This window comes from Aquarana catesbeiana, linkage group LG12 (genome assembly GCF_042186555.1).
Source record: "Aquarana catesbeiana isolate 2022-GZ linkage group LG12, ASM4218655v1, whole genome shotgun sequence".
Taxonomy (NCBI): Eukaryota; Metazoa; Chordata; class Amphibia; order Anura; family Ranidae; genus Aquarana; species Aquarana catesbeiana.
In genome coordinates this window covers 10,164,837-10,236,925 of record NC_133335.1, presented here as the reverse complement: position 1 = coordinate 10,236,925, position 72,089 = coordinate 10,164,837, and the positions used below count along the sequence as shown (strand labels likewise).

Here is a 72,089-nt window from a genome sequence, read left to right as displayed (position 1 = left end):
CTGGCCTCTACCTATGATAGGACTCTACCTGAATACCTCCTGCCCTGGCCTCTACCTATAATAGGACTCTACCTGAACACCTTCTGCCCTGGCCTCTGCCTCTGCTAGGACTCTACCTGAATACCTCCTGCCCTGGCCTCTACCTATGATAGAACTCTGCCTATGATCTGAACATTTCCCCTGCCTTGCTCTACAGGCATTTCTCTTCGCATCTGCCTGTGATTTGTAAACGTCTTGAAACCCTTCCTTTTCAGAATCTGCCACTTGTTTTCATCGATGAATTGAATTCCCCCACAATGCTGAGACACAATACAGGGTCATAGGTCAATACAGACCATCAAGTAGCCAAAAAAGCAAAAACTAAATAAAAATGTTTAAGAAGTGAGAACGGTTACAAAGTGATGAGAAATCAGCCAATCCTGTGCCTGCGCGCAGCGCTCTCCATCATCTCATGTAGAATACGGACACCCCAGCAGATGCTTCGGAGTGTCACTGAGCAGAAATTAGGTCACCTATTGTCCCCAGCAGACCACGATCGCCCGGGAAGAGCCCTCTGTACGAGCGCTAATACCATCCCAACTAAACACAGCGCCTTCTCGAGGATGTCCTCATTTATAGATGGAGCCAAGATAAACTCACCCACAATCATTATCTGCCACTTCAACGCCTCATTTCTGCTCCATTAAGTCTCTGGCGGTTTATTTTATTTTCTTTTTTAATCATCGTTTGTTTTATTATTTTTCATTTTTTTGATTTTTTTTTCACTTCTATTAATCTCTAATGTATTAAAGCTGCACTCCAGCCTTTCCTTCAGTCTCCTCTACTGGACTGAAATGACTTATTCTGATTTCACTGCACACTGTGAGCTTCTCACAATGTGAATTAGAAGCTGCAGGAAGTGAGAGAGAACCTGGCTCTTTCCTCCCCAGCCTGGCTGTCCCTGCACCCCATCATTATTATTATACAGTATCTCACAAAAGTAAGTGAACCCCTAAGGGAAAATGTCCAAATTGGGCCCAAAGTGTCAATATTTTATGTGGCCACCATTATTTTCCAGCACTGCCTTAAACCTCTTGGGCAAGGAGGTCACCAGAGCTTCACAGGTTGTCACTGGAGTCCTCTTCCCCTCCTCCATGACGACATCACGGAGCTGGTGGATGTTAGAGACCTTGCGCTCCTCCACCTTCCGTTTGAGGATGTCCCACAGATGATCAATAGGGTTTAGGTCTGGAGACATGCTTGGCCAGTCCATCACCTTTACCCTCAGCTTCTTTAGGAAGGCAGTGGTCATCTTGGAGGTGTGTTTGGGGTGGTTATCATGTTGGAATACTGCCCTGTGGCCCAGTCTCCGAAGGGAGGGGATGATGCTCTGCTTCAGTATGTCACAGTACATGTTGGCATTCATGGTTCCCTCAATGATCTGTAGCTCCCCAGTGCCGGCAACACTCATGCAGCCCCAGACCATGACACTCCCACCACCATGCTTGACTGTAGACAAGACACACTTGTCTTTGTACTCCTCACCTGGTTGCCCCCACACATGCTTGTCACCATCTGAACCAAATAAGTTTATCTTGGTCTCATCAGACCACAGGACATGGTTCCAGTAATCCATGTCCTTAGTCTGCTTGTCTTCAGGAAACTGTTTGCGGGCTTCTTATGCATCATCTTTAGAAGAGGCTTCCTTTTGGGACGACAGCCATGCAGACCAATTTGATGCAGTGCGGCGTATGGTCTGAGCACTGACAGGATGACCCCCCACCCCTACAACCAAATGCTGGCAGCACTCATACGTCTATTTCCCAAAGACAACCTCTGGATATGACGCTGAGCACATGACCTCAACTTCTTTGGTGGACAATGGCGAGGCCTGTTCTGAGTGGAACCTGTCCTGTTATACCGCTGTATGGTCTTGGCCACTGTGCTGCAGCTCAGTTTTAGGGTCTTGGCAATCTTCTTATAGCTTGGCCATCTTTATGTAGAGCAACAATTCTTTTTTTTCAGATCCTCAGAGAGTTCTTTGCCATGAGGTGCCATGTTGAACTTCCAGTGACCATTATGAGAGAGTGAGAGCGATAACACCAAATTTAACACACCTGCTCCCCATTCACACCTGAGACCTTGTAACACTAACGAGTCACATGACACCGGGGAGGGAAAATGGCTAATTGGACCCAATTCGGACATTTTCACTTAGGGGTGTACTGACTTTTGTTGCCAGCGGTTTAGACATTAATGGCTGTGTGTTGAGTTATTTTGAGGGGACAGCAAATTTACACTGTTATACAAGCTGTACACTCACTACTTTACATTGTAGACAAATGTCATTTCTTCAGTGTTGTCACATGAAAAGATAGAATAAAATATTTACAAAAATGTGAGGGGTGTACTCACTTTTGTGAGATACTGTATGTGTTCAATAAGTTCTAAATGATACTCATTGGATCCTGTCAGAAATCCAGAGCTGTACTGTGCACTCTGCAATCTTATGTCACGGAGTCTAATCAGCCCTCCCAGTTCTTATCTTAGACTACGGAACAATTACTAGGTGTGAAGATAGGAGCATGCGGGGGGCAGGACATAAGGTGGTTGTAAAGCCTTAAGGTTTTTCACCTTAATGCATTCTGTTCATTAAGGTAAAAGTCCTTCTGTGTGCAGTGACCCTCTTTTTTTCTTTCCTGAGCCTGATTCAATCCAGCAATGTGCACAAGCGCAGTGGCTCCAGCTGCTGTCTCTCTCCTCATTGGACAGATTGATAGCAGCAGGAGCCATTGGCTTCCACTGCTGTCAATCAAATCCTGCATAGTTCCACAGGCTGTTAGGGGTTCCCTGATCTGTGGCTGGTTGACCTCCTATCTGATGGTTCCTTCATAGTTCCACAGGCTGATAGGGGTTCCTTGATCTGTGGCTGACTGACCTCCTATCTGATGGCTCCTGCAAATTTCTATAGGTTGGTAGGGGTTCCTTGATCTGTGGCTGATTGACCTCCTATCTGATGGTTCCTGCCTAATTCCTAAGGTTGGTAGGGGTTCCTTGATCTGTGGCTGACTGACCTCCTATGTGATGATTCCTGCATAGTTCCAGAGGTTGGTGGAGGTTGCTTGATCTGGGACTGATTGACCTCCTACCTGATGGTTCCTGCATAATTCCAAAGGTTGGTAGGGTTTCCAAAATCTGTGGCTGATTGAACTCCTATCTGATGGTTCCTGCATAGTTCCACAGGCTGATAGGGTTTTCCCTGATCTGTGGCTGATTGACCTCCTATCTGATGGTTCCTGCATAGTTCTAGAGGTTGGTAGGGGTTTCTTGATCTGTGTCCGACTGACCTCCTATCTGATGGATCCTGCATAGTTCCATAGGTTGGTAGGGGTTCCCTGATTTGTGGCTGACAGACCTGCTATCTGATAATTCCTACATAGTTCCACAGGCTGTTAGGGGTTCCCTGATCTGTGGCTGATTGACCTCCTGGCTAATGGTTCCTGCATAGTTCCAGAAGTTGGTAGGGGTTTCCTTGATCTGTGGCTGACAGACCTCCTACCTGATGGTTTCTGCATAATTCCAGAGGTTGGTAGGGGTTGCTGGATCTGTTACTGATTGACCTCCTATCTGATGGTTTCTGCATAATTCCAGAGGTTGGTAGGGGTTGCTGGATCTGTGACTGATTGACCTCCTATCTGATGGTTCTTGTATAGTTCCAGAGTTTGGTAGGGGCTACCTGACCTGTGGCTGATTGACCTCCTATCGGATGGTTCCTGCATAATTCCAGAGGTTGGTAGGGGCTACTTGAGCTGTGGCTGATTGACCTCCTATCAGATGGTTCCTGCATAATTCCAGAGGTTGGTAGGAGTTCCCTGATCTGTGGCTGATTGACCTCCTATATGATGGTTCCTGGCCTGCATAGTTTCAGAGGTTGGTTGGGGCTCCTTGAACTGTGGCTGGTTGACCTCCTATCTGATGGTTCCTGTATATTTCCAGGTCAAAAGCCATTTGACGGAGCCACTGGCATGAGAACAATTACCTTTTTTTATCTGTCTGTAAGAATGGCATTCTGACCACCAATGTAAGGGGCCTTTTTTCCACTGAGCCCAATGAATTGCAAGACCTGAAAAATGCATTTCAGTGGCTCCTCTTGGGTAAAAAGGTTTAGAAAGCCTGAGATATAGCAACACCGGTATAACTGAGAACCTTCACAGATATATTTGTATTTTTATGTTGGTACTTTGTGCTTTTCCTGCTGAGGGTTGGGATATATCAGTGTCTCCTCTCTCTTTCACCCCAGCCTCTCGATGAGTTATTCTTTCCCTCGCCGTGCTTCACTAGCCTTTACCCGTTAATGCCTGAGCAGCGAGCACGCCTCTCACACTGAAATGCTCTCTCATAATGGCTTTGCAGCAGTGGAAAATCCAATTTCTCTGTCTGAGGCGATTTGCTACGAGACGTGCAATTCGCTAAGACATCTGCCTGAAGGCCCGAGCTGCACAGCTACAGGCAAAGCCCCCCAGGGCCCGGAGATCGGCCATTCACGCGGAAGTAATAGGCAGAACAGCTGAGCAACATGAATTGCAAACATGCCCCACAGCGCGGGACAGCGAGCTCATCCTCAGGAAGGAGGCCAGATTCAATGTGACATGTTATATGTCAGGGCCGATGCTTCCTCGCTGGGGTGGCCCCCTCTTCACCTACCCCTGGTCCCAACAATGAGGAGACCTAGATCGCTTTAACTAACTTATTAGAGTGATTACACTTTTCTGAAAGATTTATTTCCCTGTAGAGGCCGGCTCTCTACGCTGCTTTAACCTGCGGAAATGTATCGTCGCCAGCGGTTTGCAGTTATTTTTGAGGACTCTTTCCTATTTTATTTTAAATTGATTGCTGCTCCTCGACGTAAAAAGGCCAGTCTACTTTTAGGTGGAGAGGCTCTGTTCCTGTCATTCCTCCTGGTAATGGAGGTGCTCCCTTTCTTACTGATGCTGCTTTGGGCAGTGGAGAGCGCTCTCTTGCCGAGGTTGACTTTTTTTTCCCCCTAATGTTTCTGCCCACTTTGGGGTGTTCCCCTTCTTTCCTTTTTTTTTTTTTTTTTTATTCTCCCTAACGTAATATAAACCAAAAACCCAGCCGGGAGATTGGGAACCCTTCCAGATGATGGCATCAGGCATAAGCTTAATAGGCAATAATGACTTGTGAACTGAAATGCGGAAGTGGCACCTCCAGGGTTCCTAAGAGATAGAAGACCATCAACTCTTGGATATGTATTGAGGAACACCTAGTGCAAAGGACCGTATCACTTACATAGTCTTTTTAAAACATTTGTTAGTTAAGAGCATCATATATACAGTGTCCAATGCATTTCAGGTGAAGAAACCTCTTCCTTTTTCAGGGCTTGAGAAATGAATGTTGATAAAATCACCATGAATTGTACTAGAGGACCTAAATTAAGACCTGAGAGAGACTAGTGCCTTCTAATGGTACTAAGAATAGCCAGCTGTCCATTAGGAGACACTAGTCTCTATTTAGCAATTTCTCATGGCCTGAAGAAGGGGGCTCTTCCCCTGAAATATGTTGCATTTCAGAGGGAAGAAACTTCTGCCTTCTTCAGGGCTTAAGAAATGAATGTTGATTAAATCACCATGAATTGTACTAGAGGACCTAAATTAAGACCTGCCAGAGACTAGTGCCTTCTAATGGCACTAAGAATAGCCAGCTGTCCATTAGGAGACACTAGTCTCTATTTAGCCATATCTCATGGCCTGAAGAAGGGGGCTCTTCCCCTGAAACACGTTGCATTTCAGAGGGAAGAAACTTTTGCCTTCTTCAGGGCTTGAGAAATGAATGTGGATAAAATCACCATGAATTGTACTAGAGGACCTTAATTTAAGACTTGCCAGAGACTAGTGCCTTCTAATGGCACCAAGAATAGCCAGCCGTCCATTAGGAGACACTAGTCTCTATTAAGCCATTTCTCATGCCCTGAAGAGAAGGGGGCTCTTCCCCTGAAACCCGTTGCATTTCAGAGGGAAGAAACTTCCCCCTTCTTCAGGGCTTGAGAAATGAATGTTGATGAAATCACCACGAATTGCAATAGAGGACATAAATTAAGGCCTGACAGGGACTAGTGCCTTCTAATGGCACTAAGAATGGCCAGCTGTTTATTAGGAGACACTAGTCTCTATCAAGCCATTTCTCATGGCCTGAAGAAGGGGGCTCTTCCCCTGAAACACATTGCATTTCAGAGGGAAGAAACTTGCACCTTCTTCAGGGCTTGAGAATTTAATGTTGATGAAATCACCATGAATTGCACTTGAGGACCTAAATTAAGGCCTGGCAGAGACTAGTGTCTTTCTCATGGCCTGAAGAAGGGGGCTCTTCCCCTGAAACACATTGCATTTCAGAGGGAAGAAACTTCCACCTTCTTCAGGGCTTGAGAATTTAATGTTGATGAAATCACCATGAATTGCACTTGAGGGCCTAAATTAAGGCCTGGCAGAGACTAGTGTCTTCTAATGGCACTAAGAATGGCCAACCATCTATTAGGAGACATTAGTCTTGATCAAGCCATTTCTCATGGCCTGAAATACGTTGCATTTCAGAGGGAAGAAACTTCTGCCTTCTTCAGGGCTTGAGAAATGAATGTTGATAAAGTCACCATGAATTGTACTAGAGGACCTAAATTAAGGCCTGACAGAGACCACTGTCTTCTAATGGCACTAAGAATGACCAGCCATCCATTAGGAGACACTACTCTGCATTTCAGTTCCCAGGTCAGTATTCCTTATTGAGGGGTTTCCAATCTCTCAACTGGGCTTGTGCTTTTTTACAGTATGCAGATTAAGGAAAAAAGAAGCGTAGCACCCCAAAGTGGGCAGAAACGCCCCAACCCCTTCCCCAAAGGTGTTCCTTGGTGCTCCTCAATACACTTCCAAGAGCTAATTGCTTGTTTGTTTATGGTGACCAAAGAAAAAGCAGTCTAGGACCAGGACAAGGTCCTCATACATTATACTTTCATCGCAGGTGTTCTTCCTTAAAGGAAAATGCACTTCAATGTATATACATCAGTATTCATTCCCACTCCTACTGGTCCCACACTATCACACACACAAGAGGTAAAAGAGACCGTTTGGTAACTTCACGTTTTTTTTACATTCTGGATGTAGTGTTAAACATCAGGTCTGTGCCCTTCTGGGGAGAATAACCTGCTCTGTCACCAATACTAACATTGTGGGAGAGTCCCAAATTTTTAGTTGAGACCAACCCAAGCAAAGTGTAGCCACCTATCTGTACTCCCACACTTCCTCCTGTTCTAAGTGGGGATTCAGGTACTTTTAGGTGCAGAAGGCCCCGTTCCTGTCTCATTCATCCTGGCAGTAGAGGTTCTCCCTTTTTTACTGATGCTATCTTCAGAATAGAAAATACACTGTATTGTCAAAAGTATTGGGACACCAACCCTTTGCAGCTATAACAGCTTCAACTCTTCTGGGAAGGCTGTCCACAAGGTTTAGGAGTGTGTCTATGGGGATGTTTGACCATTCTTCCAGAAGCACGTTTTTTAAGGTCAGGCACTGATGTTGGACGAGAAGGCCTGGTTCACAGTGCAGGCCAGTCAAGTTCCTCCATCCTAAACTCGCTCATCCATGTCTTTATGGACCTTGCTTTGTGTACTTGTCCAAATCATTTGGTGGGGGGGTGGGGGGGATTATGGTGTGGGGTTGTTTTTCAGGGGTTGGGCTTGGCCCCTTAGTTCCAGTGAAGGGAACTCTTAAGGTGTCAGCATACCAAGACATTTTGGCCAATTTCATGCTCCTAACTTTGGGGATGGCCCCTTCCTGTTTCCAACATGACCGTGCACAAATCAAGGCCCACTAGTCTCTATCAAGCCATTTCTCATGCCCTTAAGAACAAGGGGGGCTCTTCCCCTGGAAAACGTTGGATGTATCTGATGCTCTTAAGCAATATATATTTTTAGAAGACTTTTTTAAAATATATGATCCCGTGCACTAGGTGCTCCTCAATACACAAGATTTGTTCATCTTTTACCCCTTAAGAACCAGTACGGAGAATCAGGAAAAAAGAAAGGTAGTGCCCCAAAAGTGGGTAGAATTATTTACGTAGGTAGGCCCCGAAACCATCTGACATTGGAGCCTGCTCAAGGTGGACTCCTCTGGTAGCTCGGGATCACAGATGGATAAGTATAAATGTGCTATTAGCAGACACTATCTCATTACCTGGAATGGACAGGTGACGGTATCTCTGTAGACAAGCCCATTACAACGAACGGTAAACACAGAAAATTGCTCCTGCTATGCAAATGATTGTGTTTTGAATATAACCGCTTCTTAGAAAGTATTTATTCCCAATGCTTCCACCTCACTTTGCATAATGGGAGGTTAAAAAAAAACAACAACAATTGCGTGACTACATAGACATGTGTGAGAGGAACCCTAGAGGTGGCCATACACAACAAGAATTCTCTTTGAACGTTCATACAGAAATTCTGGAAAATCATTCGTCAGAGAATGAGATGGTATCATCAGTGACTCGACAAATTTCATTAGAAGGCCCAGAAAAATTGAGTTCAATGGCCATCCAATGGTTCCAATTTTTCGGGATACCCAGAAGGGATGTAATGTTTCGGCTTCTGATCCTAATACACACCATGGATACTCACCGGCCACTTTATTAGGTCCTCCTTGCTAGTACCGGGTTGGACCCCCTTTTGCCTTCATTCTTGATGGCATAGATTCAACAAGGTGTTGGAAACATTCCTCAGAGATTTTGCTCCATAGTGACATAATAACATCACACAGTTGCTGCAGATTTGTTGGCTGCACATCCATGATGCCGATCTCCCACCATATCCCAAAGGTGCTCTATTGGATGAGATGTGGTGAGTGTGGAGGGCATTGGAGTACAGGGACCTCATTGTCCAGTGGTGAGATGATCGGAGCTTTGTGACATGGTGTATTATCCTGCTGGAAGGAGCCATCAGAAGATGGGGACACTGTAGTCATAAAGGGATGGACATGGTCAGCAACAATACTCAGGTAGGCCGTGGTGATTAAACGATGCTTGATTGGTACTGAGGGGCCCAAAGTGTGCCAAGAAAATATCCCCCCCACCATTACATTCCCACCACCAGCCTGAACCGGTGATACCCCATCCCCCACACCATTACACCCCCACCACCAGCCTGAACCGGTGATACCCCATCCCCCACACCATTACACCCCCACCACCAGCCTGAACCGGTGATACCCCATCCCCCACACCATTACACCCCCACCACCAGCCTGAACCGGTGATATCCCATCCCCCACACCATTACACCCCCACCACCAGCCTGAACCGGTGATATCCCATCCCCCACACCATTACACCCCCACCACCAGCCTGAACCGGTGATATCCCATCCCCCACACCATTACACCCCCACCACCAGCCTGAACCGGTGATACCCCATCCCCCACACCATTACACCCCCACCACCAGCCTGAACCGGTGATACCCCATCCCCCACACCATTACACCCCCACCACCAGCCTGAACCGGTGATACCCCATCCCCCACACCATTACACCCCCACCACCAGCCTGAACCGGTGATATCCCATCCCCCACACCATTACACCCCCACCACCAGCCTGAACCGGTGATACCCAATCCCCCACACCATTACACCCCCACCACCAGCCTGAACCGGTGATATCCCATCCCCCACACCATTACACCCCCACCACCAGCCTGAACCGGTGATATCCCATCCCCCACACCATTACACCCCCACCACCAGCCTGAACCGGTGATATCCCATCCCCCACACCATTACACCCCCACCACCAGCCTGAACCGGTGATACCCCATCCCCCACACCATTACACCCCCACCACCAGCTTGAACCGGTCATACAAGGCAGGATGGATCCATGTGCCAAATTCTGACCCGACCATCTGAATATCGCAGCTGAAATCGAGACTCATCAGACCAGGCAACGTTTTTCCAATCTTCTATTGTCCAATTTTGGTGATCCTGTGCCAATTGTAGCCTCAGTTTCCTGTTCTTAGCTGACAGGAGTGGCACCTGGTATGGTTTACTGTAGCCCATCTGCTTCAAATTTGGATGCGTTGTACGTTCAGAGATGGTATTCTGCATACCTTGGATGTAACGAGTGGTTATTTGAGTTACTGTTGCCTTTCTATCATCTCCAACCAGTCTGCCCATTCTCCTCTGACCTCTGACAAGGCATTTTCCTCCACACAACTTCCTGGATATTTTCTCTTTTTACCACCATTCTCTGTAAACCCCGAGAGATGGTTGTGTGTGAAAATCCCAGAAATACTCAGACCAGCCCCGTCTGGCACCAACAACCATGCCACGTTCAAAGTCACTTCAATGCCCTTTCTTCCCCCCATTCTGATGCTCCGTTTGAACTTCAGCAAGTCCTCTTCACCACGTCTAGATGCCTAAATGCATGGAGTCGCTGCCATGTGATTGGCCGATTAGCAAGTTGTGTTACCGAGCAATTGAACAGGTGTACCTAACAAAGTGGCCGGTGAGTGTATATCGTATATAAACGAATTTTCTACTTCCAGATTAAACTTTACAATGTGCATTACAAGGAGTATAGTTTTTCCTCGAAGGGAAATCACTCTCCGAGCCCGAATCATGTTCAAGAAAAACGGTTCCGTTCTTGGCCTTCAGCCCTCGTTCAGACTGGTGCGACTTTTCGTACGATTTGACCAAATCGCATGACAAGTCGCACCCCATTGCCTTGCAATGGAACCGTTTATATCTCCGCAACGCACAGCAATAATGAAAAAGGTTCCTGCGCTATTTTTTTTTTACCGATTTTCATTGCCACTTGCATAGACTTCCGTTAAATGAAGTCACAAGCCGCAATAAAAAAAGGCAGTGCAAATCGCACTGATGTGCGGCTTTGAAATCGCGCCGAAGCAGCGTGGTTTCAAAGCGGTGTGAACCCGGGCTCAATCTTTGATACCAGTACCGGTGCCGATATTAAGCGTTTTCACGAGTACTTGCGCTCGCGCAAATGCTCCGATCCTAAAACCAAGCCTTTTCTATGGTGCCGGTTCAAGATCGCTTTTATTGGTGCTGGGAGAGGCATGCCCCCCACCAGATGCGTCGCGCTCCGGTTGTCTCCGCCTCTTACCGGATCCGATCCTATCCCCTCAGTAGCATTTAGCCGAGTGAGGGGAAGACGGCCCCCCCGCTCGGCTCCATAACATTGGATGGCGGAAGCGACTTCAAACGTCACTTCCGCCCAATAGTCTTAAGGGAAAAGTTTTTTTTTTTTAAGAAAATGTATTTATTATTATTTTTTTTAACTGCATTTAAGTGTAAATATGAGATGTGAGGTCTTTTTGACCCCCAGATCTCACATTAAAGAGGCCCTGTCATGCTTTGTTTTTCTATTACAAGGGATGTTCCTTGTAATAGGAATAAAAGTGACCCCAATTTTTTTTTTTTTTTAAAGGACAGTGTAAAAAAACAGAAATAAACAGTAAAATAAATAAGAAAAAATTATTTTTTAAAGCGTCCCGCCGAGCTCGCGCACAGAAGCGAACGCATACGTGAGTCGCGCCCGCATATAAAAACGGTTTTCAAACCGCACATGTGAGGTATCGCCGCGATCGGTAGAGCGAGAGAAATAATTCTAGCCCTAGACCTCCTCTGTAACTCAAAACTGGCAACCTGTAGACTTTTTTAAAACGTCGCCCATGGAGATTTTTAAGGGTAAAAATTTGTCGCCATTCCACTTTGAAGCGCGACATGTTGGGTATCAATTTACTCGGTGTAACGTCATCTTTCACAATTTAAAAAAAAAAAAATGGGCTGACTTTACTGTTGTCTTATTTTTTTTTATTCAAAAAAGTGTATTTTTTCCACAAAAAAAAAAATGCGCTTGTAAGACGCTGCGCAAATACGGTGTGACAAAACGTATTGCAACGACCACCATTTTATTCTCTAGGGTGTTAGAAAAAAAAATATATAATGTAAGTCATTTTCTAGCAAAAAAAAAAAAAACAGCTAACTTGTAAACACCAAATCTCAGAAAGAGGCTCGGCCCTTAAGTGGTTAATTACCACCTTAATCAACCACAGAACCTGTGCGATTATTATGTGTTCGGGTTTAAAGGGATGAGGTGGCGACCCTAGGCTCAGGTAAATATTGGGGGGGGGGGGGGGGCGGGCGCTGCACACAGAAGATATTTTTATCCTCATGCATAGAAAGCATGAAGGTAAAAAACTTTGAGCCTTTAGAATCCCTTATAAATGCATCCAAGAGCATCGATTGATTTTATGTTTGCTGGCCTACCACCACACCACCAGAGCAGAGGTATCGGTATCGGTACTTGGGAGAAAGTATCGGTACTCGCACACCTCCTAACATTTTGAGATGGGAATGAGGGACACCTACCAGCAAACGTATGTAGGCATAAGACACGCCCCCTGCCACACCCCTTTAAAGGAGAATTAACCCCCCCCAAAAAAAAAGTTAATTAAATCCGCAAGGACTTTATTTTTACCACTACCATTCCTTTATATTGGCTTTTAAAATTTACAAATGTAGCAATTTAGAAATCAGATAAAAGGTTTAGTGCTGGAAAACACTTTTTGAAAGATAAAAAGTGCATTTTTTTTTTTTATACAACTTTATAGATCAGATCAAAATGAGGGACAAAGGGGAGGGACAGAGGGACATTACTCCAAATCAGGGACAGTCCCTCAAAATCAGGGAGAGTTGGGATCTGTGGTACTCATATTCGGCCTTAAAAAACTGTTATCGGTGCATTACTGGTCCAAATCGAACGTCAAATTGTCCCCAGTACCTTTGGAGAATCGAACAAGTGTTTAGAGAACAGTCTGTTCAGGGTGGACTGTCCCAGTGGTGGCTGGTGCTCAAAATTATTGGGGGGGGGCAAACAAACTGAAAAATACTGAGAAAAAACATCAATTGCAGCCACTGTGCCCCATCAAATGCAGCCACTGTGTCATCAAATGCAGCCACTGTGCCATCAAATGCAGCCACTGTGCCCATCAAATGCAACCACTGTGCCCATCAAATGCAACCACTGTACCCATCAAATGCAACCACTGTGGCATCAATTGTAGCCACTGTGCCCATCAAATGCAACCACTGTACCCATCAAATGCAGCCACTGTTCCCATCAAATGCAACCACTGTGGCATCAATAGTAGCCACTGTGCCTATCAAATGTAACCACTGTACCCATCAAATGCAGCCACTGTGCCCATCAAATGCAGCCACTGTGCCATCAAATACAGCCACTGTGCCCATCAAATGCAGCCACTGTGCCTATCAAATGCAGCCACTCTGCTCATCAATTTCACCCACTCTGCTCATCAATTTCACCCACTGTGCCAATCAAATGTAGGCACTGTACCCATCAAAGGCAGCAACTGTGCCATCAATTGCAGCCACTTTGCCCATCATATGCAGCCACTGTGCCATAAATTGCAGCCACTGTGCCCATCAAATGCAGCCACTGTGCCCATCAAATGCAGCCAATGTGCCTATCAAATGCAGCCACTGTGTCATCAAATGCAACCACTGTGCCCCATCAAATGCAACCACTGTGGCATCAATTGTAGCCACTGTGCTCATCAAATGCAGCCACTGTGCTCATCAAATGCAGCCACTGTGTCATCAATAGTAGCCGCTGTGCCCATCAAATGCAGCCGCTGTACCCATCAAATGCAACCACTGTGGCATCAATTGTAGCCACTGTTCCCATCAAATGCAACCACTGTGGCATCAATAGTAGCCACTGTGCCTATCAAATGCAACCACTGTACCCAACAAATGCAGCCACTGTGCCATCAAATGCAGCCACTGTGCCCATCACATGCAGCCACTGTGCCTATCAAATGCAGCCACTCTGCTCATCAATTTCACCCACTCTGCTCATCAATTTCACCCACTGTGCCAATCAAATGCAGCCACTGTGCCAATCAAATGTAGGCACTGTACCCATCAAAAGCAGCCACTGTGCCATCAAAGGCAGCAACTGTGCCATCAATTGCAGCCACTTTGCCCATCAAATGCAGCCACCGTGGCCATCATATGCAGCCACTGTGCCCTCCAAATGCAGCCAATGTGCCTATCAAATGCAGGCACTCTGACCCCTCCGGCGGCATTTAACCAGTTGTCTGACTGGCGGAGAGGCGGTTCAGTGTTAGAAAAGCGAATAATTCTAACACACCTGGGTGGGCTCCCGGCTCAATGCTCTGCGCTCTGAGCCCACCCTATGTAATTCACGCGCCTGGCGTCCTGAAAGGGACCGGATGCCTGAATAGGGGGTGGCAGCAGCGGCCGTGGATAGATTCATGCTATGCATGAACCAATCCATTACTCATATAGGTGGTGTGATAGAGGGGGCGGCGCCTGTGTGCCCCTAATGGACGGGCCGCCCTGAACATTTTTGAACATGGGTGGATAAGTGGAGGTGCTGGAAAAGTTTTATCGTTCGTTGTCAGACTAGGACAACGTATTGAGCCATCAAAGTGGGATCGTAAAAACCACTGCTCTCACGTCACGCGCTTTTTGAGTTCCAAGGCTGGATGGCTTGGAGAAGATCCAGATGATTGAATGACTTTGAGTTTCAGATGTCTGTGTGATGATAAAATGACATTGTCTATGGTGATATCGCGCGATACGCGAGTCCTGGGAATATTTACTGTATATCCCATGCCCATCAGCATTTTGGCATCACGGTGTGGAGATTTCTCAGGCCTGGGTTGAAGTTCCTGGCTACAGACATGTGGCATCCTCTGGGAACGGAGGCAGAAGATGTCCTACCCTCATTACCTGGCGCTCGGATCCTGATTCCTGCCCCCCCCCCCCCCCCATTGAAGCGTTTGTGACTCTTCAGCCAGTACCAGATGTCCCTTTCTCAGAGTAGTAATCGCCGTGTGAAGTGTCACAAATCCAGGTCACCTTACACGTCCCGCTGTATCCTCTCCGGTACATGACGCCACAGGAGTCGTCCTCCGGGGGGCGGCGTGGGAATCCTGGTCTAGCCAGATGTCACAGTGATCTGCCCTCGTTAGGAGGAATTTTCCTAATCTCTGACAACTCAATCAGGAGCGTGGAGGCGAGGGGGCCAGCGATGGGTCCCATTACCTGGGATTTTTCTGCAAGTCTAGTTGGGGATCGGGGTCACTGTTGCAATTCCTGAACTCTGCAGCCCCAGTGCCTTATTTACTGCATATATATATAAACACACTATATTGTCAAAAGTATTGGGACGCCTGCCTTTATACACACATGAACTTTATTGGCCTCTCAGTCTTAGTCCGTAGGGTTCAATATTGAGTTGGCCCACCCTTTGCACCTTTAACAGCTTCAACTCTTCTGGGAAGGCCGTCCACAAGGTTTAGGAGTGTGTCTAAGAGAAGGTTTGACATTCTTCCAGAAGAGCATTTGTGAGGTCAGGCACTGATGTTGGATGAGAAGGCCTGGCTCGCAATCTCCGCTCTAATTTATAGCAAAAGTGTTCTATCAGGTTGAGGTCAGGCCAGTCAAGTTCCTCCACCCCAAACTTGCTCATCCAGGTCTTTATGGACCTTGCTTTGTGGACTGGTCCAAATCATTTGGTGGAGGGGGGATTATGGTGTGGGGGTTGTTTTTCAGGGGTTGGGTTTGGTCCCTTAGTTCCAGTGAAGGGAACTCTTAAGGTGTCAGCATACCAAGACATTTTGGACAATTTCATGCTCCCAACTTTGTGGGAACAGTTTGGGGATGGCCCCTTCCTGTTCCAACATGACTGCACACCAGTGCACAAAGCAAGTTCCATAAAGACATGGATGAGCGAGTTTGGGGTGGAGGAACTTGACCGTCCTGCACAGAGTCCTGACCTCAACCCCATAGAACACCTTTGGGATGAATTAGAGCCAGGCCTTCTCTTTCAACATCAGTGTCTGGCCTCCCAAATGCTCTTCTGGAAGAATGGTCAAACATCCCCATAGACACCCTCCTAAACCTTGTGGACGGCCTTCCCAGAAGAGTTGAAGCTGTTATAGCTGCAAAGGGTGGGCCAACTCAATATTGAACCCTACGGACTAAGACTGAGATGTCATTAATGTTCATGTGCGTGTAAAGGCAGGCGTCCCAATACTTTTGATAATATAGTGTAAATAAATAAATATATATATATATATATATATAACACACACGCATGTGTGTTTGAGCTTTGGGCTGTGCACACATATGCAATGCAGGGTAACTAATAACGAACGAATTGGTGTCCCAATACTTTTGGTAATATAGTGTATATATCTGTATGGCGATAGGGAAGTGGACAAATCCGTGGGGCAGTGGACTTCGTCAGTAGGGAAGAGTACAGTGTCAGTAGGGCAGAGATTGGTGTCAATAGCTTATTATCTTCTTTTCTTTACAATTTTATTTTTTTTTTTATTATTTTTTACAATATTATTTCTTTTTTTTCAATATTTTTTTTAGGAGCCCTATCGGTTGGCTTTGGAGAATTATCATGGGTCTAAACGGACCTCTGATGTCTCACTTTTGAGACAGAGAAATGGAAAGGGGACGGAGATTACCCCCAGTCCCTTTCTCTGTGGCCAGGTAGCAGGGGGAATCTGAACAGTACGGGGTGATTAGGGTGTGCCCAGGCACACCTGGCACCCCATGTGCGCAGGCCTATGATGCGTTGTGTGGTACTGCAACATGGGTGGTTGGGGATGCATTGAAGTAGTGTGTCGGGGTGCCATTTAAAAAAAGGTAATAATAATGGGACAACAGTGGTAATAATATTCGGGATCCCAGTAGCCCACCAGAAGGCCGCCCTCCATTTGCAGCAGAACATGTGGCAGGTACAATAAACATTTGTTATCCAGAAATTATTAGGCTTCCCTTCCCCATCGGGGGGACGTGTCCTGCACATGTCTCTGCCTCCAGATCAAGGGCAGCAAACAACGCAAGCGCTTGTGATCTGGTGTCACCGCACACGTGGTGACAATATTCCTCTCAGCTGGAGATTAAAGGATGACCTCGAACTCAGCCAAAAGAACAGATCCTGAGTGGGGCACTGCGACGCAGACGACTCGGAGAACACGAGCCGATAATGTAGGATGCTCTGCCGGAATACATCGTGTCTGTTTTGTGTTCTCTTCCTTCCTGTTTTCTTCTGCCATCAAAGTGGATCTCCAGGAATGTCCCAAAGTGTGCCAACATCTGGACGCCATCATCCGTTCTGGGTCCCCCTGTGCCGATCCAGGGTTGGCCTTTTTCTGAGGTTGCACACGCTAGCCCCCCACCCCCCCCCACCCGCTCCCTAGAAGGGTGACATGCTAAGCGTGCCTGGAAGACTTTGTTGGCGTTGGTGCCATCTGTGTCGAGTCGGGTCTTGTGTTACTTCTAAAAGTGGAACTCCGGCCTTCCCTTCAGTCTTGCACAGTTGTACCGGCTCCTCTCTTGTACTGAACTGGTTTACTCTGATTTCACTGCACACTGTGAGCTTCTCACAATGTGAATTAGAAGCTACAGCAAGTCAGATGGAGACCTCCTCATTTCCTAGCTGGAGGCAGGGCTGTCCTAATGCATGGGCACAGGTGAATAGGGGCCCCATGACAATCTTGCTTTACATCGTACTTGCCAACTGTCCCGGATTTGCTGGGATAGTCACGTCTATTACTAAACTGTCCCGGGATGGCTGTGTCCTGGGAAGTATCCCACAACCTGTACTATGCCCTCCTCTTAATACCAGCTTTGTCCCCTCCTGACCCCCCTGTACTGTGCCCTTCTGTTTTCCCTCCTTATTCTGTGCCCTTTGTGTTGATTAGTCTTTGATTCATAGCATGTTTTCTTATTGTTTAAAATCCATTATATTGAAAGTACCTAAGAACAGATGTTTAATTCTATCAACTATTTATACTTTAATTCTTGAGAGTAGGTGCGTAAATTAGGGAAGGCTGGTAGGGACCCCAGAGCATTCCTTAGCCACATGATGCTATTAAGGAGGACCTGGCTGGAGGGTGTCCAGCATCATCCAGCCCATATTACACAGAGATGGAGGGTGCAGGTCATCGTGGAGGCCTGCCCTGATGTTGGCGAAAGGTTCTGTGGCCTTTGGGTCTTTTGCCTCTCTCCATCTGGAGGGGTTTCTCTTCGATAAAGGCCCTCGCCAAGTGCTTGGTGGACCAGCCTTGGCTGGTCCCTAGGGAGTGGGGTCCACCTGACTTTGGCCTTAGTAGACCATGGCATATCTTCCTCTGTCAGGAGCCTTGAGCCCCGGGAGGTTCAGGGTAAGAGGCCCTTCCTCTTTGAAGCCTAACCATTCTGTACCCTTTATGTGCATGGGGTTTCAACAAAGCACCGCATTGAGGAGCTTCGAAAAAAAAAAAATCTTCCCCAGCCTGGGTCTTTTGGCTGAGATCAAATGTAGTATCTGTTCTTCTCAACGTCAAGTAGAGGTGCTCCACCCTCATTTTGGCCTTTTAGCAGGAATGTCCAGCTGTATAATATCCCTGCTGGTATGGTGGGGTTCCTGAAGGACCTTCCCATGGCAAGGAATCTGAATTAAAAGCCCACTGGGTAAGCTGGATGTCAGTAGTACTTACCTAATGTGAAGGGACCTGAAGGGCCTAGTACCTCCTGACAGTGCTACCAGGTTTGGCCATGAGCTGGGAAGGCAGAGAGCCCACGGCATCAAGTGCCCCCTGGGAGTGGTGACCCAGCGGTGCTCTTAGTATCACTATAGGTCTGGGACCCCACTGTGAGCATGAGCACTAGTCCACAACATCTTTTTTCGGCCCCATATCTCATGTTGCCTAGGTGTTTTGGCTGAGACCGGGGCAATTTTTCTTACACAAGTTGGTAGGGTGTGGATCTTCAGGCCTTCCCTGAGGTCTAGGAGGAAGATATGTGGCCCTTCGGTACCTTCATCCCCTGCCCCTGGGTTCTCTCTTTCACCTAATACTCGATGTTTGGCTTTAACTGGTCACCTGGTCCCCCAGGTATTTTAGCTAGGTGGATCTGACCCTGGGAGTTCAGGGAAAGTCCTTCTTTTTTGGGAATGGACCAGTGACATTCACATGTTTTTGTTTTGTTTTGTTTTGCTCACCCATTGCAAGCTCAAAAAAAGGATGAGGAAATGCCATCTCCTGCCTGATGTCATCATCTCAACCTAGGCAAAGTCAATGACCAGAGCTTGAGGATGGCTTTTTAATGATCAAAGATGGAGCTTTTTTTTCCCAACACAATATCCTGGTAGTTTATATCATGACAGATCAGGAAGTTTTTTTTTTTTATGCAGACATGAAAAGTTACTGGCAGATCCTTTTATGTTCCTGAAGACTTCTCATAACTCACAATGACATCAATCAGGAACTTCCTTGACCGATATTTGCATTTGAAAGGGCAACCTAAAATTGGATAACAACCACCTGATTCCATCATATATTAGTTGCATGTAACAGGGATTCGTAAAACCCAACAAGCTTCAAAAACCCATGGACACAGGTCTACACTGAGCATGAGGCAGAATGACAGCCATCCTCTGCAATGCCCTTACGTCTACTGCAGCGAGTGAACCATCCTTGGTGCTAGGAGGTTACAGTGCTCCTTATTACATTACTAGTAAGTACTTACCATAAGCACTGATGTGGCCTATCCCACCATCTACAGCAGACCTGGGTGAGGACATGTGGGGAGGTGTTGCCAGGTCCTGCTCTCCACTCTACGGGTAAGGGGCGGAGTTTATGCCCCTACTTAACTTTCATCTTGCTGTGGAAGGATGGCATACGCTGGAGGTGTGTGTATAACAGTAGAGAGAATTTATAAACACCCTCATAGGGTTCCCAAAGACAAGTGGGTGAGGACATGTGGGGAGATGTTGCCAGGTCCTACGCTCCACTCCACAGGTAAGAAGCGGAATTTATGCCCCTACTTAACTTCCACCTTGCTGCGGAAGGACGGCACACGCCGGGAGTGTGTGTATAACAGTAGAGAGAATTTATAAATACCCTCATGGGGTTCCCATAGACAGACGGGTGAGGACATGTGGGGAGGTGTTGCCAGGTCCTGCTCTCCACTCCACGGTTAAGGGGCAGAGTTTATGCCCCTACTTAACTTTCATCTTGCTGTGGAAGGATGGCACGCGCCGGAGGTGTGTGTATAACAGTAGAGAGAATTTTTTAAATACCCTCATAGGGTTCCCAATGACAAGTGGGTGAGGACATGTGGGGAGGTGTTGCCAGGTCCTGCGCTCCACTCCACAGGTAAGGGGCGGAGTTTATGCCCCAACTTAACTTCCACCTTGCCACGGAAGGACGGCACACGCCAGGGGTGTGTGTATAATAGTAGAGAGAATTTATAAATTTCCCTTAATGGGGTTCCCATAGACAGGTGGGTGAGGACATGTGGGTAGGTGTTGCCAGGTCCCGTTCTCCACTCCACCGGTAAGGGGCGGAGTTTATGCCCCTACTAAATGTTCACTTTGCCGCGGAACGACGGCACATGCCGGGAGTGTGTGTATAACAGTAGAGAGAATTTATAAATACCCTTGTGGGGTCCCCTTAGACAGGCGGGTAAGGACATGTGGGGAGGTGTTGCCAGGTCCTACTCTCCACTCCACGGGTAAGGGGCGGAGTTTATGCCCCTACTAAACGTTCACCTTGCTGCGGAAGGACGGCACACGCCGGGGGTGTGTGTATAACAGTAGAGAGAATTTATAAATACCCTCATGGGGTTCCCATAGACAGGCTGCTCTGCTGATGTTTGGCCCAAGGAGGTGCTAGCTTACCTTATCACATAAGGTTGGTTCCCTATATGGATTGGTATTGTATATTTGTTTTATAAAGCGATACAATTAATATTGAGAAGATCCAAGTTCAGTCTGTTGGTTCAGCCCTCCACAACAGTCCCAGCTTCTCATGGGGCCCCTTGGAAAAATTGATTGGCCACCTCCTCATCTACAGGACAAAGGCAGGTAAGGATTTGCCTGGAAACGATTGTGCTTACGCAACACAACTGGAGTTTAATTTGAGTGAATTTACGGAACGGGAACATGGATTGTCTTCATTTTCTTTAGCGGAAGGTAACTGATGTGTGGGACAGTTTCTTGGAATCTGGCTTTCCTTATGGCTTTATTGGAGTTCCCTGAATCGGGTTGCGTTAGGAAAGGGATGACACACCAGACTTTATTACCAGAAGAAAAAGACAACCGAGATTTCAGGAATACGGGCGCTGGTCAAACAAGACAAAAAAAAATTTTTTACGCAGGCCACAGCGCGGTGTGACATCAACATCCCACGCCGTTGGACGCTTGCCCGCGTTTTTTTGCCGGCGTGTTTGTTATGGTAATGAGAAAAGGTGCTTAAGCTGTTTGGTTGAGACAAGAAGAAGCTGGCAGCTGTGACTACACGTCTCACGGTGATTAATCGGCAGGATTGGTGTCAGCAGTGATGTGTGTTGTAAGGAAGTGTGCTTCTGCGGCGGCTGATGTTTTTTTTTTTTAAGGACGCCATTATCTCGATCTCAGCCGGGACTTGTCGAGTCAGCACTTTTTTTTATTTGGCAGGATTTTATAAAAATATGCTCTATCTTATCGAAGGATAATACGCTCATTAAAATGTTTAATTTAGGTGCGTAAAGATTGCATTGCCACGGAATCATTTTTGTGCATCCGAGGTGAACACTGCCTAAAAATTCACAATTAGCGCCAATCCAAAGCCACGCGGTTAAATTTAAATACCGACTTTACATACAAGATATAGACACACGTACGGAAAATGCAGCTCAAAAGCTGAAATATGCTTAACGTGCGATCGTGAAAATACCGCATGCGATGCCCTTTAGTATACCGGCCCTTTTGTCTTCTTTGATGGTACATACCAGGCAACAATGTAGTATTTAAACTCTTATGGATGCCAGTTTGCTCAACCTCTGGCAGATCCTCAGTCTAAGCATGTAAAAAAATCAGAACCAGCGTTCCCAGAACCTGAGGACCCGCCCAATAAGGGGTACCTAGAGAGGGAGGTTGCACAGCACGGTATCATGGAACAAGAGGCTGCAGACACAAGAAGGACTATGCAGTGCCTGCTCCATCTTGCTTAAATAGCTTACATACATTCTAGCTGTCTCAGATTTGCCCAGGAAAAGTCCTGCATTTTGGTTTAGTGTTTTCCGGATGGCTTGTCCTGGGATCACAGCTTCACAGTATCAACCAGATGTGCATTAATTGTTGGGGTGTCAAGGCCAGAAGTGGGCAGTCCCGGCAAATTTCGAAGCATTACACTAGATTACCAAAAGTATTGGGACGCCTGCCTTTACACGCACTTGAACTCTAATGGCATCCCAAGACTTAGTCTGTAGGGTTCAATATGGAGTTGGCCCAAACCGTTGCAGCTATAAGCAGCTTCAACTCTTCTGAGAAGGCTGTCCACAAGGTTTAGGAGTGTGACTATGGGAGTGTTTGACCATTCTTCCAGAAGCGCATTTGTGAGGTCAGGCACTAATGTTGGACGAGAAGGCCTGGCTCACAGTCTCTGCCGCTCTAATTCATCCCAAAGGTGTTCTATGGGGTTGAGGTCAGGACTCTGTGCTAGGCCAATCAAGTTCCTCCACCCCAATCTCCCTCCTCCATGTCTTTATGGACCTTGCTTTGTGCACAGGTCCAAATCATTTGGTGGAGGGGGGTATTATGGTGTGGGGTTGTTTTTCAGGGGTTGGGCTTGGCCCTTTCGTTCCAGACAGTGAAGGGAATTCTTAAAGCATCAGCATACCAAGACATTTTGGACAATTTCATGCTCCCTCCTGTTCCCCGCTGTACTGTGCCCCCCACCCCCCGGACTGTTGTGCCTTCCTGACCCCCCTCCTCCCGTACTGTGCCCCTCTGCCTCCCCCTTGTATTGTGCCCTTTGTGTTGATTAGTCTTTGATTTATGGCATGTTTTTCTATATTTTTAAATCAATTTTACTAAAGTACTATAAGTACTAATAAATATATGGTTAATTTGATCAACTTTAATTTCTGAGAGTAGGTGCGTAAATTGGGGCATACTGGTAGGGGCCCCAGTACATTACTTTGCCCAGGGGCCCATGGTGTCAGCTTTGGTCCTCCACGTGCCTGCTCTTGCCTAGGTTGCCTTGCGGATGGTCTAGCTCTGGTTGACAAATTAATTGCCCTGTGGATGTTCCACTTCTGTTTGACCCATGAACTGGAAATTTTTGGCCCAAACAGCTTACAGTGCTGAATTGACTCTACATGAATATAAATTTGAGTAATTTTTACATCTATGTACTTCTAAAGGCTGAAAAGTAGGGTTGACCCCAGAGATGGATTAAGGTAGAATGGGGCCCTAATTAAGGTGTCAGCTTTGGTCCTCCACATGCCTGATCTTACCTAGGTTGCCTTGTAGATGGTCCAGTTTTGGTTGACCCATGAACTGGAAATTTTTGGCCCTGACAGCCACAGTGCTGAATTGACTCTACATAAATATAACTGATCAGGGGCGTAACTACCACCATAGCGACCCATGCGGGCGCTATGGGGCCCGCAGCCGAGTGGGGCCCAGTGAGGATAAGAGCACCGCCGGCACAGTCTCCCAGCCAGGGGAAGAGAGAGGAAAGGAAGAGGCGAGCTGTCCGTATCAGCAGAGAGCTGAATTGCCCAATGTAAGAGCTTTCATTTAAACTTCCAGTGTTCCCGGGGCTCACGTCACAGAGCTCCACCTTTTGGCCCGGTGCCTTTGATAGACAGAACACCGATCCAATGCGGGACATGTGACGTCATCAAAGGCGTCGGGCCATGAGGTGGGGCTATGTGACGATGAGCCCCGGGAAGACAGGAAATTCAAATGAAAGCTATTACAGCGGGCAATCCCACTCTCTGCTGATCCGGGTGGCTTGCCTCTTCCTCTGCATAGGTGAGGCTGTATGGGGCACAGGCAGACCAGGCTGTATTGGGCACAGGTCACGCTGTATTGGGCACAGGTCACGCTGCATTGGGCACAGGTCACGCTGTATTGGGCACAAGTCACGCTGCATTGGGCACAGGTCGCGCTGCATTGACACTAGGGCAGCTGTGGGGGGGAGGCTGTTTGCAGGGGGGCCCCATACAACATTTCGCTATGGGGCCCTGCTATTTCTAGTTACGCCCCTGTAACTGATTCTACATGAATTTAAATTTGAGTGGAGTAATGTTTTACATCTATGTACTCCTAAAGGCTGAAAAGTAGTGTTGACCCAAGAGATGGATTAAGGTAGAATTGAGCCCTAGTTAAGGTGTCAGCTTTGGTCCTCCACATGCCTGCTCTTGCCTAGGTTGTCCTGTGGATGGTCCACTTCTGGTTGACCCATGAACTGGAAATTTTTGGCCCAGACAGCTACAGTGCTGAATTGACTCTACATAAATAAACATTTAAGTGGAGTACATTTTTACATCTACTTTATGTACTTCTTCTAAAAGCTGAAAAGTAGGGTTGACCCCATAACATGGATTAAGGTAGAATGAGGCCCTAGTTAAGGTGTCAGCTTTGGTCCTCCACATCATGCCTGCTTTTGCCTAGGTTGCCTTGTTGGATGGTTTAGTTCTGATTTGCCCACGAACAGGAAATTTTTGGCCCAGACAGCTACAGCACAAAACTTTTTCTTACCAAACGAGGTCAATGAGAAGTTTCACAGCTAGAAAGCGAGCGGTGTCAGTGCAGGCGAGGTGAAACGTACAGCTACCTGGACCAAGAAGATCCCTCCACATAGGTGACGGTAGACTTCAAACCTCAAGTTGTATCTCTGAACTTGGCCTCAGGTGTCTCTGAGGCTCCTAAGCAGAGCTGACAGGTTGTTTTGCCCAGGACTAACTAAAAAGACGGCACAGAAGAGGACATCAAGAGGAATTTGCCCGGCGTGTTTGGCAGCTCGCTCGCCTTTGACAGCTCCTGACATGTCAAAGCTTTGAGAGGGAAAGAACTTACCCAGGATGTCAATCATTCTCCATGTGACACATCCGTTTCATTACTTCCATCCCCAATGGCCTCTGAAATGCAGCTGTCATTGTCGCTGAACTGGAAGCAGAGAGGGGGGGGAAGGCAGAACTTTTTCTACATACAGACTTCGGAAAGGTGTCAAAACAGATTGGTCAAAGATGGCTCAATATCTAGATGGGGAAAGATGAGTTTTATTGGGGCCTGTTATATCTGTAGGTAGATGGAGAGAGCAGAATCCATTTAAAGGAGAACTGTTCATTTTAGTTAATTTCCCAATCTTTACACTGACCGTGATCCTCAAATCATCAATATAAAACTTAGATTTTACAAACGAACATTTAAAACCCGACTCTAGCCAAATATTTTTTTTCCTTTGTAGCTTTGGATAGAGTGGGGATACGTTTCTGATCAGGTTTTTCATTTCAGTCTGTGACCGCCATTGGGGAGTTCTTCTCTAACTTCCTGTCCCTGTGACACCAGAACAAGAAAAGGGGGAGGCAGCTGTCACCAGGACAGGAAAAGGGGGAGGCAGCTGTCACCAGGACAAGAAAAGGGGGAGGCAGCTGTCACCAGGACAAGAAAAGGGGGAGGCAGTTGTCACCAGGACAGGAAACGGGGGAGGCAGTTGTCACCAGGACAGGAAAAGAGGGAGACAGCTGTCACCAGAACAGGAAAAGGGGGAGGCATCTGTCACCAGGACAAGAAAAGGGGGAGGCAGTTGTCACCAGGACAGGAAAAGGGGGAGGCAGTTGTCACCAGGACAGGAAAAGGGGAGGCATCTGTCACCAGGACAAGAAAAGGGAGAGGCAGCTGTCATCAGGACAGGAAAAGGGGGAGGCAGCTGTCACCAGAACAAGAAAAGTGGGAGGCAGCTGTCACCAGGACAAGAAAAGGGGGAGGCAGCTGTCACCAAGACAAGAAAAGGGGGAGGCAGCTGTCGCCAGTACAGGAAAAGGGGGAGGCAGCTGTCACCAGGACAGGAAAAGGGGGAGGCTGTTGTCACCAGGACAAGAAAAGGGGGAGGCAGTTGTTACCAGGGCATAAAAGGTGGAGGCAGCTGTCACCAGAACAAGAAAAGGGGGAGGCAACTGTCACCAAGACAACAAAAGGGGGAGGCAGCTGTCACCAGTACAGGAAAAGGGGGAGGCAGCTGTCACCAGGACAGGAAAAGGGGGAGGCAGCTGTCACCAGGACAGGAAAAGGGGGAGGCAGCTGTCACCAGGACAGGAAAAGGGAGAGGCAGCTGTCACCAGGACAGGAAAAGGGGGAGGCAGCTGTCACCAGTACAGGAAAAGGGGGAGGCAGCTGTCACTAGGACAGGAAAAGGGGGAGGCAGCTGTCACCAGGACAAGAAAAGGGGGAGGCAGCTGTCACTAGGACAGGAAAAGGGGGAGGCAGCTGTCACCGGGACAGGAAAAGGGGGAGGCTGCTGTCACCAGGACAAAAAAAGGGGGAGACAGTTGTTACCAGGGCATAAAAGGTGGAGGCAGCTGTCACCAGAACAAGAAAAGGGGGAGGCAACTGTCACCAAGACAAGAAAATTGGGAGGCAGCTGTCACCAGTACAGGAAAAGGGGGAGGCAGCTGTCACCAGGACAGGAAAAGGGGGAGGCAGCTGTCACCAGGACAGGAAAAGGGGGAGGCAGCTGTCACCAGGACAGGAAAAGGGAGAGGCAGCTGTCACCAGGACAGGAAAAGGGGGAGGCAGCTGTCACCAGGACAGGAAAAGGGGGAGGCAGCTGTCACTAGGATAGGAAAAGGGGGAGGCAGCTGTCGCCAGGACAGGAAAAGGGGGAGGCAGCTGTCACCAGGACAGGAAAAGGGGGAGGCAGCTGTCACCAGGACAGGAAAAGGGGGAGGCAGCTGTCACTAGGACAGGAAAAGGGGGAGGCAGCTGTCACCAGGACAAGAAAAGGGGGAGGCAGCTGTCACTAGGACAGGAAAAGGGGGAGGCAGCTGTCACCAGGACAGGAAAAGGGGGAGGCTGCTGTCACCAGGACAAGAAAAGGGGGAGACAGTTGTTACCAGGGCATAAAAGGTGGAGGCAGCTGTCACCAGAACAAGAAAAGGGGGAGGCAACTATCACCAAGACAATAAAATTGGGAGGCAGCTGTCACCAGTACAGGAAAAGGGGGAGGCAGCTGTCACCAGGACAGGAAAAGAGGGAGGCAGCTGTCACCAGGACAGCAAAAGGGAGAGGCAGCTGTCACCAGGACAGGAAAAGGGGGAGGCAGCTGTCACCAGGACAGGAAAAGGGGGAGGCAGCTGTCACTAGGATAGGAAAAGGGGGAGGCAGCTGTCGCCAGGACAGGAAAAGGGGGAGGCAGCTGTCACCAGGACAGGAAAAGGAGGAGGCATCTGTCACCAGGACAAGAAAAGGGAGAGGCAGCTGTCACCAGGACAAGAAAAGGGGGAGGCAGCTGTCACCAAGTAAGAAAAGGGGGAGGCAGCTGTCGCCAGTACAGGAATAGGGGGAGGCAGCTGTCACCAGAACAGGAAAAGGGGGAGGCAGCTGTCGCCAGTACAGGAATAGGGGGAGGCAGCTGTCACCAGGACAGGAAAAGGGGGAGGCAGCTGTCACCAGGACAGGAAAAGGGAGAGGCAGCTGTCACCAGGACAGGAAAAGAGGGAGGCAGCTGTCACCAGGACAAGAAAGGGGGGAGGCAGCTGTCACCAGGACAGGAAAAGGGGGAGGCAGCTGTCACCAGGACAGGAAAAGGGGGAGGCAGCTGTCACCAGGACAATAAAAGGGGGAGGCAGCTGTCACCAGGACAGGAAAAGGGGGAGGCAGCTGTCACCAGGACAAGAAAAGGGGGAGGCCGCTGCCACCAGGACAAGAAAAGGGGGAGGCTGCTGTCACTAAGACAAGAAAAGGGGGAGGCAGCTGTCACCAGGACAGGAAAAGGGTGAGGCAGCTGTCACCAGGACAAAAAAAGGGGGAGGCCGCTGTCACCAGGACAAGAAAAGGGGGAGGCCGCTGTCACTAAGACAAGAATAGGGGGAGGCAGCTGTCACCAGGACAGGAAAAGGGTGAGGCAGCTGTCACCAGGACAGGAAAGCATTTGGGAAGTAAAAAGGTGTGGGGGGTCTGGATCTGGTTTTTAGGGTGTAGTATGTGTTTTCAGCTGAAGTTTTGTTTGTTTAGGTTTTACCATCTCTGATTCTCCCCTTCCCCTCATCCACATTCTAATGACATTTTTAAATGCAACCTTTCTGTTTTCGTTACATACCTTATTTTAGAGCCAGTGATGTCATCATTAGGTCCCTGCGCTAGACATATGCATTTCTTTTTGCTCCTAATTTCTTTTTTTTACAGAATTTCGACAAATAAGATAGATAATTACGAGTCAATGAAAATTAGTTTAAGGAATTTTTCCGAAATATTCGAAAATTCGGAATAAAGAATATTCATAAAATCCGAAAATAAGAAAATTCAAAAATACGAAAATTCAAAAATGAGAAAATCCGAAAATTTGAAAATCCGAAAATAAGAATGAAAATTCAAAAGAAGGAAAATCCAAAAACAAGAACCAAAATGTGAAAATCAGAAATAATAGCTAATTAATAATAACTTAACTATTACTATTAAATTATTTTTATTGGAATTTCCTTTCAAATTTGGCTGTTTAGTGAAAGTAACGAATGCGAATTTATCCGAAGTTAGAAATTATCCAAAATAACGACTGCCGCATCTAAACGAATAGAATGTAACAAATTAATAATAATAAATAATAATAATAAAGACTTTTTATTATTATTATTTATTATTAATTTGTTCCGTTCCATTTGTTTAGATGCGGCATTCGTTATTTCGGATAAATTCGTGTTCGTTAAGTTGACAAACAGCCATATTTGAAAGGAATTTCCAATACCTATAATTTCATAGTTTGTTATTTTCAGTTAGTTAGTTATTTCAAATTTTCAAATTTTCAGGGTCTTTTTAGAACTCTGATATTTCACCAAAGTCCTCCAAAAGGATGGTTCAACAACTTGTGGACCGCCCGCCGGCGTTATAATTTTACGTAGCATACCGGGGTTATGGCAGCAGATAGCTCTGTATCCCCCGGTATATTCTTAAACAGCAGACAGTCCTCTTTCTGATAAAAGTGGTCTCAGCAACGGATTTGCCGCAAGATCACTTTTATCGGGGGCGGGGGAGGTGCCGCCTTCCTCCCGCTGCGCTCCGGTCGTCTCCACCGCTTTTCAGAGCCGTCAGTAGTGGCGTAGCCGATCGGGTCCTCTCCCCTCTGAGACATGGAGCCGAGTGAGGGAAAGATGGGCCCCACTTGGCTCCAAAAAATTGGATGACGTCATAACGTCACTTCAGTGCCCATGAGTGCAGCCTCATCAGTGCCCATAAGTGCAGCCTCATCAGTGCCCATCAGTACAGCCTCATCAGTGCCCATCAGTGCAGCCTCATCAGTGCCCATCAGTACAGCCTCATCAGTGCCCATCAGTACAGCCTTATCAGTGCCCATCAGTACAGCCTCATCAGTGCCCATCAGTGCAGCCTCATCAGTGCCCAGCAGTACAGCCTCATCAGTGTCCATCAGTACAGCCTTATCAGTGCCCATCAGTATAGCCTCATCAGTGCCCATCAGTACAGCCTATCAGTGCCCAGCAGTACAGCCTCATCAGTGCCCATCAGTGCTGCCTCATCAGTGCCCATCAGTACAGCCTCATCGGTGCCCATCAGTGCTGTCTCATCAGTGCCCATCAGTGCAGCCTATCAGTGACCATCAGTGCAGCCTATCAGTGCCCATCAGTACAGCCTCATCAGTGCCACCTTATCAGTGCCCATCAGTACAGCCTCATCAGTGCCCATCAGTACAGCCTCATCAGTGCCCCTCAGTACAGTCTCATCAGTGCCCATCAGTACAGTCTCATCAGTGCCCATCAGTACAGTCTCATCAGTGCCCATCAGTGCTGCCTCATCAGTGCCCATCAGTACAGCCTCATCAGTGCCCCTCAGTACAGTCTCATCAGTGCCCATCAGTACAGCCTCATCAGTGCCCATCAGTACAGCCTCATCAGTGCCCATCAGTACAGTCTCATCAGTGCCCATCAGTGCTGCCTCATCAGTGCCCATCAGTGCAGCCTATCAGTCCCCATCAGTACAGCCTCATCAGTGCCCATCAGTACAGCCTCATCAGTGCCCATCAGTACAGTCTCATCAGTGCCCATCAGTGCTGCCTCATCAGTGCCCATCAGTGCAGCCTATCAGTCCCCATCAGTACAGCCTCATTATTTTGTTTAGCAAAAAATAAAAAACCCCCAGTGGTGATTAAATACCACCAAAAAAGATATCTCTATCTGTCTCAAAAAAATGATAAAAATGTCATATGTGTACAGTGTTGTATGACCACGTAATTGTCATTCAAAGTGTGACAGCGCTGAAAGCTGAAAATTGGCCTGGGCAGGAAAGGAGTAAAAGTGCCCGGAATCGAAGTGGTTAATACGAATAAAAAAAAAAAAAATTTCCAACCCAGCATCTGCAGGCCAGACTACGAAACCTGCTGATGTTTGGAAATAGACCAAAAGGTTCGGGGAGATGAGATTACAGGCACTGCATGCTGGCTGGCACAGGAGGGACACACCCCCTCCTCCTCCTCTCTCCAATCAGAGCCCTGCAGCCAGTGCTGTGCAGGTTTCCGTGTATCCAGCCTTTGTTTGGACAAAGAACTACATTGTAACAAAATCAGTTTACAAACTTTACAAACGAATCAAAATAACTTCCTGTTTACGGGCAGAAGAAGAACGCAGAAATCGATGGTTTCCTCCGGGGGGGGGGGGGGTTTGGGGGGGTGAGATCGAAATGATTCTCTATATGTTTTTCCATCGGGATCGACATTCTAGACGACTGTTCTGGAAGGTTCCGGCGTAACCGTTACACAACCAATCAGCAGAATCACTAATTGGAGATGGTGTGATCTTGGAGTTATTTGAGGCTCACCGAGCCCGGGGGAGGGGAGAGAGGTGCTACAAGGAAGGTGAAGGTGTGCCAACTGGGGGGGACGAATATCGCTCAACGTAAAGAGCCACTTAAGGTCCCATTTGTGAGCCTTAAAGGGGAACCCCACCCAAAAAGGGGAAACTTTTATTTCAATGGGCTGCCCTACATGCAAGAAATGTGCCTAATTCTTTCTTCAAAAACACACTGCATCATACCACGGGGTACCACCAGCGAATGTGAACGTAAATAGTCCTCTACAGTGCCTTGAAAAAGTATTCACACCCCTGGAAATTCTCCACATTTTGTCATGTTACAACCAAAAACGTGAATGTATTTTATTGGGATTTTATGTGATAGACAGTGGTCTATCGCCCCCCCCCCGGTTGGTTACCAGCCCCACACTTACCCCATCTATGGTGCTGGCAGCATAGCCTCCCCTGCGTCTCCTCCTCTGCATCACGGCGGCCGTGCGTCTCCTCCCTCCTCCTTCTAGGCCAATAGGATCGATTCTCCTTTCAGCCAATCGGGAAACGGGTCTCCCGCTTCCTGATTCAATCAGTGTGACAACAGCGAATGTTCATTCGCTATTGTCACACAACTGGATGGGCTCGGGGTGCAGTGCTCTACACCTCAAGCCCTCCCTTTTTTGAAGCCTGGTAAAGCCTCTGGTTTTAATCACGTGCTTAAAACGCCCCCCTAAAACGTCACAGTCCCAGCATGCCCAGAGACTGTGACGGCATAAGGGGGCGGGGTCTCCGCCTATATAAGTCACATCAGAGCGCTCAGAGAGCATTCCAGCTGGAGAGACCGTCGTGTCAACATCAGAAGAAGAGAAGAAGCCAAGAAGCCCAGAAGCCAGAAGTCCGGGCCCCCGCTAACAAAAGAGCAGCATGAAGATAGCGGAGGAGCCGGCAGAAGAACTGAAACACCGGGAGAAGAGGCCAGAGAGAGCGGAGAAGAACCAACCGGATGCCGGGAGAAGAGGAACCGGAAGGACCCCTGAAGCCGGAAGAAGACCCCCTGGAGCTGTCTAATAAATTACTTAAAAAACCTGTGTAGTGTGTTTTATTATTGACACTTTTTCCCTAGGTGAATGGATAGGGGTACCATGTACCCCATACTCATTCACATAGGGTGGGGGGGCCGGGATCTGGGGGCCCTCTTATTATAGGGGGCTCCCGGATTTCGATAAGCCCCCTGCCTGCAGACCCCGACAACCAACAGCCAGGGTTGTCGGGAAGAGGCCCTTGTCCTCATCAACATGGGGACAAGGTGCTGTGTGGTGGGGGGGCCCTGCAGGGCGCCCCCTCCCCCAAAGCACCCACCCCCCCCATGTTGAGGGCATGCGGCCTGGTACGGTTCAGGAAGGGGGGGGGGGGGCGCTCGCTCGTCCCCACCCCCTTTCCTGTCCGGCCGGGCTGCGTGCTCGGATTGGGGTCTGGTATGGATTTTAGGGGGGACCCCACACCGTTATTTCAGTGTAGGGGGTTCCCCTTAAAACCCATACCAGACCTAAGGGCCTGGTATGCCCTGCGCTTGCCGCAATAGGAAAATGTGTTTTTCCTATTGCATTGAGCGCGAGATGCAGTACCCTGCCCTTGCGTTGTATCTGGTCCATCGGACCAGCATACAGACGAACAGGCTTTCCGTCGGGAATTGAGTCCGGCGGAAAGATTTGAAACATGCGTCAAATCTAGGTCCGGCGGACTTTTGGGAAAAAAAAAGTCAGCGGGAGCCCACACACGATCGGATTGTGCGGCGGACTCTGGTCCGCCGGACCAAGTATGCCGGAAAGTCCGCTCGTGTGTACGCGGCATAACAAACCTCTGAGGGCTTCACAGAACAGCTGTATTTATACTGACATTGAGTTACACACTATATTTACTATTTAGGTGACTTCTGAAGGCAATTGATTCCGCTAGATTTTAGTTAGGGGTATCAGAGTAAAGGGGGCTAAATACAAATGCCCCTCCACACTTTTCACATATTTATTTGTATCATTTATCATTTTCCTTCCACTTCACAATTATGAGCCACTTTGTGTTGGTCTATCACATAAAATCCCAATAAAATACATTTTTGGTTGTAACATGACAAAATGTGGGAAATTTCAAGGGGTATGAATACTTTTCCAAGGCACTGTATGTGTCTTTGTTTTTAGCTTTGGTCTGTTTTCTGTTTTAGTGTCATAGATGAGGTTTTTTTGTATAGTACGTAGCAGGCTGGACATAGTTCACATTTCTCAGACTACACCTGCAACAAACTTTTCTCCGCAGAACATTTGGTAAATAGCGGTTGTGGAATATGTCCTCCCAATGTGACACCAAGTGGGGTCCCCCCCCCCCGATATTTACAGAGAAAGTCTTCTGGCTGCTTCCTGTGGGACCATCCAGGATTATATGATAGAAATACAAGGTCTGCCATTAGTGATCTCCTTCTGAAAATGCTAAATGCCTGGATGTTATGACCCCCCCCCCTCCCGCTGCGAATGGGAATATCTTGATCCCTGGCACCTGATATGTGGTCCTTTAGTACTTGGTGTGATCCTTTGGGCCCTAGCAGCCATTAGTTGTTTTTTTCCTTGTGAAGGTGACAAATGAAGGAAAGCCAAGAACATTCGGTACACCTGTTCAATCGCCTGGTAACACAAATTGCTAATCAGCCAATCACACGTCAGCAACTCAATGCATTTAGGCATCTAGACATGGTGGAGACGACTTGCTGAAGTTCAAACTGAGCATCAGAATGGGGGGAAGAAAAGGGGATTGAAGTGACTTTTGAACGCGGCATGGTTGTTGGTGGCAGATGGGTTGGTCTGAGTATTTCTGGGATTTTCACACACAACCATCTCTCTGGGTTTACAGAGAGTGGTGGGAAAAAGAGAAAATATCCAGTGAGCGGCAGTTGTGTGGAGGAAAATGCCTTGTTGAGGTCAGAGTAGAATGGGCAGACTGGTTCCAGATGATAGAAAGACAACAGTATTGCCCTGTACACACGGTCGGACTTTGTTCGGACATTCCGACAACAAAATCCTAGGATTATTTCCGACGGATGTTGGCTCAAACTTGTCTTGCATACACACGGTCACACAAAGTTGTCGGAAAATCCGATCGTTCTGAATGCGGTGACATAAAACACGTACGTTGGGACTATAAACGGGGCAGTGGCCAATAGCTTTCATCTCTTTATTTATTCTGAGCATGCGTGGCACTTTGTCCGTCGGATTTGTGTACACATGATCGGAATTTCCGACAACGGATTTTGTTGTCGGAAAATTTTATCTCCTGCTCTCCAACTTTGTGTGTCGGAAAATCCGATGGAAAATGTCCGATTGTCACTTCCTGTGAGCGGCACGGGGAGAAGATCTTACTTCTTAACCATCTTCTATAAACTACCAGTGGCCCCGCCCTTCAAGTAATGGAGATGAAAAGATATGGACAATGTTTGTAATCCATATCAGGAGAGCAGCCTAGGGCGACAACCATGGCTTCCTCCATAGATACAGTGGAGGAGTGATGTAGCCAGCCAGGGACAGGAAGTGTGTTACTCGCATTATCGTCAGGTGATAATAAAGAAAAGAAGCTTGAAAAAAAGAAAAGGAATGGAGTCACCACATCAAGGACTAGTAAGCTGAAATACATTATATCTATGCAGCCCTTTGGTGATGTCAGGAGTCACATACGTCAAGTACATTATTAGTATTATAATAACTGTGGGGGAGGAACTGATGGAGAAAATCAAAGTATATTCAGTGGCAGCAGGTGGCACCTCAAACTCCCCCCCCCCCCTTTTCCGTCACCGGCACCTACCCCATCTAGGCGGTGGGCACATTGGGCGGCGACGGGGATCGGGCATCGGTGGGCACATCGGGCAGCAGCGGGGATCGGGGCATCTGCAGACATCAGGCTACAGCAGGCATCAGGCAGCGGCGGGGATCGGGCATCATCGGGCAGCAGCAGGGATCGGAGCATCAGCAGACATCAGGCTCCGGCGGGCATAGGGCAGCGGCTCCCATGTCTTCTCCTCCTCGCTTCCGCCACACGTCTCCTCCTAGGAGTCCAATAGGATTGCCTGTCCTTTCAGCCAATCGGATGATGGGTATCAGACCCGCTTCCCGATTGGCCGGGAGGAGGATCAGTATTGCAACAGCGAATTTTCATTATTCATCCACTATTTTGAAGCCTTTTAGAGCCTCTGGCCCGCAATCGGAATTCATGCGCCCGGCGTCCTGAAAGAGGCCAGGTGCATTGGATAGGGAGGGTGGTGGTGGTGGATAGGGGAGGCGGCGCCCCTGCACCCACAATGGACGGGTCGCCCCTGGTACAGTTGTTAGGTGGGAGCAGGATAGGCTTCTCTGAAGAAATGGGTTTTCAGGGGTCGTCTAAAAGCAAACAGGGTAGAAGATGATGGAACAGATTGGGGTAGGGAGTTGCATAGGATGGGAGAGGCTCTGGAGAAGTCCTGGAGGCGAGCGTGGTGACGAGGGAGCTAGAGAGCAGGAGGTCTTGGGAGGAATGATTAGGTTGGTCTTTTGGGAATAGGTTAGTGATGTTGTGGATGGCTTTGTAAGTCGTTGTTAGTATTTCGAATTTAATTTGTTGGGTGGTCAAATACATTGACCACCACTGGTCTATTTGATGAACCTTTCTCCATATTGTCCAGTTAAACCCGAAGGGTATCCTCTACTTTCCATCTGGGAGACTTGGTCTCACAGGAACAGGAAGCAAAAGGAGACATCTTTAATTAGGACATGATATCAAAATACCCTATTTTGATACCATGGGGGAGATTAAGGACATCTTTCTGCTGTTATTTATTCCCGGTGACCACCATTGTATAATTTCTTGTCTTGGTATCATAGGACATTGGCTTTGATTATGGTGACCCATAAGATGTAGATGAACTGCCCCCAGAAAGCCCCTTTACCCCCCATCCCCCATTTTATGTTATTGTGTTGGGATAAGGCTGGTGTGCATACCGGATGATGTGGATCAGTGATTGGAGTTTGGAACTTTTTTTTTTTTTAACAAAGGTGGAGTTTGGAACTTTAGAAGGTATTTTATTTCCCGGTAATGTTCAGATGCCATGAAATCAGGCCGAGACAGAAGTACATTACACACTTGTTTAATAATAAAAGTAAAAAGAACAAACGTAGTCAAAACATAGCCAAAGTTCAGTAACCGGAGCGGATAGTCAGCCAAGCCAGAAGTCAGGCATCAATGTAGTGGAACAGCAAGAATCTGGAGCCAGAAGGGATGTCAGCAAAGCCAGTCTTGAACAGGATCGCAGGGGATAGTTTCTGTGATGTTGACCAAGGCGAAGGCAGAGCTCCTCTGGACTGGACGGCTTAAGTAGGCAGGACTGACGAGCAGGATCATCATCAGCTGAGTAACTGTGGAGAGATAAGAGCTGGCAATTAGCCGACAGCTGAGCGGCCAGCTCAGAGAAGGAAGGGCTGAGCCCAGCCCTGACATCAAGCCACACAAAGTCCTAAAGAAAGGAGAAAGAGTTGGAGGGTAAGACATGACACCACTGGGGGTCTTTTACTGAAGAACTAAAAAAAGGGGAAAAGTACCTAGAAATATAGTATGTGGTGTCCTCTGTCCCATGTCATTGGCCGGCAGTGTCCCATCCCACATCCCCCTCCCCATATAAATGGTTAATGATAACATCTGACTCTTTCACCGTGTCTAATTAACCGTGAGAAAAATCTATTGTGACAGTGACACCTTGATGTGTCAGAATTAATCACAACCATTCCAGGGTGAACTCCAAAAGCAAAAAGAGGAAAAAAAAAATATGACAGTCTACTCCCATCAGATTTATGGCTTTTATTGTGTTTCTTGCAACAGTTTTATAATTGTTACCATATATAATATTTTAGCAATCAATAAACAGAATACTGTTAGTTGTTAGTACGTCTCCACCACTTTTCCTGACTCAAGTCAATCGCTGTGTAGCCGGGCCCCTGTGTAGGACTACAGCCTCTGTTCGTAGGATCCTGTGCATCCTTGAGGACATACAGGCATGCATTATCACATTTGGAAAGTAGTGTTGGCGGTGATCATAGGTATATCGCTAGTACAGAAGCTTAGAGCACCGGAGGAATGCCACAGTGAAGACTGGAGCCAATAGGCAGCAGCCTGTTTTTTCTCAATCTAGTGCTGAATATTTATATTTGACAGACGATCGTCTTTCTTTTACCCTGGTGCTCGTCTGATGGGTACAGACTACCGTACAGTACACATGTTTATTGAGAGATAATTGAGAAGAGGTTTCTAAAAGTGTGCTTGGTCCGAGATTTACAGAGGTGTGGATCAAGTGCCAAAAAGACTGGCTAGGATGATTGCTGGAGAGAGACTGACTAGATCAAGTGGTAGAGAGAGAGACTAAAATGATACAGTAAAAGAACCTCTGCGCTATTAAAGGTGAAAAAAATGGAAAAATGCAGCAAAATCTAATGGTGGTCACAAATCAACCAATAACCTAGTGAATAAACAAAATGATTTAGCGCAAAGCCATAAACTGTGACTGAATGGAATGCCCACTGGGGGGTCATGAATGAACGCACCAATAAAAGTGAAACATCAATGTGCTAAATAACTAAAGGATAAATCATGATATAGAAAAAAGGTGTGTAAAAACAAACCTATAGGAAATTATAATCAGGGTGGTGATACACAACAATAATATGATGATTAAATCGTGTAAAAAATGTTATATTAATGTGTAAAAATATATAACGTGGAAATAAAAATATTATGGAGTCCAAGAAATAAGTGTGTAAAACAGTTCATGGATCTTCACAATAGATGAAACAGGATCTGGAGTGTAGATAGTGGTATAATAACAGCTGTTCAATGTGCTCACAGAGCCCTTACCTTAAAAGGCATGGTTAAATGCCATAATATCGGTGGTAGTCTCAAACCATCAGATCCATCCAGAACGTGGATAACGAATGTGGCAACCATGTGGCACCAACTACCACCGATATTATGGCATTTAGAGAGAGAGACTGACTAGATCAAGAACTAGAGAGAGAGACTGACTAGATCAAGAACTAGAGAGAGACTGACTAGATCAAGAACTAGAGAGAGAGACTGACTAGATCAAGAACTAGAGAGAGACTGACTAGTTCAAGTGGTAGAGAGAGGCTGATTAGATCAAGAACTAGAGAGAGAGACTGACTAGATCAAGAACTAGAGAGAGAGACTGACTACATCAAGAACTAGATAGAGAGACTGACTAGATCAAGAACTAGAGAGAGAGACTGACTAGATCAAGAACTAGAGGGAGAGACTGACTAGATCAAGCGCTAGAGAGAGAGACTGACTAGACCAAGAACTAGAGAGAGAGAGAGATTGACTAGATCAAGTGGTAGAGAGAGAGACTGACTAGATCAAGTGGTAGAGAGAGAGACTGACTATATCAAGAACTAGCGAGAGAGACTGACTAGATCAAGAACTAGAGAGAGAGAGACTGACTAGATCAAGAACTAGAGAGAGAGACTGACTAGATCAAGAACTAGAGAGAGAGACTGACTAGATCAAGAACTAGAGAGAGAGAGAGACTGACTAGATCAAGAACTAGAGAGAGAGACTGACTAGATCAAGAACTAGAGAGAGAGACTGACTAGATCAAGTGGTAGAGAGAGACTGACTAGATCAAGAACTAGAGAGAGAGACTGACTAGATCAAGTGGTAGAGAGAGAGACTGACTAGATCAAGAACTAGAGAGAGAGACTGACTAGATCAAGAACTAGAGAGAGACTGACTAGATCAAGAACTAGAGAGAGATTGACTAGATCAAGCACTAGAGAAAGAGACTGACTAGATCAAGAACTAGAGAGAGACTGACTAGATCAAGAACTAGAGAGAGAGACTGACTAGATCAAGAACTAGAGAGAGAGACTGACTAGATCAAGCGCTAGAGAGAGACTGACTAGATCAAGTGATAGAGAGAGACTGACTAGATCAAGAACTAGAGAGAGACTGACTAGATCAAGCGCTAGAGAGAGACTGACTAGACCAAGTGCTAGAGAGAGACTGACTAGATCAAGAACTAGAGAGAGAGACTGACTAGATTAAGAACTAGAGAGAGAGAGTGACTAGATTAAGAACTAGAGAGAGAGACTGACTAGATCAAGAACTAGAGAGAGACTGACTAGATCAAGCGCTAGAGAGAGAGACTGACTAGATCAAGCGCTAGAGAGAGAGACTGACTAGATCAAGCGCTAGAGAGAGACTGACTAGATAAAGTGATAGAGAGAGACTGACTAGATCAAGTGCTAGAGAGAGACTGACTAGATCAAGAACTAGAGAGAGACTGACTAGATCAAGCGCTAGAGAGAGAGACTGACTAGATCAAGCGCTAGAGAGAGAGACTGACTAGATCAAGAACTAGAGAGAGACTGACTAGATCAAGTGCTAGAGAGACTGACTAGATCAATAACTAGAGAGAGAGACTGACTAGATCAAGTGCTAGAGAGACTGACTAGATCAAGAACTAGAGAGAGAGACTGACTAGATCAAGAACTAGAGAGAGAGACTGACTAGATCAAGAACTAGAGAGAGAGAATGACTAGATCAAGCGCTAGAGAGAGACTGACTAGACCAAGTGCTAGAGAGACTGACTAGATCAAGAACTAGAGAGAGAGACTGACTAGATCAAGAACTAGAGAGCGAGACTGACTAGATTAAGAACTAGAGAGAGAGACTGACTAGATCAAGAACTAGAGAGAGAGAGACTGACTAGATCAAGAACTAGAGAGAGAGACTGACTAGATCAAGAACTAGAGAGAGAGACTGACTAGATCAAGAACTAGAGAGAGAGAGACTGACTAGATCAAGAACTAGAGAGAGACTGAATAGATCAAGCACTAGAGAGAGACTGACTAGATCAAGAACTAGAGAGAGAGACTGACTAGATCAAGAACTAGAGAGAGAGACTGACTAGATCAAGAACTAGAGAGAGAGACTGACTAGATCAAGCGCTAGAGAGAGACTGACTAGACCAAGTGCTAGAGAGAGACTGACTAGATCAAGAACTAGAGAGAGAGACTGACTAGATTAAGAACTAGAGAGAGAGACTGACTAGATCAAGAACTAGAGAGAGAGAGACTGGCTAGATCAAGAACTAGAGAGAGAGACTGACTAGATCAAGAACTAGAGAGAGAGAGACTGACTAGATCAAGAACTAGAGAGAGACTGAATAGATCAAGCGCTAGAGAGAGAGACTGACTAGATCAAGTGGTAGAGAGAGACTGACTAGATCAAGAACTAGAGAGAGAGACTGACTTGATCAAGAACTAGAGAGAGACTGACTAGATCAAGTGGTAGAGAGAGACTGACTAGATCAAGTGCTAGAGAGAGACTGACTAGATCAAGTGCTAGAGAGAGACTGACTAGATCAAGAACTAGAGAGAGAGACTGACTAGATCAAGCGCTAGAGAGAGAGAGACTGACTAGATCAAGCGCTAGAGAGAGACTGACTAGATCAAGAACTAGAGAGAGAGAGACTGATGCCGTGTACACACAATCTGAATTTTGGTCGGAAAAAGATATGACTGCTTTTCCGATGGGATTCCGCTCAAGCTTGTCTTGCATACACACGGTCACATAAAAGTTCTCCGAACTTTTAATCATCAAGAACGCGGTGACGTACAACACTACGACAAGCCGAGAAAATTAAGTTCACTGCTTCCGAGCATGCGTTGAATTGTTTCTGAGCATGCGTGTTTTTTTTGTGCGTCCGAATTGCATACAGGCGATCGCTTTTTCGGATAGGAATTTTTTCTAACCGAAAAATAGAGAACCTGCTCTCAATCTTTTGCTGGCTGGAGTTCCGCCAGCAAAAGTCCGATGGAGCATACACACGGTCGCATTTTCTGACCAAAAGCTCTCATCGGTCTTTTGCTGGCAGCATTTCCGATCGTGTGTACGGGGCATGACTAGATCAGGTGGTAGAGAGAGGCTGACTACATCAAGAACTATGGATCAAAAAGTTTGCCAAACTCCAACACAGGATGGAACTGTGGAAGTTTACAGTAGCGCAGTGCCACGTCCTAAACATCAATGGTCAAATAGAAAAATGGAAAAATTGACTTTCCAGGCACCACTTATAGAAAAAAATATATAATCTTTATTAAACATATAATACAAACATTAAAATATTGCAAATGCATGCTACAAACAACTAAACCTCTCTAATATGGATCATGAATGTCAAAACCATGTCGGTATAGACACGTATGACTATACTGAATTGTAACATACAACAAAGCTCTACATGTTTCGCGAAAATCACTTCTTCAGGAGCTTGATAAACAATCTAAGAAGAGAAAAAGGCAATCAATAACATTTATAATAGTTTGTAATAATGGTATGAAGTCTCAAGAATTTGCAGGGAATATCAAAAAGGGGGGCCATAACCAGGGAATGCAGAAAGTGCAACGGGTGACATGTGGGGACGTGCCAAGTAAAACAATTTCTAATGGCATCATCTAGTTGGGTAGTGTAGCATGCTGTTGCTGCGGGTTATATGTGTGGCCGGATAGCCGCAGTCTGTCCCCTTGTGGGAATGACTTATGCGGCATTTGTGGTCCAGGTTTGTTATTCTCCCTCCTGTGGTTTCTCTCCCCCCTATGTGGCCGTCTCACCACCCACTGTTTAGGCTTTGTTTACCGGCCCCATGCAATGTTCTTTAACATTGCTGTCTCGGAGTGCACACTTGGGGGAGCTCTCAGCCCTGAGGCTCACAGGGTGACGCTCCTCTCGCACGGCTGCGTCTGTTGTAGCCGTTTTGCGGACTGCGCATGCATGTTATTGATTGCCTTTTTCTCTCCTTAGATTGTTTATCAAGCTCCTGAAGAAGCAATTTTCGTGAAACATGTAGAGCTTTGTTGTATGTTACAATTCAGTATAGTCATACATGTCTATACCGACACGGTTTTGACATTCATGATCCATGTTGGAGAGGTTTAGCTGCTTGTTGCATGTATTTGCAATATTTTAATGTTTTTCCGTGTATTATATGTTTACATTTTATATATATTTTTTTTCTATAATTGGTGCCTGGAAAGTCTATTTTTCTATTAGATCAAGAACTAGAGAAAGACTGACTAGATCAAATGCTGGAGAGAGACTGACTAGATCAAGTGCTAGAGAGAGAGAGACTAGATCAAGAACTAAAGAAACACTGACTAGATCAAGAACTAGAGAAAGAGACTGACTAGTTCAAGAACTAGACAGAGAGACTGATTAGACCAAATACTAGGGAGAGACTGACTAGATCAAGAACTAGACAGAGACTGAATAGATCAAGAACTAGGGATAGACAGACTAGATCAAGAACTAGAGAAAGAGACTGACTAGATCAAGAACTAGAAAGAGAGACTGACTAGATCAAGTGCTGGAGAGAGACTGACTAGATCAAGTGCTAGAGAGAGAGAGAGAGAGACTAGATCAAGAACTAGAGAAAGAGACTAATTAGACCAAATACTAGGGAGAGACTGATTAGATCAAGAACTAGAGAAAGACTGACTAGATCAAGTGCTGGAGAGAGACTGACTGGATCAAGTGCTCGAGAGAGAGAGACTAGATCAAGTGTTGGAGAGAGATTGTCTAGACAAAGTACTAGAGAGACTGACTAGATCAAGTACTGCAGAAAGACTGTCTAGATCAAGTTCTAGAGAGAGACTGACTAGACCAAGTATTAGAGAGAGACTGATTAGATCAAGAACTAGAGAGAGACTGACTAGATCAAGAACTAGAGAGAGAGACTGACCAGATCAAGTTCTAGAGAGAGACTGACTAGACCAAGTACTAGAGAAAGACTGACTAGATCAAGTGCTAGAGAGAGACTGACTAGATAGAGACTAAGTAGATCAAGTGCTAGAGAGACTGACTAGATCAAGAACTAGAGAGAGAGACTGACCAGATCAAGTTCTAGAGAGAGACTGACTAGACCAAGTACTAGAGAAAGACTGACTAGATCAAGTGCTAGAGAGAGACTGACTAGATAGAGACTAAGTAGATCAAGTGCTAGAGAGACTGACTAGATCAAGTGCTAGAGAGAGAGAGTGACTAGACCAAGTACGAGAGAGAGACTGACTAGATCAAGTGCTAGAGAGAGCGAGTGACTAGACCAAATGCGAGAGAGAGACTGACTAGATCAAGTGCTAGAGAGCGCGAGTGACTAGACCAAATGCGAGAGAGAGACTGACTAGATCAAGTGCTGGAGAGAGACTGTCTAGATCAAGTGCTAATGAAAGAGACTGACTAGAGCAAGTGCTAGAGAGAGACTGGCTAGATCAAGTTCTAGAGAGAGAGACTGACTAGATCAAGTGTTGGAGAGACTGCCTAGAATCATGTGCTGGAGGGAGACTGTCTAGATCAAGTGTTTGAGAGACTGACTAGATCAAGAACTAAAGACTGACTAGATCAAGTGCTGGAGAGAGAGTGTCTAGATCAAGTGCTAATGAAAGAGACTGACTAGAGCAAGTGCTAGAGAGAGACTGGCTAGATCAAGTTCTAGAGAGAGACAGACTAGATCAAGTGTTGGAGAGACTGCCTAGAATCATGTGCTAGAGAGAGAGAGACTGACTAAATCAAGTGTTTGAGAGACTGACTAGATCAAGAACTAGAGACTGACTAGAGCAAGTGCTGGAGAGAGAGTGACTAGACCAAGTGCCCTGGTATATATTTATTTTCAGCAGGTGGCTGGCTTTCTCATGAAAGCGGTCCAAGTGGCCCGAGAAACGATCCGATGATGCGGCCGCCTGGTCAGAGAGGTGAACAGATTGTCTCTGATCACCTCTATGGCCTTGGAGGACTGGAGCGACATCATGACGTCACTTCCTGTCTAGGGTGGACGTAAACAATTTTATTTATTTTTTTAAAGCAAAACAGCAATACTTTTTTTTTTATCTTTTGCTTTTAAAGGTAAAGAAGATATTTGGGGTCTTATTGACCCCCGATCTCTTCATAAAGAGGACCTGTCATCCCTTATTTCTATTACGGGGATATTTACTTTCCTTGTAATAGGAATAAAAGGGATGAAAAAAAATTAAAGGAAAAGTGTAAAAAAAAAAAAAAAAAAAAAAACATTTTTAAAGCGTCCCCATCCCCCCATTCTTGCGCGTAGAAGCGAATGCTTACATAAGTCGCACACGTATATCTAAACGATGTTCACACCATACATGTGAGGTATCACCATGCACGTCTGAGTGAGAGCAATAATTACCTCTAAACTGGTAACCTGTAAAAATTATTAAAGCGTCGCCTATGGAGATTTTTAAGTACCGTAGTTTGTTGCCATTCCACGAGCGTGTGCAATTTTAATGTTTGACATGTTAGGTATCTATTTACTGGGCGGAACATCATCTTTCATATTTTACAAAGAAATTCAGGTAAATATTGTGTTTTCATTTTTTTGACTCACTAAAGTGTATTTTTTCCCCCCAAAAATTGTGTTTGAATAACCACGATGTGACATAAAAAATTACAATGATCGCCATTTTATTCCCTAGGGCCTCTGCTAAAAAAACATATAATGTTTAGGGGTTCTAATTATTTTCTAGCAAAAAAATACTGATTTAAACTTGTAAACAAAAAGTAGCAGAAAAGGCTTGGTCGGCAATTGGTTAGTCAGAGGTGATTGTGTTTGATTGTCATTGCTGGTTACTCCACAGTGATTCTGTTTGATTGTCATTGCTGATTATTCCACAGTGATTCTGTTTGATTGTCATTGCTGATTATTCCACAGTGATTCTGCTTGATTGTCACTGCTGATTACTCCATAGTGATTCTGTTGATTTTCACTGCTGATTACTCCATAGTGATTCTGTTTGATTTTCACTGCTGGTTACTCCACTGTGATTCTGTTTGATTTTCACTGCTGGTTACTCCACTGTGATTCTGTTTGATTTTCACTGCTGATTATTCGACGGTGATTCCGTTTGATTTTCACTACTGATTACAACACATTAATTCCATTTGATTTTCACTGCTGGGTACTCCACAGTGATTCTGTTTGATTGTCACTGCTAATTACTTAACAGTAATTCTGTTTGACTTTCACTAATAATTATTCCATAGTGATTCTGTTTGATTGTCACTGCTGATTACTCCACTGTGGTTCTGTTTGATTTTCACTGCTAATTACTTCATAGTGATTCTGTTTGATTTTCACTGGTGATTACGCCACAGTAATTTTGTTTGATTGTCACTGCTGATTATGCCACAGTGATTCTGTTTGATTGTCACTGCTGATTACTCCACAGTGATTCTGTTTGACTTTCACTGTTGATTATGCCACAGTGATCCTGATTGATTTTCACTGCTGATTACTCCACAGTGATTCTGTTTGATTTTTACTGCTGATTACTCCACAGTGATGCTGATTTATTTCCACTGCTGATTACTCCACAGTGATGCTGATTTATTTCCACTGCTGATTACTCCACAGTGATGCTGATTTATTTCCACTGCTGATTACTCCATGGTGATTCTGTTTGATTTTCACTGCTGATTACTCCATGGTGATGCTGATTTATTTCCACTGCTGATTAGTATATATTAAATAAGGTCTAATCTGGCATGGGGAAGTTAGGCATTTAGCCGATGGGCCGAAAGGGGTTAACCGTGAGCAGCGCGTCACGCAGATTCTATCCACGAACAGCTGACTGATCTTCCCATTTTTTTCAAGCCTGCTCTGTTTTCTCTTGCTTGATCCTCCTGTGTTTGTTTTCGAGGGACCGGCCCTGTGAATAACAGCCGGCTGACAGCTCGTGTCTTCTCAGCCTTTCGCTGAATATCTTCTGGCCGAACCTAAAAGCTCAGCCTGAAAAAAGAGAGAGGAAAAAATGTAGCTTTTCTCGAAAATCAGGATACACTTTGTATAGGAGACGCTAAGCGCTGGAATAAAGGATTTGTATCGCTAGATAAGCAGGGGACGTGTTCCAGCCGGTCGATGGATTAGGAAATGGGGGAGAGGGCCTGACGGGAAACCCAAGAACGACGCAGAGGGGCGCATGGAGAACTCTTTATAGGAACCGACCTATTTCCTGAAGGGGACTATAATAAAACATGACAAGAAGTCAGTAAAAGTCGACATTTAAAGTGGACTTGTCATTAACCTTACAAGTTTGCATGGATACATTCCGAACCTGTCACAATAGACAGCAACAGTATAAAGTCTCAGATAAGCACCGCCTTTAATGAATAGAAAGAGTGTCAGTAAAGGGCGCCACACCAGAGTCCAGAATTCTTTTTTTATTGAATAATCAGCAGAAATCCAACACGTTCCAGAGCTCCACACCCTCTACCTTCACCAGGGCTGTCACTTCAGAAATTCCTGGGCTGGATAGTTAGCTCCAGCAGGTAATGCAGGGTAGGGCCGGGACAGGGGGGGGGGCAGGAGGGACGGCTGCCCTGGGCACTGTGGTATCATATGAGGTGGAGGGGGGTGCCACAAGGAGATTAGAGAGGGGAGGGGGAATTTGTGTTGGGAAGAGGGAATTTGGGAGGCATCAGGGGAGTAAGAATTGTTCTAAGAGGGGAAATTTGATGGGGGGGGGTCTTAGGAGTGGTGATTTGGGGGGGGATTCGTGTTGGAAGAGGGGGATGGGGGAAGAGGATTTGTGCTAAATGGGGGATTTGGTGGGTTTGTGTTAAAAGATGTGATATGGCAGAGGGGGAGGCGATTTGTGTTGGGGGGGATTTTTTTTGGGGGGGGTTGGAGTGGGGGTGAGGATTTGTGCCCAGAAGGGAGAATTGAAGGGTAGACGAATTGTGCTAGGATTTTTTTTTGGGGGGGGGTGAGTTTGTGCTGTGCCGGGGGGATGTCATCAGTTTGCTGCAGGCAATCCTTCTGGATAGAAAAGCGGATGAAGGCATGGTCAGGGGGAGCACCAGTGATTGCATCTGATAAAAAAAAAACAATCCGTAGATCCAGAAATACATGCAGCCGAAGTTACGTTCAAATCTTCTTTTTCAGAAGTGACTTCAGCTGCTGAAGGAAAGAAGGTCAGGCTTAGGCCTTTCCATATCCCAAGCTTCCCCATTGGTCCTTTTTTTGTTACCGGCATCTCAGGGGCTCTTGGAACTCATGAACTCCTGGAAATGACCAATAAAATGCCACGGCAGCATAACTATATCTTTCAAATGCCAGGATCTATGGGTTACAAATGAGGAATTGAAAGATCCTTTCTATCCATGTGTAGCCACGTACAAAGAGATTTCCCCTCACTTCCTGTCTGGTAAAGCTGTAGTCACTACAACAGGAAATGAGGGGAATTCTCTTTCTTTAGTGACCACACACGGATAGATAGGATCTTTCAAGTGATCATTTGTAAACCACAGACCCTCGATTCAAATGGTTTGGTAATGCAGTGGTGGCCTTTAATTGATCGTTTCTGATTGGCTGACTGAATTGTAATCCAGATTGATTTAAAAAAAAAATTCTGTTAAAATATATTTTCGATCAATACCATATTTGCTGCATTGTTTGATATCATTATTGATGATGAATTGATAGTTTGTGCCCTGCCCAGAGGCAGCTCTTTAATTAGGCAAATACCTCCTACATCAGTGAACCCATTTACCTTGTATTTACTCTGCAGACTCTGCTAACTCTGATTTTATGGAGGAACTCTGCTAACTGTGATGTAAGGAGGAACTCTGCTAACTCTGATTTTACGGAGGAACTCTGCTAACTCTGATGTAAGGGGGAACGCTGCTTACTCTAATGTAAGGGGGAACTCTGCTTACTCTGATATAAGGGGGAACTCTGCTTACTCTGATATAAGGGGGGACTCTGCTTACTCTGATGTAAGGAGGAACTCTGCTAACTCTTATGTAAGGAGGAACTCTGCTAACTCTGATTTTACGGAGGAACTCTGCTAACTGTGATGTAGGGAGGAACTCTGCTAACTCTGATTTTACGGAGGAACTCTGCTAACTCTGATGTAAGGGGGAACTCTGCTTACTCTGATGTAAGGGGGAACTCTGCTTACTCTGATGTAAGGGGGAACTCTGCTTACTCTGATGTAAGGGGGAACTCTGCTTACTCTGATGTAAGGGGGAACTCTGCTTACTCTGACGTAAGGGGGAACTCTGCTTACTCTGATGTAAGGGGGAACTCTGTTTACTCTGAGTTTCCCTTTACATCAGCGTAAGCAGAGTTCCCCCTTACATCAGAGTAAGCAGCGTTCCCCCTTACATCAGAGTAAGCAGAGTTCCCCCTTACACTCTGATGTAAGGGGGAACTCTGCTAACTCTGATGTAAGGGGGAACTCTGCTAACTCTGATGTAAGGAGGAACTCTGCTTACTCTGATGTAAGGGGGAACTCTGCTTACTCTGATGTAAGGGGGAACTCTGCTTACTCTGATGTAAGGAGGAACTCTGCTTACTCTGATGTAAGGAGGAACTCTGCTAACTCTGATGTAAGGAGGATCTCTGCTTACTCTGATGTAAGGGGGAATGCTGCTAGCTCTGATGTAAGGGGGAACTCTGGTTACTCTGATGTAAGGGGGAACTCTGCTTAATCTGATGTAAGGGGGAGCTCTGCTTACGCTGATGTAAAGGGGAACTCTGTGGAGCCTGATGTAAAGGGGAATGTTGTGGATTCTGGTGTAAAGGGGAACTCTGGGGTATGAGGTTCTTTGGTCACCAGAGCCCCCCCCCCACTTACATCAGCATACACAGAGTTCCCCCTTACATCAGAGTTAGCAAAGTTACAGTGCAAGGGGGATTCTGAGATAAGGAGGAACTCTGCAAACTAAGAGGAGGGGGGCTCTGGTGACCAGAGAACCTCTTACACCAGGGTCAGCAGAGTTCCCCTTTACATCAGGGTCAGCAGAGTTCCCCTTTACATCAGGCTCCGCAGAGTTCCCCTTTACATCAGGGTCAGCAGAGTTCCCCTTTGCATCAGGCTCCGTAGAGTTCCCCTTTACATCAGGGTCAGCGGAGTTCCCCTTTACATGAGGGTCAGCAGAGTTCCCCTTTACATGAGGGTCAGCAGAGTTCCCCTTTACATGAGGGTCAGCAGAGTTCCCCTTTACATGAGGGTCAGCAGAGTTCCCCTTTACATGAGGGTCAGCAGAGTTCCCCTTTACATCAGGGTCCGCAGAGTTCGCCTTTACATCAGGGTCCGCAGAGTTCCCCTTTACATCAGGGTCCGCAGAGTTCCCCTTTACATCAAGGTCCGCAGAGTTCCCCTTTACATCAAGGTCCGCAGAGTTCCCCTTTACATCAGGGTCGGCAGAGTTCCCCTTTACATCAGGGTCCGCAGAGTTCCCCTTTACATCAGGGTCAGCAGAGTTCCCCTTTACATCAGGGTCCGCAGAGTTCCCCTTTACATCAGGGTCCGCAGAGTTCCCCTTTACGTCAGGGTCCGCAGAGTTCCCCTTTACATCAGGGTCCGCAGAGTTCCCCTTTACGTCAGGGTCCGCAGAGTTCCCCTTTACATCAGGGTCCGCAGAGTTCCCCTTTACATCAGGGTCCGCAGAGTTCCCCTTTACATCAGGGTCCGCAGAGTTCCCCTTTACATCAGGGTCGGCAGAGTTCCCCTTTACATCAGGGTCCACAGAGTTCCGGCTTGCACTGTAAGGGAAACCCTGCAGACTCTGATATAAAGGGGGCTCTGGGAATGCTGGGAACTCTGATGTAAGAAGGGATTCTAATGTAAGGGCAGGAAGGGGGGCCCACTGCAGAACATGTGGAAGGGTCCCTCTACAGGACTATAATAAAGGGTCCCACAATGGGGGTAAAGGGCCCTGGGCTCGGGTCGGGGGAGCCTTTCATGTTTTTTTTGCACCGGGGGACCTCTGCAGTGTTAAATTTTTTTTTTGGGAGATGAGAGGAAACTTTAACGCTGCTGTGCACAGCCACTGACTTCTGGAGATTATTTCTCCCATTAGGGGCATGCCTGGGGCCTCATGTCTAAGTTTTGCCTAAGCCCAGGGGTAGGCAACCTCGGCCCTCCAAGCTGCGGTGAAACTACAAATCCCATCATGCCCCTGCCTCCAGGAGTCCTGCCTGAGATTGTCAGGGTCTTGCAATGTCTCATGGGACTTGTAGTTTCAAAACGGCTGGGGGGGGGCGGCGATGTTGCCTACCCCCTGGCCTAAGGCCTCACAAAGCCCAGAGCTGCCTCTGGCCCCGCCCCCACTTCATTTTTCTGCATTGTATTTCATTAGCATGCTGACATCTAGTGGCAGTTTCTGGCCACTACAGCTTGTTTACTATGTGATTTTAGTATCTTCCTCGGTTCTCCCCCCTCCTGTTTAGTGCTAGTTAGTTTAGTCCTATCTAGACTCACCCCACTTCTTCCAGCTGTGCATGGGAGCCAATCAGCTTCTAACTTCAGGTTGTTCATTGAAGCGTTGACAATAAAACCTGGAAGCTGATTGGCTTCTATGCAGAGCTGCACCAGATTTTGCACTCTCCGGTTTTAGTAAATCGATCCCGTTGTCTTCTTAGGCTTCAAAAGACTGGAAAAACATCCTCTGTACTGCAACTAGGTGGAGTAAATGTATTGTATTGTATCCAACTTCTGCGCCCCACTGAAGAGTTAAGCTGCCTGTGGATGGTGTCAAGTCAGCCGGTGTCCATTACGGGTACAGGTTACCGAAATCGATCCGTTCAGATACACGAGGATGCTGCAAAACCGCCCCACAATGCATGCAGCTGGGGCACATGGGGGGGGAGGCATCATGTTAACCCCCCCCCCCCTCACCACCTGCCAATCGCCTGTGAAACGTGATCCACGCACGGATTGTTTTGGAGAGGCGTGGCAATTTAGCCACACTTCTAAGTGTGCTGAATCTAAATGTGGCCACACACACCTATCAATATCAGCCTATCAATATGGTTTTACAATCGATCATTCAGTGCACCTGCAATAATGAAACTTAAAAAAAAAAAATCCTAGTGAGCTCTATATTCACTTTGACTCTGCCAAGACGATCGGCTGTGGTTGTCATTTTGACGATCGCTTCCTGATCGACTGAACACAAATCTGAGAACTGATCATGAATGGAAATAATTGGGTGATCGTCTTCGATAGAACGTTTCCATTCATAACTGATATGTTGTCATTTTCGATCTATATTTTTTTTTTGTCGATGGAACGGTACCGAAACATGCGATGTTTTCCATCGACGATCGATCGCTTGTGCCTGAACCGATCTCAAGTCGCGACGTGCATGGCTACCTTAGGTGCCAGGTCCCCGCCGTATTGGGGTGTCCAAGCGCTCGCTTTTTTTTTTTTACGCATTCCTGTGCGTTTCTGGCAGCCCCGTTCATTTTAACAAAAAAAGTGTGGCAGGTGTTTTTTTTATTTTTTTATTATTATTTTTTATTTTTTTATTTATTTTTTTAAATTATTTTTTATTTTTTTTTTAAAATCACGCCAGCCGCACCAAACCGCATGGAACTGTGATGCCATGCGGTTTAGCGGGCCGCAAACGCATACTACGTTTGTGAGATGCGTGGGGTGCTTATAATTCATAACGCCACCTGGAGGCAGTGCGTTCCTGTGCGGGTGCGCAAAAAAAGGGCGTTTTTTTTTCCCGTTCCGCAACTGGCCCGAGGGGCTCGTATTCTGCGCCGTTTAGTGCGTGAATGCTGGAAAACAACACGCTGGTCGGTGATTTTTAAAAATTTTTTTTTAACTTTTTAAAAATGTTACTTTGTGACAAAGTAACATTTCATTAAACTCTATGCACGTTGGGCATGTTGCGTCACCACGCCCGGAGGTGTTGCCCTGCGTAAAAATGGGCACATGCCACGTTTTTACGCAACGTAAGGTTATGGTGTGAACAGGGCACATAGAAAACAATTTCTGCCGTCTATGTTGCCCTTGCCTATGTTTCCAATGCAGCTCTGGTGTGAATGAGCCCCAATGGAGCCCCCCCAGTAAAACACAGCAGCGGCATTATCCCCCCCCCCCATCCCAACGAGTGGAAGGGGTTAAACCTACTTCATAGAAAGTTTACCTGAGTCCAGAAACTTTTTTTTCTTTTTTCTTTCCTCCTTCTCGCTGGAAAGGGGCTGAGCGCGAGCGAGCGAGATTAGGACAAGCCGCGGCACGAAGCGGAGTACAGTGCATATTAAAAGGCAGGATTTACTGTTGACTTACATTTTTCGGAGGGGCGTATGCTGGCCTATCGGTTTGCTGAGGATTTATGTAGCAGTTCGGTTGTTATACATCCTGCGCCAACTCCCAGGAGATTGACAGCGGAGTCGGGAAAAACCTCCATTATTCCTACTGAACCTTTAAAGAGGCACTCCGGGCCTACTTTATTTATAAAGTGGCCTCTTTCCACGGAGGAACCCTTGAAATCACTACCCCTACTAAAAGGGATGTCTGCAAGCTCACAGTATCGTTTTTAACAATTGTGGAAAAGTTCCCCCTACATTGGTAGTAGTCAATAGAAAAGTTCGCCATTTATTGGTGGTCTGTGGAAAAGTTCCCCCTACATTGATGGTCAATGGAGAAGTTCCTCCTACATTAGTAGTCAGTGGAAAAGTTCTTCCTACATTGGTAGTCAGTAAAAAAAACAAACCCTACATTGGTGGCCTGTGGAAAAGTTCCCCCTACATTGGTGGTCTGTGGAAAAGTTCCCCCTACATTGGTGGCCTGTGGAAAAGTTCCCCCTACATTGGTGGCCTATGGAAAAATTCCCCCTAAACTAGTGATCAGTGGGAAAGTTTCCCTTTATATTGGTGGCCCGTGGAAAAGATTTCCCTACATTGGTAGTCAGTGAAAATTTCCCCCTACATTGGTAGTCAGTGGAAAAGATCCCCCTACATTGGTGGTCTGTAGAAAAGATCCCCCTACATTGGTGGTCTGTGGAAAGGTTCCCCTTACATGGTGGTCTGTGGAAAAGATCTTCCTACATTGGTGGGCAATGGGGAAGTTCCCCCTATATTGGTAGCCGGTGGAAAAAGACCCCCCACAATGGTGGTCTTTGGAAAAGTTCTTTCTACACTGGTAGTCAGTGAAAAAAGCCCCCCTACATTGGTGGTCTTTGGAAAAGTTTTTTCTACATTGGTAGTCAGTGGAAAAATCCCCCCTACATTGGTGGTCTGTGGAAAAGTTGCCCCTACATTGGTGGTCTTTGGAAAAGTTCTGCCTACATTGGTTATCAATGGAGAAGTTTCCCCTACACTGGTAGTCAATGGAGAAGTTCCCCCTACATTAGTAGTCAGTGGAAAATGTCCCCCTACATTGGGGGTCTTTGGAAAAGTTTTTCCTACATTGATGGTCAATGGAGAAGTTCCCTCTACATTGGTAGTCAGTAGAAAAGTTCCCCCTACATTGGTAGTCTGTGGAAGGGTTCCCCCTACATTGGTAGTCAGTAAAAGGGTTCCCCCTACATTGGTAGTCAGTGGAAAATGTCCCCCTACATTGATGGTCTTTGGAAAAGTTCTTCCTACGTTGATGGTCAATGGAGAAGTTGGCTCTATATTGGTAGTCAGTAGAAAAGTTCCCCCTACATTGGTAGTCTGTGGAAGGGTTCCCCCTACATTGGTAGTCTGTGGAAGGGTTCCCCCTATATTGGTAGTCAGTAAAAAGGTTCTCCCTACATTGGTGGTCTGTGGAAACATTCTGCACACATTGGTGGTCAATGTAGAAATTTTCCCTACACTGGTATTCAATGGAGAAGTCTGGTCAGTGGAAAAGTTCCCCCTTACATTGGTGGTCTGTGGAAAATTTCTTCCTACATTGGTGGTCAATGGGGAAGTTCCCCCTACATTGATAGTCAGTGGAAAAAAGCCCCCCACCATTGGTGGTCTGTGAAAAAGTTCTTCCTACATTGGTGGGCAATGGGGAAGTTCCCCCTATATTGGTAGTCGGTGGAAAAAGACCCCCCTACATTGGTGGTATTTGGAAAAGTTCTTTCTACATTGGTAATCAGTGGAAAAAGCCTCCCTATATTGGTGGTCTTTGGAAAAGTTCTTTCTACATTGGTAGCCAGTGGAAAAAGCCCCCCTACATTGGTGGTCTGTGGAAAAAGTTGCCCCTATATTGGTGGTCTTTGGAAAAATTCTGCCTACATTGGTGGTCTGGTCAATGGAGAAGTTTCCCCTACACTGGTAGTCAATGTAGAAGTCTAGCCTTGCATTGGTGGTCTGTGGAAAAGTTTTCCCTTACATTGATGATTTGTGGAAAAATTCCCCCTGCATTGGTAGTCAATGGAGACGTCCCCCCTCTATTAGTAGTCAGTGGAAAATGTCCCCCTACATTGGCAGTCTTTGGAAAAGTTTTTCCTACATTGATGGTCAATGGAAAAGTTCCCTCTACATTGGTAGTCAGTAGAAAAGTTCCCCCTACATTGGTAGTCTGTGGAAGAGTTCTCCCTACATTGGTAGTCAGTGGAAGGGTTCTCCCTACATTGGTGGTCTGTGGAAAAGTTCTGCATACATTGGTGGTCAATGCAGAAGTTTCCCCTACACTGGTAGTCAATGTAGAAGTTACGCCTTGCATTGGTGGTCTGTGGAAAAGTTTTCCCTTACATTGATGATCTGTGGAAAAGTTCCGCCTGACATTGCTGGTCTGTGGAAAAATTCCCCCATACATTGGTAGTCAATGGAGAAGTCCCCCTTACATTAATAGTCAGTGAAAAATCCCCCCCACATTGGTGGTCTTTGGAAAAGTTCTTCCTACATTGATGGTCAATGGAGAAGTTCCCTCTACATTGGTAGCCAGTAGAAAAGTTCCCCCACATTGGTAGTCTGTGAAAGGGTTCCCCCTACATTGGTAGTCGGTAAAATGGTTCCCCCTACATTGGTAGTCAGTGGAAAATGTCCCCCTATATTGATGGTCTTTGGAAAAGTTTTTCCTACGATGGTCAATGGAGAAGTTCCCTCTATATTAGTAGAAAAGTTTCCCCTTCATTTGTGGTCTGTGGAAAATTTCTTCCTACATTGGTGGTTAATGGGGAAGTTCCCCCTACATTGATAGTCAGTGGAAAAAAGCCCCCCACCATTGGTGGTCTGTGAAAAAGTTCTTCCTACATTGGTGGGCAATGGGGAAGTTCCCCCTATATTGGTAGTCGGTGGAAAAAGACCCCCCTACATTGGCGGTATTTGGAAAAGTTCTTTCTACATTGGTAATCAGTGGAAAAAGCCCCCCCTACATTGGTGGTCTTTGGAAAAGTTCTTTCTAAATTGGTAGTCAGTGGAAAAAGCCCCCCTACATTGGTGGTCTGTGGAAAAGTTGCCCCTACATTGGTGGTCTTTAAAAAAGTTCTGCCTACATTGGTAGTCAATGGAGAGGTTTCCCCTACACTGGTAGACAATGGAAAAGTCTCGCCTTGCATTGGTGGTCTGTGGAAAAGTTTTCCCTTAAATTGATGATCTGTGGAAAAGTTCTGCCTTACATTACTGGTCCGTGGAAAAATTCCCCCTACATTGGTAGTCAATGGAGAAGTCCCCCCTACATTAGTAGTCAGTGGAAAATGTCCCCTTACATTGGTGGTCTTTGGAAAAGTTCTTCCTACATTGATGGTCAATGGAAAAGTCCCCTCTAGATTGGTAGTCAGTAGAAAAGTTCCCCCTACATTGGTAGTCTGTGGAAGGGTTGCCCCTACATTGGTAGTTAGTAAAAGGGTTGCCCCTACATTGGTAGTCAGTAAAAGGGTTCCCCCTACATTGGTAGTCAGTGGAAGGGTTCTCCCTACATTGGTGATCTGTGGAAAAGTTCTACACACATTGATGGTCAATGCAGAAGTTTTCCCTACACTGGTATTCGATGTCTTTCTTTTCAGTGGAAAAGTTCTGCCTACATTGGTTGTCAGTGGAGACATTTCCCCTACACTGGTAGTCAGTGGAAACGTTCGCCCTTCATTTGTGGTCTGTGGAAAAGTTCTTCCTACATTGGTGGTCAATGGGGAAGTTCCCCCTACATTGATAGTTAGTGGAAAAAAGCCCCCCACCATTGGTGGTCTGTGGAAAAGTTCTGCCTTCATTGGTAGTCAGTGGAAAGGGTTCCCTCTGCATTGGTGGTCTGTAGAAAAGTTCCCCCTACATTGGTGATCAATGGAGAAGTTTCCCCTACACTAGCAGTCAATAGAGAAGTCTCCTCTTGCATTGGTGTTCTGTGGAAAAGTTCCCCCTACATTGTTGGTCAGTGGAAAAGATCCCCCTTACATTGCTCATCTGTGGAAAGTTCCACCTACCTTGGTGATAAGTAGAGAAGGACCCCTTAAACCTAGTACACAGGATCAGAAAATTGGATGTAAAATACCACTTTAGCAGAGCAATCATACGATAATCTGATCATTGGTACACAGCTTTCGAGAGCCGATCAGGAAAGTTCATCTGAAATTATCCAAAGGGATACACATTAAAATTTTTCGCATACGATACCAGATCATACTGTTTTTGTTTAATCGGTATGGTATTCGTCCACATAAAATTGGAAGATCAAGACCATGCATGCGCAGAAACGAAAGAATACCTTACAATACATTACATCACTTCCGAAGTTGTATTCTGTCATACAAGAATTTTAGTAACTTTACCTCATTTTCGATATGAGACTAGCATGCAAAAAATAAAACGGATGATCGTTCACATTGTGTGGACCAGGCTAAACATTGGTGGTCAGTAGAAAAGAATCCCTTTGCAGGCAGCTAAAAAATCATTGGATCAGTCTATATTTACATGAGAGACTAGAGGATATTCTCCTCTGCCAAAAGACATTGGTGCTAGAACCGTACTGGCACTGCCAATCTACCATTGCTCAAGAAACCCCTAGCATCCCCTGAAGGAACCCTGGTTGAGAAAGGTTGTTATAAGGTCTGTCATAATTGATGGTGTGATCCCAGTGGATCAACAGTTGGCTTGGCTTCCAGCCACTGGAGGATAGACTGGAGGATAGACCTTTCTGCAGTCGGTCTGGTTGTCACAGATGCGGCTACCTGACCATCAGGCAGTGAGATAACCCAAGAGCCAGTGAGGGAAGCATCAAAGGATGAACCAATGGCCTGAGAGCTTGTAGGACAGTTTGATCGGTCACTGTAGGTTTTAGTTCCTCTGTGGGCCACCACCACTCTTTAGAGGTCATTTGGTCAGACTATAAAGGAATTGTAGGGTATCTGGGCAGGAGAGTCCTGGTGCTCATTGAGACCCATAGAAATGGTATTGACTTGTCTAGGTAAAGGATTTTCCATATTTGTTGCAGATATTTTTTAGATGTGGCTGTAAAGAGCCTGATATCAACGATTCTACTAATGTACGTTGATTTTTTTAATCATTATCTTTTTGTATCATTTTCAGTTATGTATTAGCAATGAGGGAAGTCATATTTGCTTGTTTAGTAGGCTGTGCGTTACTGTTCCATTCTCCCAATGCACATCTACCACTCTGTATACCAGGGGTCTCCAAACTTGACTCTCTATAACAGGGGTCTCCAAACTTGACTCTCTATAACAGGGGTCTCCAAACTTCACCCTCTATAACAGGGGTCTCCAAACTTGACTCTCTATAACAGGGGTCTCCAAACTTCACTCTCTATAACAGGGGTCTCCAAACTTCACTCTCTATAACAGGGGTCTCCAAACTTCACTCTCTATAACAGGGGTCTCCAAACTTCACTCTCTATAACAGGGGTCTCCAAACTTCACTCTCTATAACAGGGGTCTCCAAACTTCACTCTTTATAACAGGGGTCTCCAAACTTCACTCTCTATAACAGGGGTCTCCAAACTTCACTCTTTATAACAGGGGTCTCCAAACTTCACTCTCTATAACAGGGGTCTCCAAACTTCACTCTCTATAACAGGGGTCTCCAAACTTCACTCTTTATAACAGGGGTCTCCAAACTTCACTCTCTATAACAGGGGTCTCCAAACTTCACTCTCTATAACAGGGGTCTCCAAACTTCACTCTCTATAACAGGGGTCTCCAAACTTTATAAACAAAGGGCCAGTTTACTGTCCTTCAAACTTTAGGGGGCCTGAACTGTTGCCAGTGGGAGAAGAAAATGTCCTGATGTCAATGGGAGTAACCAATGCCCCATCATTGGTATTAGGGGGAGGAATAGTGTCCCATCATTGGTATTAGGGGGAGGAATAGTGTCCCATCATTGGTACTAGTGAGAGCAATAGTGCCCCATCATTGGTGTCAGTGGCAGAAATAGTATCCCATCATTGGTGTCAGAGGGAGGAATAGTACTCCTTCATTGGTGTCTGTGGGAGGAATAGTGCCCCATTATTTGTGTTAGTTGGAGGAATAGTGCCCCATCATTGGTGTCTGTGGGAGGAATAGTACCCCATCATTGGTGTCCGTGGGAGGAAACAAGCCCCATCATTGGTGTCAGTATGAAGAATAGTACCCATCATCGGTATTAGGAGAAGAAATAGTATCCCACCATGGGTGTCAGTGGGAGTAATAGTGCCCCATCATTGGTGTCAGTGGGAGCAATAGTGTCCCATTATTGCTGTCAGTGGGAGGAATAGTGGCCCATCATTGGTGTCAGTGGGAGGAATAGTGCCCCTTCATTGATGTCTGTGGGAGGAATAGTGCCCCATTATTGGTTTTAGTTGGAGGAATAGTGCCCCATCATTGGTATCAGTGGGAGGAATAGTGCTCCATCATTGGTATCGGTGGGGGAGGAATAGTACCCCACCATTGGTGTCAGAGGGAGGAAGAGTGCCCCATCATTGGTGTCAGTCGGAGGAATGGTGCCCCATCATTGGTGTCAGTGGGAGGAATAGTGCCCCATCGTTGGTGTCAGTGGGAGGAATAGTGCCCCATCATTGGTGTCAGTGGGAGGAATAGTGCCCCATCATTGGTGTCAGTGGGAGGAATGGCGTTCCATCATTGGTGTCAGTGGGAGGTATAGTGCCCCATCTTTGGTATCAGTTGGAGGAATAGTGCCCCATCATTGGTGTCAGTGGGAGGAATGGCGTTCCATCATTGGTGTCAGTGGGAGGTATAGTGCCCCATCTTTGGTATCAGTTGGAGGAATAGTGCCCCATCATTGGTATCAGTTGGAGGAATAGTGCCCCATTGTTGGTGTCAGTGGCAAGAACTCTGTCCCATTGTTGCTGATGGCGGGGGGCATGATGCCCCAAGGGCCAGATAAAAGCAAGCAAAAGACCGCTTCTGCTCCCAAGCCGCAGTTTGGAACCCTCTGCTCTATGAGGTTCAGTGGGTCCGTCAGAAGTTCTGAAGCATACGAAATTATGAAAATATGAAACAGCAAGATGTAAATTGGTAAACTTACTGCCTGTGTTACAATGATATGAATGAAAATGCGCTGAAAATATCTTAAGGGCCCATTTACGTTTGGTGTGTTCCACTCCGCCATGAAAAAAAAAATAGAGGCAGAAAAAAGGCCTGTGTCTTGGGCAACACAGACAGTTCCCCTTGCGGACACTTTGATAAATAAGGCCCGTTCCCCTACATCTTATAAAGGTTTCTAAGTTTTCTCCTATTTACCTATAAGTCATCTTTTCATTTTATTTTCCCCCCTTCCTTTTGATTTATGACGAAGACGTCCAAATAAAGCCGCGTTAATCCCCGTAAATCCTATTAATAGCGGCTTGCATTGTGAGCGGGCGCGGTGCGTACAATGCGCTCTTGTACAATGCGCCCTTGTGAGTGGAGACAAGCAATGACGGAGTGTCATTTCACAAAATGTTCACGCCTGGAGCTACGCACTGTTTGCCTCACTTAAAACAAATGATTTGTTCTGCGGTGACAATGTCAATGCAGAGAAGCCCGAGAGACAATGATGAGTGCAGGTTAACCCAGCCAGTGCTGGCCGGCCGAGCGCGGTCACATGTCCTTAAACATAGAAAGCGTAGGGGGGGGGTTCTGGACCCCCAAAATGGAGAATCGTGTAAGGTTTCGAAATTCATGAGAGACAGCTGAGGCTACAATTCACCAAAACTGGCCAATAGAAGATTGGAACAACGTTACCCGGTCTGATGAGTCTGGATTTCAGCTGTGACATTCAGATGGTGGGGTCAGAATTTGGCGCATGGATCCATTCTGCCTTGTATCACCGGTTCAGGCTGGTGGTGGGGGGTGTAATGGTGTGGGGGATATTTTCTTGGCACACTTTGGTCCCCCTAGTACCAATTGATCATGGTTTAAACACCACGGCCTACGTGAGTATTGTTGCTGACCATGTCCATCCCTTTATGACTACAGTGTCCCCATCTTCTGATGGCTCCTTCTAGCAGGATAATGCACCATATCACAAAGCTCCAATCATCTCACCACTGGACAATGACGTCACTGTAGTCCAATGGCCTCCACAGTCACCACATCTCCATATCTCCATCCAATAGAGCACTTTTGGGATGTGTGGGAACCAGGGGCGGATCCAGGGGAGGGAGGGGGGGGCAACTGGGCAATTGCCCACCCTCCCCCCCAGAAAATAGTACTGACTCCAAGGCTTTCTCCCTCCGCCACCTCACCAGATTTGCATTACGATGCAGCTGCAGGGACTTTATTTCTGCTTCCCCTGGCTCTCCCAGAGCCCCAGGTGGCCTAAAATATATTTACTGGGCCCCATCAGTTCATTTAGAGGGGGCATTAAGGGCAAGAACTATGCAGGCACTGCCAGGGAAGAGATCAATCTTCCACTTCTCAGGGAACCACTAGCATCCTCTGGAAGAGCCATAGGGTTCCATGGAACACAAGTTGAGAACTACTGTTGAAAGATCTGCCATGGTGTGACTCCAGTAGATAAGACCTTGGCTTAGTTTCAAGCCATTGGCAATGATAGACCAGTGTAAACCTATACTACCGGCAGCATCCAAGTAATAATGTATTATTACTGTATACATCTTTATTACAGTCAGCATTCAAGCCCTGATGAAGGGGAACTATTGATCCCTCAAAACACATTGGATTTTGTCTTCTGACTTTTTATCAAGAATAATTTATTGGTGATCATTGAAGAAGGCACCCTTACAGGAAGCTTAAAAGATCATTGGATCAGTGGTTGGTTACATGGTTACATGAGAGACTACAGGAGTCGCTCCACTGCTTAAAGGCGTTGTTGCTAGAACTATACAGGCACTGCCATGGAAGAGATCAATTTGACACTGCTCAGGGAAACCCTTGCATTCCCTAGAGAGCCCAACCATGGAAAGGTTGTTATAAGGTCCATCATAACTGATGGTGTGACTCCAGTAGATCGGCCCTTGACTTAGCTTCTGGCAACAGGTGACAACAGACCTTCACCAGGGCTTGGATGCTGGCTGTAATACAGGAACCCCTGAGTTCCATGGAAGGCTGTTATAACATTAAATTGGTCCTTGACTTAGCTTCTGGTCACCGTTGAGGATAGACCCTTACCAAGGCTTGTCTTCTAGCTGTAATAGGCGAACCCAGAGTTCCATGGAAGGCTATTATAACATTAGATTAGTCCTTGACTTAGCTTCTGGCAACCAATGAGGATAGTCCTTCACCAGGGCTTGGATGCTGGCTGTAATACAGGAACCCCTGAGTTCCATGGAAGGCTGTTATAACATTAAATTGGTCCTTGACTTAGCTTCTGATCACCGTTGAGGATAGACCCTTACCAAGGCTTGTCTTCTGGCTGTAATAGGCGAACCCAGAGTTCCATGGAAGGCTATTATAACAGTAGATCGGCCCTTGACTTAGCTTCTGGCAACCAATGAGGATAGTCCTTCACCAGGGCTTGGATGCTGGCTGTAATACAGGAACCCCTGAGTTCCATGGAAGGCTATTATAACATTAGATTAGTCCTTGAATTAGCTTCTGATCACCGTTGAGGATAGACCCTTACCAAGGCTTGTCTGCTGGCTGTAATAGGGGAACCCAGAGTTCCATGGAAGGCTATTATAACAGTAGATCGGCCCTTGACTTAGCTTCTGGCCACCAATGAGGAAAGTCCTTCACCAGGGCTTGGATGCTGGCTGTAATATCAGAACGCCAGAGTCCCATGGAAGGCTTCTTGGTGGCATAGATTCAAAAAGGTTTTGGGAACATTCCTTAGAGATTTTGCTCCATAGTGACATGATAACATCACGCAGTTGCTGCAGATTTGTCGGCTGCACATCCATGATACCAATCCCCCGTTCCCCCACATCCCAGAGGTGCTCTATTGGATGAGATATGGTGATTGTGGAGGACATTGGAGTACAGTGACCTCATTGTCCAGTGGTGAGATGATTGGAGCTTTGTGACATGGTGCATTATCCTGCTGGAAGGAGCCATCAGAAGATGGGGACACTGTAGTCATAAAGGGATGGACATGGTCAGCAACAATACTCAGGTAGGCCGTGGCATTTAAACCAGGCAGTGCGGTGTTTAAAAAATGCTCAATTGGTACTAAGGGGCCCAAAGTGTGCCAAGAAAATATCCCCCACACTGTTACACCACCAACCTGAACCGGTGAAGGCAGGATGGATCCATGCGACAAATTCTGACCCCACCATCTGAATGTCGCAGCTGAAATCAAGAATCATCAGACCAGGCAACGTGTTTCCAATCTTCTGTTGTCCAATTTTGGTGATCCTGTGCCAATCGTAGCCTCAGTTTCCTCTTCTTAGCTGACAGGAGTGGCACCCAGTGTGGTCTTCTGCTGCTGTAGGTTGGATGTCATGTGCGTTCAGAGATGGTATTCTGCATACCTTGGATGTAACAAGTGTTTATTTGAGTAAGATAAAAACAAGGAAAAGGGGCGCCTCTGAGTATAAATCAATAAGCATTTATTACAACAAACAATATCCACTCACATGGAGGACTGTAGTATTGCGTTCCGGTGCATCTCTGAGTAGAGAAAAGGCTGGAGGACCACAAGTCTCAGCAAGTCCGTGCAGTGCTGGTCACACATCAAGTCCTGGCAGGGATGGATGGTGATGGCAGAACACGGTGGGAGTTCCCTCGGGTCTCCAGATAGCACTTCAGAATAGGTAGTAGGTTGAATAACAAAGACCAACGGTCTGTGGGTTCCAGGGAGGGGATGGGGGGACGTCAAAGCCGATCGCCGGGCGCGCTGCCGTCTGAGGCTCGTACGGCTCCGTGGAGAGAGATGGTGACGGCCGTACAGGGAGCCAGAACGAGGCCTGGAAAGCAAGCGCAGCGCGGCGCCGGGCCGTGACGTCACAGCTCTGCGACGCGTTTCCGAGTCTGCGCGCTATAGATGACAGGAATAGCGGCACTCCTTTTTCAAGCATAGGGGGCAGATGTAATGGCAGTCCTTTTGTAGTCTTTGGGAGGGAGGGGGAAGGGGCGGGGCTGAGAATAATAAACAGTATCCGGATACAATGCAGCTTTTTGGCAATACTAGATATAATGCACATGGAAGTGGGGCACAAGTTAATAAAGTTTAAGCATGGAGTATCTGTACATACATATATAGGAGACATATGAGCATAGTTATACATAGAATTGGAAAATGAAAATTAAAAATTAAAATTGGAAATAAAAAATATTTGATTAAAAACCAGTACACATCCACCTGCAGAATAAAATCTGGTGCATATGCAACCAATATGGACCATATATAAGAACATGTAAGTGTATCAATTGAGAATTGGGATGGTACTAAAAATTAATAATAATAATATTAATGATCATGGACCAGTGCAAGATAAAAAATATATATATATATAAAATAAGAAATTTATATATGTAAAATACACAAGAGATGGTGATTATATAAATATAAATATCAGTACACACTGTAAACATAATAAGCGATGTAACACAGTCCGCAAGGGAAAAACCAGGAGAAAGGAGCAAGGGGAGGGGAAAAAAAGGGGGGGGGGGGAGGGGGGGGTAGGGGGGGAAGGAAAAGCAAGAAGGGAAAGGAGGGGGGGGGGGGGAAGAAAGGAATGGAGAAAAAAGGGGGTGGGGGGTGGGGGTGGGGGGGTAATGGGAAAGAACGAGGGCAGGGGAGGGGGCGGGGGATGGAATATACTTACTCGTGGACCCGCCACCCCCACAATAATAGATATGTTAGTGTGTATACAACCTGTGGTAAGGATGATAAAAATACAAGCAATGAATATACACATACCATATATAAGCAAATAAAAGCAATATATATCTATAATATGGTGGCAATCTCGATGCCCTCATTCAAGCCCCCAGGCGAGAGGACGTCGAGATTGTAAATCCAGAACGTTTCCCTTGCACAGAGCTTTTTGAAACGTTCGGCGGGAGTATATGACTTGGGGATTTGTTCAATTACCCATACAGTGAGGCCCGTGGTGGATTTATGGTGAAAACTAGCAAAATGTCGTGGGACACTGTGCATGTCTTTGCCACCCTCTATCAGTCTCCGGTGTTGACCGAAACGCTGTCTGAGGGGGCAGATTGTTCTACCGACATAGATCAGTCCACAGGGGCACATGAGGCCGTAGACTACAAAATCAGAAGAACAATTGTAGAATTGGTCTATCTGGTACGTTTTACCTTTGGAAAGGAATGACTTTTGTCCATGTTTAACAAAGGCACAAGTTTTGCATAGGGTTTTTTTGCATCGATACATGCCAACCAAAGGTATAAGTGTGGTGGCATGGTCGTTGGTCACAGTGGTTTTGAGTTTGCTTGGGGCAATTTTACTTTTCAAGTTAGGTGCTTTACGGTAAGTGATTCGTGGTACTGTAGGGAGAAGAGTTTTGAGAAGGGGGTCCTGTAATAGAATCCCCCAATGTTTTTTCATGATGTTTTCCATTTTTTTATATTCGAAGTGAAAGGTCGTGATAAATCTGGTGGAGTGATCTGTTGGGCAAGTATTTGTTTTGGCTGGTTTACCCTTGGAATAGGATGCACAAGCTACATCAACCAATTCTTTAGGGTATTGTTTTTCAGCGAATTTGTTTTTTAATGGAATGCTGGAGGCTGCATAATCACTATCGAGGGTACAGTTCTGTCTGAGACGGCAGAACTGTCCCTTTGGTATATTTTTCGTCCACTTCGGATAGTGGCAGCTGTGAAAATGTAAAAAGGAATTCCCAGCAGTTGGCTTGGTGTAATTTTTAGCAATGATTCTATCGTCCATGTGACCCAATTCCAAATCGAGATATGCTAAATGGGTGGGGTCGGAGGTGTGGGTGAAGGCAAGTCCATAGGGATTATGGTTACAGTGGTCCACAAATGATGTAATCTGATCTGGGGAGCCGTCCCAGATCACGATCAGATCATCTATATAGCGCCCAAAGAAAATGATGTTTGCTGAGTGTGGGTTATTTTGCCATATAAAGTTTTTCTCCCAGTAACCCATAGCCAGGTTGGCATAGGAGGGGGCGAAATTTGCTCCCATGGCGGTCCCCTGTGCTTGCAGGAAGAACTCACCATTAAAATCAAAGTAGTTGTGGGTTAAACAAAAATTGGTAGCCTCCATGATGAAAGCAGCTTGTCTGGGGTTTAAAAGAGGGTCCTGGGCAAGAAAGAATTCCAGAGCTAATAATCCAAATGAGTGGGGGATGGAGGTGTAGAGTGAGGTAACATCCAATGAAAGCCACAAGTAGGTCGATTCCCACTTGTACGGTGCTAGGAGTTCTAGGAGATGTGAACCATCTCTGATATATGACGGTAATTCCTTAACTAGTGGCTGTAAAAATTGATCAATATATTGGCTGAATCCCGTGGTGACACTGTCCATCGCCGCCACGATGGGTCTTCCCGGGGGAGTGGTTGTGTTCTTGTGGATTTTGGGCAAATAGTAGAAATAGGGAACCTGGTAGAAGCTTTTCAGAAAAAAGGAGGCTTCCGTTTTATTGATCACTCCATTATTAAGGGCTGATTGGACCAAATTGCTCGCCTCCAGAGCAAATTCGCTAGTGGGGTCTTTTTTAAGTTTAATGTATGTGGTTTGGTCTGAGAGGAGTCTATGGGCCTCTTTGATGTAGTCTGCTCTGTCCAGTACCACTATACTTCCTCCTTTATCTGCTGTTTTGATGACTACATTAGTGTTTTGAATGAGAGAATCTAATGCTCGAGTTTCGGCGACTGTAAGATTGTGTTTATGAATAGGGATGGTGGAGGATGATTGACAAAGCTTCACAAAGTCAGCGTATACCACTCTGTAGAAGCTTTCTAGGAAAGGGCCTTTCGATTGGGCAGGGAAAAAAACCGACTTCGGTTTAAAAGAGGAGTGAATGATGGGCGGGGAGGTGGCCATGTGTTGTGTGAAGAGATCAAGCAGGTCCTCTTCTTCCCTGATGGAATCTAGGATATCTATGACATCACCGTCATATTCGAAAACATTGGGGGGTGAAGTACATGTAGGTGGGTCTGGATCCTCTTTTACGGGTTTATTTTGTTTTGCATTAAAAAACCTTTTAAGGGTTAGATTACGGATATAGCGGTTGAGATCTTTAAACAAGAGGAAGGGGTTGGGCTTGTTGATGGGAGCGAAATTGAGTCCTCTGCATAGCAGACTGGTGTCTGCAGTGGAGAGTTCTAAGGAAGACAGATTAAAAATCTTCATAGTTTGCGAAATTTGAGTAGGTTGCTTTTTGGACTTGGTTCGTCCTCCTCTACAACCTCTCCGGTGAATTTTCTTTTTCTCCGGTTGGTTGGAGGAGGACAATGAGCTAAAAAAGAAGGGTCAGTGGGTGAGAAGGGACCTGGGGCATGGGGTATGTGTGTAGATGGGATAGGGGAGGAAAGGGGAGGGATGTGGGAAAGGGGAAGTGTGGGGGAGAGCAAGTCTGTGGTGGAATGGCTGGGTGTGTCCCCAAGATTAGGTCTGGACACGTATGTGGTTATAGGAAGATCAGCGGTAGTACCTAACTGTACTTCCATATGATCATCATTGGTAGTAGTGGGTACTTTGGAATGACGTGGGTCGGCAGCATTATTCGAGTGAGCTATCCCAGGTATAGCTCCTGGCTGGTTGTCTGACGTCTGACGAAAAGTCGGTGTAGCAATTGTGGCAGCATTGGTGCTTTTTGTAGCACGTGATGGTCTGTTGTAAAATCTGTTGAGATCAGTTAATAGATTACTGGTTTTATGTTTATTTTTAGTGGTAATGGGAGTTTTACGTACCGTACGATCATGGGTATTGGGCAACAGATGTACAGAGTTTTTGTAAGGGAAACGAATTCCCATTAGGGGAGGGGGGTGATTGGGAGGTTGGATTGGGGGTGGTGGATGTGGGTGAGAAACATGTGATGATATGTGGGGTGGGGGAGGGGAAGGGAAGCAGGGATGAGAAGGACACGACGATTTAATGTCGTGGGTGGACTGTGGCAATTTTTGTTTCCAATTGAAAACACGATCTAGATTAAAATCGTCAAGATCTCTCTTGAATTTACCTAGTTTGCCTTTTAACATAAAGTCCTCATCGGACTTGGTGTTTTTCTTCAAAATCATGAACCAAGAGAGTGGGATAATGACTTTCTGGTCAATGATGGTCTTAGCTATGGCATTGGCTTCCAACCTGAGTTTTTCAAAAAGATGTAATCTATGTTCAACCAGGATTTCCATCCATTTTGAGGTACAAAATTCGGAAATATTTTCCCATTCTTTTTTACGAGCAGTATCAAGAAAGGGGCAGTCCTTGGTGACTCTAAGACCTCTGGGCGAGATCTTAGTGGAGATATACCTTTCCAGAAAGAATTTATATATATCAGAGATGGTTCACATCTCCTAGAACTCCTAGCACCGTACAAGTGGGAATCGACCTACTTGTGGCTTTCATTGGATGTTACCTCACTCTACACCTCCATCCCCCACTCATTTGGATTATTAGCTCTGGAATTCTTTCTTGCCCAGGACCCTCTTTTAAACCCCAGACAAGCTGCTTTCATCATGGAGGCTACCAATTTTTGTTTAACCCACAACTACTTTGATTTTAATGGTGAGTTCTTCCTGCAAGCACAGGGGACCGCCATGGGAGCAAATTTCGCCCCCTCCTATGCCAACCTGGCTATGGGTTACTGGGAGAAAAACTTTATATGGCAAAATAACCCACACTCAGCAAACATCATTTTCTTTGGGCGCTATATAGATGATCTGATCGTGATCTGGGACGGCTCCCCAGATCAGATTACATCATTTGTGGACCACTGTAACCATAATCCCTATGGACTTGCCTTCACCCACACCTCCGACCCCACCCATTTAGCATATCTCGATTTGGAATTGGGTCACATGGACGATAGAATCATTGCTAAAAATTACACCAAGCCAACTGCTGGGAATTCCTTTTTACATTTTCACAGCTGCCACTATCCGAAGTGGACGAAAAATATACCAAAGGGACAGTTCTGCCGTCTCAGACAGAACTGTACCCTCGATAGTGATTATGCAGCCTCCAGCATTCCATTAAAAAACAAATTCGCTGAAAAACAATACCCTAAAGAATTGGTTGATGTAGCTTGTGCATCCTATTCCAAGGGTAAACCAGCCAAAACAAATACTTGCCCAACAGATCACTCCACCAGATTTATCACGACCTTTCACTTCGAATATAAAAAAATGGAAAACATCATGAAAAAACATTGGGGGATTCTATTACAGGACCCCCTTCTCAAAACTCTTTTCCCTACAGTACCACGAATCACTTACCGTAAAGCACCTAACTTGAAAAGTAAAATTGCCCCAAGCAAACTCAAAACCACTGTGACCAACGACCATGTCACCACACTTATACCTTTGGTTGGCATGTATCGATGCAAAAAAACCCTATGCAAAACTTGTGCCTTTGTTAAACATGGACAAAAGTCATTCCTTTCCAAAGGTAAAACGTACCAGATAGACCAATTCTACAATTGTTCTTCTGATTTTGTAGTCTACGGCCTCATGTGCCCCTGTGGACTGATCTATGTCGGTAGAACAATCTGCCCCCTCAGACAGCGTTTCGGTCAACACCGGAGACTGATAGAGGGTGGCAAAGACATGCACAGTGTCCCACGACATTTTGCTAGTTTTCACCATAAATCCACCACGGGCCTCACTGTATGGGTAATTGAACAAATCCCCAAGTCATATACTCCCGCCGAACGTTTCAAAAAGCTCTGTGCAAGGGAAACGTTCTGGATTTACAATCTCGACGTCCTCTCGCCTGGGGGCTTGAATGAGGGCATCGAGATTGCCACCATATTATAGATATATATTGCTTTTATTTGCTTATATATGGTATGTGTATATTCATTGCTTGTATTTTTATCATCCTTACCACAGGTTGTATACACACTAACATATCTATTATTGTGGGGGTGGCGGGTCCACGAGTAAGTATATTCCATCCCCCGCCCCCTCCCCTGCCCTCGTTCTTTCCCATTACCCCCCCACCCCCACCCCCCACCCCCTTTTTTCTCCATTCCTTTCTTCCCCCCCCCCCTCCTTTCCCTTCTTGCTTTTCCTTCCCCCCCCTACCCCCCCCCCCTTTTTTTCCCCTCCCCTTGCTCCTTTCTCCTGGTTTTTCCCTTGCGGACTGTGTTACATCGCTTATTATGTTTACAGTGTGTACTGATATTTATATTTATATAATCACCATCTCTTGTGTATTTTACATATATAAATTTCTTATTTTATATATATATATATTTTTTATCTTGCACTGGTCCATGATCATTAATATTATTATTATTAATTTTTAGTACCATCCCAATTCTCAATTGATACACTTACATGTTCTTATATATGGTCCATATTGGTTGCATATGCACCAGATTTTATTCTGCAGGTGGATGTGTACTGGTTTTTAATCAAATATTTTTTATTTCCAATTTTAATTTTTAATTTTCATTTTCCAATTCTATGTATAACTATGCTCATATGTCTCCTATATATGTATGTACAGATACTCCATGCTTAAACTTTATTAACTTGTGCCCCACTTCCATGTGCATTATATCTAGTATTGCCAAAAAGCTGCATTGTATCCGGATACTGTTTATTATTCTCAGCCCCGCCCCTTCCCCCTCCCTCCCAAAGACTACAAAAGGACTGCCATTACATCTGCCCCCTATGCTTGAAAAAGGAGTGCCGCTATTCCTGTCATCTATAGCGCGCAGACTCGGAAACGCGTCGCAGAGCTGTGACGTCACGGCCCGGCGCCGCGCTGCGCTTGCTTTCCAGGCCTCGTTCTGGCTCCCTGTACGGCCGTCACCATCTCTCTCCACGGAGCCGTACGAGCCTCAGACGGCAGCGCGCCCGGCGATCGGCTTTGACGTCCCCCCATCCCCTCCCTGGAACCCACAGACCGTTGGTCTTTGTTATTCAACCTACTACCTATTCTGAAGTGCTATCTGGAGACCCGAGGGAACTCCCACCGTGTTCTGCCATCACCATCCATCCCTGCCAGGACTTGATGTGTGACCAGCACTGCACGGACTTGCTGAGACTTGTGGTCCTCCAGCCTTTTCTCTACTCAGAGATGCACCGGAACGCAATACTACAGTCCTCCATGTGAGTGGATATTGTTTGTTGTAATAAATGATTATTGATTTATACTCAGAGGCGCCCCTTTTCCTTGTTTTTATCTTCCTCAGCCTATTGGACCCTGCTTCTGGTCTTTTTTTGGTGGCAGCCCTGATAGACTTCCTCTTGTGTATATGTCTATATACACCTACAGTCACCTACCCTGCCATTGGACTATTTAGGATCTGTTATGTGAGGTATACCTGCTTTGCGCCTTTTTACTTGTTGTTTATTTGAGTTACTGTTGCCTTTCTATCACCTAGAACCAGTCTTCCCATTCCCCTCTGACATCAACAAGACATTTTCCTCCACACAACTGCCGCTCACTGGATATTTTCTCTTTTTCCCACCATTCTCTGTAAACCCTGAGAGATGGTTGTGTGTGAAAATCCCAGAAATACTCAGACCAGCCTGTATGGCACCAACATCCGTGTCATTGAGTTGCTGCCATGTGATTGGCTGGTTAGCAATTTGTGTTACCAAGCAAGTGAACAGGTGTATCTAATAAAGTGGCCGGTGAGTGTATATATCATCAGATGGCTCCATCATTAACACATATTTTATCACTTAAAGTGAACTTTTATCACTTAACCCCTCCCCTAAAAGGCTAAGGCTTAGAGGTCCTTGAATAAAGTCTTAAAGAACTAGAATGGGTTGAGCTTGGAAAACCGGGGACAAACCGGCCTGCAATTGTCCATGCCCCCCTCATGGATATTTTCTACCAGCTCTAACACAAAAATATAAATCTTGGTCTGGAGTTGGGATTTAACTCTCCCTGGCCAATATCATACTTAAGTGGAGTTACAAAAAAAAAAGTGATAAACCCCCCCCCCCCCCCCCCATCAGATTGTGTCGAATATCTCTGCAAATATTTTACAAGAGATTATGACCCACCCCCTGAAAAATGCGCAGTGTTTTCATTTGAGCCCTTTTGTCCTTTTTTTAGCCGAATCCATTTTCTCGGAATGTTTATTTTCTTGTAATAACAGAAGTTTGGGTTTCACCCGCCGATGTTTGCTCTCCGCAGCGTTACAGTACTCCGCTCGGGCCCCGGCACACAACGCCCTGTTTGCGTTGCGCCTTGTGGCGTTGACTTAGGAAATTATCCTTTTATTGCCGAACCAATAAGCAAATTGTTTTCTTGAGCGGTCACCAAATATGTATCTATATATTAAAAAATAGTAAATGAAACCCTCGGACTTGTCTAGACAAGATTGACATCTGCTGTGTTGTTCCTAGCGAGGGTTCATGCCAAATTTTCCAAGTTATGTCAACTTTTCGGGAAGAACGGGAGTTTACGTATACCCTTTGTTTCATTGGTATGAATGTGCAATGTATTACTGTGCTTTCTGGGGGCAGACAATAGAGGAATAAATAGAAAAGAATAGGTGGGACTTTCCTGGTACTTTAACTCTAGGAACCTTTACAATGGAGATGAATTTGCATTGAATTTCGTAACTTCAGGTGGCCAAACCTGAAGACTTCTACCTGATTCTAATATTGGCTTGAGCGCCCCCACACGTTGCAGTAAAACTGCATTTGAAAAAAAAAAATTGTTTTCAGAACATTCTTAAAATTTTCTAATAGTCACAACAATTGTTTTCGACCAAAGTGATGAGGAAAATTGAAGGAGAAGGATGGAAATCTTGTCTTGAACAAAAAAATCCTAACTGTGAAGGTGTTTTTTTAACATAGAATTTGAAACATTGGTATGATGGCAATTGAATAAAAATTTCCAAGGTTTTATTATGAAATTTGTTCGGTCAATAGAGGTACCATCAAAGC

General features: G+C 46.0%; 1 long non-coding RNA gene across 1 annotated transcript; it reads right to left on the bottom strand.

Moving 5' to 3' along the window:
- Positions 1–36,035: 36,035 nt before the first annotated feature.
- LOC141114595 (uncharacterized) lies at positions 36,036–52,160 on the bottom strand. Its single transcript, XR_012236935.1, has 2 exons — positions 51,927–52,160; positions 36,036–36,417 (listed from the first exon to the last, which is right to left on the bottom strand). It is a non-coding gene; the product is annotated as an uncharacterized lncRNA (long non-coding RNA).
- Positions 52,161–72,089: the final 19,929 nt, after the last annotated feature.